The following is a 72,089-nucleotide window of genomic DNA, read 5'->3' on the forward strand; positions in this document are numbered from 1 at the left end:
TCCGTCTGCTGCTCCTGCTCCGTCTGCTGCTCCTGCTCCGTCTGCTGCTCCTGCTCCGTCTGCTGCTCCTAATCCGTCTGCTGCTCCTGGTCCGCCTACTGCTCCTGCTCCGTCTGCTGCTCCTGCTGCTCCTGCTGCTCCGTCTGCTGCTCCTGCTCCGTCTGCTGCTTCTGCTACACCTGCTGCTTCTGCTACAACTGCTGCTCCGTCTGCTGCTCCTGCTCCACCTGCTGCTCCTGCTCCGTCTGCTGCTCCTGCTCCGTCTGCTGCTCCTGCTCCGTCTGCTGCTCCTGCTGCTCCGTCTGCTGCTCCTGCTACACCTGCTGCTCCTGCTACACCTGCTGCTCCGTCTGCTGTTCCTGCTACAGCTGCTGCTCCTGCTCCCTCTGCTGCTCCTGCTCCGTCTGCTGCTCCTGCTCCACCTGCTGCTCCTGCTCCGTCTGCTGCTCCTGCTCCGTCTGCTGCTCCTGCTTTCCATCACCCTGCACACCACAGACCAAAGCACATTGTACAGTCCAAGCGTGCTTCTAGAAGGAAATGCAAAGCGTGCCACAAGAAGACCCCAGTCATCTGCTCTGCATGTAATGTGGCTCTCTATTTCTTGCCACATCGAGATTGTTTCAACAATTGGCATGATAAAAATGAGTAATAAGACTTTTCTGTCTTCCCATCACTCTGCACACCACAGATCAAAGCTGATTACTGAAAAGTTGTAAATAATTATATTTATAATGATATACAGTTGTATGAATAGTCATTTATAGTAGTAATAGTTGTTGTTTCAACAGTCTATTTGTTTATCTTTCATTATTATTTTATTATCTTTCATATATGTTTATTGGAAAAAAAATTAAGGAACTGTTTATACTCTTTTAAAATATTTTACATCTTGAAAACTATGTTTTGAATTTAAAAACAGGATACCAATCTGTGTTGTGGTGTGAGGTCAAGTGGTAAAAAGTGTCCTTTAGGAATCATCACCTGTGCATGAATGTCACCTGGTGGCCTTTGTTGGTATAGCAGCTCATAAAAATCTCATTTTTTAAGATATTAGTCTCAAATTTGGAACACAACTTCTTTAGAACTAAGGCTTTTTTTTAAATATAATTTTTAGGGTGAACCAAATTTTTATTGATATATTATTTTAATAAAATATTGAAGTTTTATTGCAGTAGTTTTTTTATTACAATAAACTTAAACAGCTATAACTTGAATGTAAAATGAATTACATTTATTTGAATTTCGACATCAACTTTGCAGGCCTACACTCAAAAATGGGCGTGACAGTTAACAGGTTAAATTATGTTCTAAATTATGAATGAGTGAAACACTTTGCAGAACGGTCTGAATCCACTCAAATTCGCTTGGACTGCTCTCTCCCTGAATCAGCTGAAGCGATTCATCAGTCAGTAAAACAAACAGACGGCATCGAGAGAACAACCAGCGCTTTTTTTCACTTGTTTTCCTCTGTTTACATGCGCTGATCGGATGTCTAGGGTTGGGAATTGTTTGAATTTTAACAGTTCCAATTCCGATTTTGATTCTACTTATCGATTCCTAATTTAGATTCCAATAAGATAAAAAAAAACTTAAGATAACAGTAACATTTAATCTTATTGGAAAACATTTAGTTGTCGCTGAATATCATGAAAAAAAATCAACAGGCTAAAGAACAGTTACACTAGGAACATTTGACTGTGGTTTAAAAAATACCATAGAAAAAAAATTAACCTAACTAATATAAACTTCAAGCATTATTAAAGACAAGTAAATAATCAGTAATTAAAAAAATAAGCAGTTGCAACAAATAGATACAATTGAACAAAGATACAATTGAAATAAGTGTTTTATGATATTCAGGTACAGAAAGTGTAATCAAATGATTTTTAATGTTTAAATTCTCTCAAGTCTGCATTTGATGATCCCCGATATCAAGAACACATCCGGGCACTTTCATGTGTCCTCTGTATATGCGTTCTTGAATATTGGAACTGAAATTCGACAGTTCATGATGACGTAATAAAAAATAAGCAAGAGTATGTAGCACAACTAATATGTGAGATTCTGTCTAAATAAAAGACAAAACGAAGTATAATAAGCTTTATCATAAATAAACAAGGCTTGTCCATCAAGTTAAACCTTTATTAAGGCAAAAGACCACTTTAATATGCATGAATTCTACTTACTGTTTTTAAAGAAAATATTTTTTCATAGTATTGACACTTCAATACATTTTCATTGACACTTTATTTAAAAGACGAACACAGGAAACCACAACGACCATGTGACATGCAGGATAATCATTTTTTAATAAATACTATTTTAGCATTAACATTAACCTTAACATTTTTTTTTATTTTTTATATATCTTCTACTTATTCTTTTGGAAGATGTATGCACTTCAATCCTGACACATATGAACTGTGCTTTAAGAACTCATTCGGTCTTTTTTAACAATTAGTAATTCTTAATCTTTTTCATCACATAATTGGACAAGATGTATCAACATATATTCACCATGAATTCCCATGACATCTATTATATATATTTCTATGGACTCTGGATATTGGACAGCAGATTGAACAAGACTTTTATTTTGGTCTGAATATATGACATCATAAAGCTGCGCCGTGCTCCTGCAACTGTTATGATTAGACTGAAGAAAGGTTTGTGGTTTAAAGCATTTGAAGAGTTTAAATCGATACGCGTCAATTTGGTAGTTTTTACAAGAGCTATATGTGACCATGTATTATTGAACATATCTGTGTTATATGCTTAATGTAACAATTTTGTGTTTTCTGAGTAAAGTGTATTTGAATGCGAGTTACAGAAAAAGTGCGTCTCAATTCGCGCACTATATCTTGTATCAGTTTCTCGTAAACACGAATTCGTGTTTTGGAAAAGTGGTGATGGAGAAACGGAGCTTTTCGAAACTCTTATTCAATTGAATCTATGTTTTGCCAAGTGACTCACTGATTCGAAGCGCTTGAATCACCGCGCGCGGACGAATCCTGCCGCTCAAAACAGAGTAAAAAATACAACGAAAGCACAAATGTGATGATTAACAATGACAAATTTGATCAAATCTTAAATGTTTTTATGACAACGTAATTCGTTAAATCTGCAAATTATTAAATAAGTGTCTGTAATTTAGTATATATTGTTGTGCTCGTTTTGAGAGATTTTTGTCTGGTCAGTTGATTTAAGTCCATTAACTCTCACTCTGAATGACTCCCTCACAAGTGCGCTGAACTACTGAACTAGAGCTGATTGAGATGCACTCAAATTTACTGTTAATTTATTTTTCTTTCTGTTAATTATTCTCATCTTCAACAATTTTTCAAACACACAGGAAAACTTCTGAAGAAACAAATAAGATCCATGTCACACTATTATAAAGATGGCGTTTATTAAAGAGGAGAGTGAAGACATAAAGATTGAAGAAGTGTTCGGCGTGAAACATGAAGATACTGAGGAACAAACAGGTTAGTTTCATTCGCCCATATTTAAAGGGTCGGTAAAACACGATTTCACTTTCTAACTTTAGTTAGTGTGTAATATTGCTGTTTGAGCATAAATAACATCTGCAAAGTTACAGCGCTCAAAGTTCATAGCAAAGGGAGATATTTGCTTTTTAAAAAATCAATTTCTAAGGACCACAGCAAACGGCCAGTAGGGACTACACGACATTCTTCCTTCCAGGGTTGCTGACATCACTAACCCCAATATTTACATAAACCCCTCCTCCGAGAATACTAAATAAGGGCGAGGCCATTTTATATTGCTTTGGAGAAGAGTTGTTGTGGTAGAGTAGGCTGGAGTGTTGTTGCCGCAATGCCGTCGAAACGCTGTTATTTTTATCCGGATTGCAAGTCGACTTTGTTCAGCCTTCCTACGGTCGGGGGAGTTAGGGATCAATGGTTAATTATTACCCAAATCTCGCTCTCTGTGCTGCACATTTACGGAGGAAAGCTTCCACAATCTTCGCGAGTTCAATGCAGGATTCACACAGCGGCTTGTCCTGAAAGATGGAGCAGTTCCAACTCTAAGAACAGAAGCTGTTGTTTACGGTCCACAATCTGTATGATTTATTTTTCGTCGATGTGTTTTCCTGTGATAGTTCATATTGTTAATTGTACGTTGTAGCAAGGAAGTAAACAAATGACAATGCTGTTTGGCTCTGCAAACCAGTTTGTTTTCATACTTAACGTTATCCGACAAAAAAAATTTTAATCTCAACAGCGAACTTCGAATTAGAGTAAATTATTCTTTGATTAGAGCTTTTATGTAATGTTATATGTTTGTAGATATCTACAGGCATGCTAAACATGGTTCTGTGTTTGATTTGGCTACTGTAGTAAAGCCAATGTTTAGTGTTCGTTTTGGGTTAATGGTTCTGGCGACAGATATTTGGCTACAATCGTTCTAAAAATACAAAAGTAACAGTGGCATACAGTCAGTAACGATCACTATAGATTCGCAGTCTTTACTCAAAAAAATCCCTTTGAGGACTGTAGTATAATTTGTTAGAACGATTATATGAAATTCTTGTTTATAAAGCTTATTTTTTGTGATACTATAATAATTAGTACAATTAAATAACAGTGTATCTAAAAAGTAATGCGACAACAACAAAAAACAAACTTTTCTGAAACGTTGTTTAACAGCCGTTCTTGAACAGGTTCTGCACGATCATCTTCACTAACATTCTCTGGGTCTGATTGGTTTTATGGACGACATTGTTTATAATACACCAAAGCACAAACTACTGGTAAAGTTAAGGGGCATGACGTTTCCGAAAAACGTGCACTAGGCGGTTAGCGAACCACAACACACTGGGCCAGCTAACCAATCTGAGCCCATTGCGTATTTTTGAGGGACTGGCTTCATAGAACCCGGAAACCATCAGACCGTTTTTACAAGGAGGGGCAGAGCAGTGAAGAATAAAGGTAAAATATATGAAAAATATTGCAACTTTTTAAAAACGAAGCATGAACACATGTACATTGCACCCCACAAACACAATTAAGCCTTTGAAAAAATGTGTTTTACCACCCCTTTAAAAGATCTACATAAATAAAATTTCTGAAGATTGTCAAATGAGTGTCCAAATTAAAGCGGTTTTATTTGACATGGAGTGGCGGGTCTTCTCATGTGGACAGACATGTTTGTTGAAATAAATTAATAAACTAAATAAATTTCTGTGTTATTCTGAAGAAAGGAAATCATATACATCTGGGATGGTATGAGTGAATAAATGATGAGAGAACATTAGTTTCTGGATGAAGTGTCCCTTTAACTATCACCACAGCCAGTGTTGGGAAAGTTCACTTTCTACATGAACTAGTTCAAAGTTCAGTTCACAGATTTTAAAATGAACTAGTTCAGTTCATAGTTCATACTTTAAAATTTTGATCTAGTTCATAGTTCTTTTTTTCCATATGTTGCTGCGAGCTATTATTTTTCAAAATTATTGCCACAGCCCTTATAGAACCACAGACAGCAATTATTTTATCAGCAGGCAAAGTTTGCACAGAAATGTAAGATTTTTCCCATCCTCTTTAAATGATCATTCGACGCCTCCTTTCTGCTTTTTGTGTTGATTACGCATGCGGCGTTGCAACGCTGGTGGCTGGTGTTGCCAGATTGGGTGTTTTATCTGCTACATATTAAGGCCTGTTTACGGTGTGTTTTAGCCAGGTTTTCGCCTGGAAGGCTCTATAGCAATCTGGCACCCTATTGAACGAAGTTAAACTGAGAGTGCTGTCGTTCACTGACACCAGAAAGACAGAGTTCACAGTAACGTTCATCAGGCAGTAAAACAGTACTTTCAGTTCACGTTTGCCCAAAATATGAACGATTTCATGAACTATCGATCAAGGTGGCCATTATTACAATAATACACTTAAAAAAATCAAGTTTGTTGGTGAAAAAAGATTTATGTTTGCCAAATCATGAGAGTAGTTACAATTATTATTTTGATGTATTGACATCCACATTATTTTAAACCCTAAACAAAATTTCAAAGCTTGTGGCCTGAAGCCGATGTGTGTGCTGCCCACACACACAAAATAGCTTTGGCCACTACGATCAGCACTGCATCCTCCAGAGCTGACTTAGACGCAGCGGCCATCTTGTCAGAAGACACAGGCATGACGTGAACAGTCTCTGGCTGGGCAAGCGTGATGTGAACAGTCTCTGGCACGGCAGACGTGATGTGAACAGCCTCTGGCGCGGCAGACTTGACGTGAACAGTCTCTGGCGCGGCAGACGTGACGTGAAAAAGCTCAGGCTGAGGGGATACTGTGGGTTTGTGAGGCTCCTCATCACCAAAGCCCACAGTAAAGGAGGAGATGTTCAATAAAAGGGAAACGTCCATATACTGAGCGGAGGCGGACCCAGGGGCGGAAATGAAGGGCCAGGCCCGTCGAGCGGAAGAGGGCCTGGAGACTGAGGCGGAGCAGGCTGAGCAGGGGACCATGGCGGATCTGACACTTCAGGGGTAACGGCAGCCATCTTATCCGAAAACACAGGCGTGGAGTCGACCATCTTGTCCGAAGACACAGACGTAGACACAGCTGTAGAGGCAGCCATATTATCCAAAGACGCAGGTGTAGAGTCAGCCATCTTGTCCGAAGACACAGGTGTAGAGTCAGCCATCATGTCCGAAGACACAGATGTAGAGTCGGCCATCTTGTCCGAAGACACAGGTGCAGACACAGGCTCAGAATCAGGCGGCCTGGCAGCGGCCATCTTGTCTTAGGGCTCAGGGGGCGTGCCGGAGGCCATTTTGGCTGGAGACAAACTCTCTTGCCATACAAAACGCAAATAGAGCGTCACATTTGCGTATATTGCATCTAGTTGGACGCTTGAACATTTTGAATCCATTTGCACGTCCAAAGCGAAATTGACGTGCGTAAAAAGCAAAAAATTGACGTGTCGGAGGTAGACATGTGCCGGTATTCGGTAATGCGATAAATCGCGGTAATGAATATGCACGATATTGTTATCGCGGGGACTTCGAAATACCGTGAAAAATAATAGATCCGAATTTAGATTTTTAGAACGCGCATCAGCTTATTTTCCATCAACCGCTTAAAAAACAATGCGTATATGCTGCGCAAAACACATGTGCACTTTGATGTAAACAATCCCCACATCACATGTATAAGCACTGTGTGCATGCAGTGCGCACTCTAGTCTAATGTAAACAATCCTCACATGGAGAAGAAGCACGGCGGAAGGAGGAACGCTGCCGACTATTTATCCCCCGCATGGCTGCCAACTCTCACGCATTCAGCAGCTTGAGACTCACGCAATTGACACTTTCACACGGTCTCGCGCCACACATCCATTTTCTCACCCAGAGAAAAATCGCGGAGCAAAGAGGACACTGACACCGACAGACTAGACAGAGCAGGTTACTTTTGATATGAAAAAAATATCAGCTCTCAGGTTTTATAACGAAATTCAGACAATAAATACTGTTTTGGTGCTTGTAAATGTGACGTGACAGATCGCGCGCCTCAGATCAAGTAAACCGATCATCTGTTACTTTTTATTAAAGATACAGTACAACCCACCGAAAGGTACGTACTTTCGATCAATCAGTGTTTTTCAACCACGGAAAGAGGTCAATAACACTGCAGGAGAACAATTATGTCACAGAACGTTACATTTACCTCAGGAAAGCCATTTAATGTTAGTTGACTATAAGAAAATAGCTATAGAGAGGAGTATTTTGCTAAATATGTGCACTATATTATTTTAATATATGTTTACTTGTCATTATATAATTGTTATTATAATGAAAATTACGGCATATTACATTTTTATATTTATATTATTATTATATTTATATTGTATGCATTATATTTAATTTCTCTCTGTATGTTTACAGCATTATGTGAGATATATTTTTTCTTGAGAAACATTTAAATGCAGGCTATCTACTGTAGCCTACCTAATATTTATCCAAATGAGTCAATATTGAATCAAGATTGAAATTAAATCCAAGAATTTAATTGAAATCATGAAAATTGTGTTAAGCAATAATACAAACAGTAGCCTCAGTAACCATGTAAACACTATAACATGTCACTAAAAAATAAAATTAATGTTTTGACAATCACAATTACACATTGTGATGCAAGTTTTTTTTTAGATACCCCCAATCCGTCTGTTTCTCTTGTGCAATTAAAATATCGTGATAATACCGTATACCGTGATAAAAGCTCAATCAATTAATCGCAGCATGAAAATTTGATACCGGCACATGCCTAGTCGGAGGCAAAATCCGCTTCTTGTGGGAGGGGCGAGTGCTATGCGGTTGTCTGTTTGCAAGATGGCTGATGTTGATCGAGCATTCATCGAGAGTCACCGCTCTGTATTTGCTCTGGAGAGCAGAACAGTGGTGTAGGGGTCATCGTCGCCGTACTGGGATCCACCAGACCCTCCGGAGGCATTCCCAGTTTGGCGAGTTTCACCATTTCCTCCAGGAGCTGCGGATGTCTGAACCAATCACTGACAGGGGTGGGTGTTGTGAGGTTTTGCGCTCGTGCACGGCTGGACGCGAAATCGGAGCAACACCCGCCCCTGTCAATGATTGGTTGGAACACTTTATTTTGGTTTTGAGTGGTGGTTGTACCCATTTGTTTTTGTGTGCAGATCTCAGAGCCTAGGCTACCTACAGAGACGCGGTTTTTGGACGGCATGCTTATGGGGCGGGCAGCAAGCGGATCGTTAGGAAAGATTAGACCTTTATTTTTGGGCCAGAAATCACTGATACAACCTTTAAGGGGCCGTTCACATATTGCGTCTAAAAACGCATGGAAGGCACAGCGGTGTCGCTGTCTCCTTCTTTACAAAGCGCTTGCGCTCCAGTGGCGTCTGTTATTGCTGTGCAACCTTGAACTACGATTTCCACAACATGTTGACTAAGCTTTCAATATTGTTATGGAAAGGGGGAAGCTGATTGGTTGGTTCTTGTCACATAACCTGCGCTGCGCTTGCGGCATTCTGAATAGTTTAGATTTTTTTCATCTCACTGTGCCTAGAAAAAGCAAGCACAAGATTTTTATTTTATAATCATAGTTAATTGTATTGTTGTCATTTTTTGTTTTGTGTGTTAAGTTTTTCCGCAACCCAAGCATACCTGTAGGACTATAGAACTGTAACGACTGAGACAAATCAGACACAATTATGTGTTATATTTATCCAAATCAATGCATCTTCTTCTTCGTGTACTTGCGTCCTCTTCTTTGTGCTCTATAAATGTTTGCTTAGCAAGACCATTTAGTGTTTGAGCGCCACCAAGTACTATAACTTCAGCAGCTCCAGGCATGTGAACAAAAGTGCCAATCTGGTTGGTCGTTAAAAAATTAAATTTTACACCTGCCGTTTCGCACGTCGTGAGTAGATCCTCACATTGGCCCCCTTTGTTTAGTCACAAGGTTTTAAACGTCGGCGATAAACGCGTGCTATAATCATCCCGATGTGCACCAGGCTTGAGTTTCATCTTGTTTTGCACGATTGAATCAGCTGGAGTTTCGGAAATTTCATTTGTTCTTGTTTTGCCTCCAGTGCCTTGCATGTAGGGATGCTTTGGTTGAAGTGCCTGATGCACAAATGCATTAAAACTATTGGCGCTTTTCCACTACACAGTACCAGCTCGACTCGCCTTTGTTTGGTTTTTCACTGTGTAAAAGTTGTACCTGTACCTGCTTTCGGGTACTTTTTTTCGTATCACCTCCGGCGAGGTTCTAAGCGGGCTGAGGCGATACTAAAATGCGACGTGAAAACACTGCAGACTGCTGATTGGTCAGAGAGATTCACTGCGTCATCATTGCACACGCCAGACCAGACGGAGCTATTTTTTTCAGCAGTGTTTCGTTTTGCTCTCCTGAAACAACGTTTGTCTTCTTGCTGTGAGAAATAGCCACATGCCGAGCTTAAAAAACAGCACACACTCGATTTCCTCCATTGTCCTGTGTCCTTTGTGTGTGTGTGTGGGTAGTGGGTGTGTGTCACGTAGTTCCTGTGGTGTCACTATGACGACTAGGTACTATTTTGGAGGTACTATCTGTAATGGAAAACAGAGCGAAAAGCGAGCCGAGTCGAGGTGAAAAAGCGGCATTACTTTAACCACCAGTCTGCAGTGTATGTACAAAACAGGCTACTGAGTCCCATTGCACCCATCCGGGAGAGTATGCTGCCACAATGTTCGTGCATTATCGTAAACTAGGGCTGGCGATAAAAACGATAATGATAATTATTGTGATATAATTTTTTCTCTATAAAACGATATCAAGAGTTCGATAAATGTTCGATAATGTTTATGTGCCAAAAGTGGAACAAAACCATTTCATTTGAACCGCGCGCCACACAGACCATTTATCCGCTCAGCTCAAAGTCCAAACGGCAGCGCAGCGCGAGCTCACTAGAGCAGATGCGTTACTCTGATCGTCTCTGTCTCGAGATCCAGTGAGAAGCGCTTGAATTCAGTGAAGAACACAAATGTCTCAGTGATTTAAACCAGTTTAAAGGCAGGTGAAATAGCGCTGACAAACAGGAGAAACTGTGTGCAATGATACAGTCAGAAGGATTTTCAGTCTACAAATTCCCATAATTTACCATGGATTTACTGTAACGTTAGCCTAGTAATATTAACTTCACCATGAAATGTGGGATATACATATTGAATTGTATTATATTATTAATATAGACAATGTATTAAAGGACTAATGGAATATAATGACAGTATTTAATCATGTATTTAGGCCACTGTTTTTCATAAAAAATACGATAGAAACCATAAAGTTACATTTTGCCATGATAGTGAGGTGCTATAGGCTATGCCTGGTTTTATTTGTGGTTATTATGATCTAAATGCATGATACTGGATGACCAATGGTTAATTTGAATAAAACTCAAAGTTAGTACGTCTTACCAAATAAAATTAAGATTGTTACATTTTTTTTAACAGATGTTACTGTTTTGTTAATGAACATAAATTTAACATAGTAAATCTGCATCCTTACTCAAGCTAATACTACTGTCAGCTCACTGTCAACTATGCGTTTCGAGACAAAACATGTAATATTAATATTGCAGCCTGCACTGCAAACTGTGCTGAAGATACGTGCCATCAAAGTCAGGCAACACAAACCTGTTTCAGGACTTGAAACAATATCCTCCATTAGCACAATTCAGAAACTAAGAAATTAATTTTTCTATTAAGGGACCGTTCGGTGTTTATGGAATGGATCACCGTAGGAAAATAGGGGAGGGTCATATCTTTTTATTCTTTGTTGAGGGGAGGGTCATCTAACTTTTTTTAGTCTAGGGGGAAGGTCACCCAACTTTTGTATTTATGAAAAAGCAACATTTCAAAGTGGCTTGCTTGGTGCATAATATTTTTCCATGTAGCTCCATTTATCTCTCTCAGTCTCGACCACCCATCGCTAGCAGATGGGTCTGACCCAACAAAAATCAGACACAAAAGACCAGTTTGCCATTGTTTGAAAGTGCGTACGCGCTCAGAAAAAGTGCATCATGTCAGAACAGGACACCAATGAAATGTTACCCGGCAAAGCTTTAAAGTGAGCAAATAATGAACTTTTGTGATTGCGAATAAGTGCAGTGTCATGTGAGTGTAACTCTACCGCTGCGTTAACGCGATGTGAACCTGCGTTTGGCCTATATTTGATCCGCTCGCCGTTGTACTTTTCTTTGAAACGACAGGAGGCGACTGAGTAATTGCCCTCTAGCCCATCCGGGAATCAGCGGTGAGAAGTAAGGTACACAGGTGAATGTTTATTTTAGTACACATCAGATCACATCACAACAGATTCGGCTCAAAGTCGTGCATCTTCGGGTACGGAGCCGCCCACGCATTTACAAAATCTGCCGTGCACACTAGCAAGTCAAATGGTGATATCGCGTATAAAACGACTGTTATCATTTCTGAAAACAAACACAAGTAACGAAGTTAACAAAACTGTATGGCACGTATGCACAGTGGTGCATTTATTCATCGCACAGACCAATCTTTTCATAGATATATGTCGCACTGTACAGGACTCTTTTTAATGAACGTTTGGTGTAGGTATATAGGCATCGAGATATCTGAACATCTTTGCCAAGCACAAACCAGTACAGAAGTAATCAATAAATTATCCGGAAGGGTCATGCCTTTTTCCACAATCATTTTGGAGGGTCATAAAAAAATGTATTGCTGGCGAAGGGAGGGTCTAGTCTATTTTGACTAAAGATCTCAAAACTCCTCTGGTAGCCCCTTAAATAAAAAATAAACAGTCCCTAAGATATTTATTTTCTTAAGGAAAAATGATGATTTATCGTGATAATTATCGATATCGACTGATATAAAACAATTATCGTGATAATTTTTTTTGGCCATATCGCCCAGCCCTATCTTAAACATTTAACTTTCCAGTCCTCGTCGATATAGTACACCCCCTTCAGAAGTCTTTACTAATGAGTTGAATTCAGAGTGATTGATTAGAGAGGCAAACAAAATGTGCACTAGATGTGTAGTTATCTTATTTGCCAATGACATAATGACAGCGGACAACCATGCAGCCCTCATGTAACAATATAGTGACATGAGGGCATGAGGTATATATTATAATAAATAATACAATAAGTTTCTTAGTTTATTTTCTGTCCTTAGTCTGCATTTTTTGTATAGTATAGTAACATTTTATGGTGTCCTTGAAAACTAAAAATTGGTGCTGGAAAAAGTGCTTGAAAGTCCTGAAAGATTGCAGACAAATCCTTTTTCAGTAGACTTATTTCAGTAGGCTTTGATGCCTTGAGTTGGTTTTTATGTCTGCTGTTTTGTGCCATTAAACTGGTGTCAACTTTTATTTGTCTATTTTTGCTTTAGACCTGATGCTGCTGAAAGAGGAGAGTCAAGAACCGAATGGAATGGAAGAGAAAGATCAGTATGAGAAACATGATTTCATGACTGGAGATAAATCCACAAAGATGGAAAAGATTCACTCACGAAAAAGAGCTCAAAAGACCAAACCTAACAGTTATTTCACTTGCCGTCAATGTGGGAAAAATATCAGTGATAAACGAAACCTGGAACTCCACATGAGAGTTCACACTCGAGAGAAGCCTTTCACATGCCAACAGTGTGGAAAGAGTTTCACTCAAAAACCAAACCTTAAAACCCACATGAGAGTTCACACTGGAGAGAAGCCTTTCACATGCCAACAGTGTGGAAAGAGTTTTACTCAAATACAAAACCTTAAAGTCCACATGAGAATTCACTCTGGAGAGGGCTGTTTTACCTGCCAACAGTGTGGGAAGAGTTTCACTCATCATCACAGCTTTAATGTCCACATGAGAGTTCACACTGGAGAGAGGCCTTTCACATGCCAACAGTGTGGAAAGAGTTTCACTAAAAAACAGAACCTTACTGTCCACATGAGAGTTCACACTGGAGAGAAGCCTTTCACATGCCAACAGTGTGGAAATAGTTTTACTCTAATGCAAAGCCTTAAAGTTCACATGAGAGTTCACACTGGAGAGAAGCCTTTCACATGCGAACAGTGTGGAAAGAGTTTTACTCGAATACAAAACCTTAAAGTCCACATGAGAATTCACACTGGAGAGAAGCCTTTCACATGCCAACAGTGTGGAAAGAGTTTCACTCGAATACAACATCTTAAAGTCCACATGGTAGTTCACACTGGAGAGAAGCCTTTCACATGCCAACAGTGTGGAAAGAGTTTCGCTAAAAAACAGAACCTTACAGTCCACATGAGAGTTCACACTGGAGAGAAGCCTTTCACATGCGAACTGTGTGGAAAGAGTTTCACTCAAAATCAGAGCTTTAATGTCCACATGAGAGTTCACACTGGAGAGAAGCCTTTCACATGCAAACAGTGTGGAAAGAGTTACACTCGAATACAACACCTTAAAGTTCACATGAGAATTCACACTGGAGAGAAGCCTTTCACATGTGAACTGTGTGGAAAGAGTTTTACTCAAATACGAAACCTTAAAGTTCACATGAGAATTCACATTGGAGAGAAGCCTTATATTTGCTCTCATTGTGGACAGAGTTTTGCACATAAAAAAATCCTTAATTCCCACATGAGAATTCACACTGGAGAAAAAGCTTTACAACAGTTGTAAATCTTAGAAATCACATTATCATTCACACTGGAGAGAAACTGTTCATGGGGAAAAAATACGTCCATATGTGATCAGTGTGGAAAGAGTTTCACACGTAATGTAACCTTTAATTCACCTATGGCTAAGCCACGCCCCCTCCACTCACTGAACAAACAGTCAAAATTCGGTGACAGGTATGGAAGCAAATAAGAGACATAATTATTTGAAATTTAACAGCCACTGAATACTTTGTTTTGAAATATTTTATTTTGAAAAACGTTTATCTGAATTTATTTGCCCTGAATTCACCCCTTTGAAATTATTTTACTTTGGAAACCATGTATCTGAATTTATTTGTTTTGAATTTACCGAATTTATTTAAATAGGAAAATTCTTGATTTCCATTTTAAAAACCTGAATTTCAATGAATATTTTTCAATGCTCACAAATTCAGATACAAAAAAAAATCAACTTACAGAATTTCAGATAAAATAGATTCAGATCTCAAATTCGACTGCTCAAATTCAGATCGAAAAATTCAAGTTAAATATTCACATGGTAACATCCGGGCTACCCAGGATAGGTTGAGCCTGTAACCAATTGACCCTTCGCCAAGCCACGCCCGAAAACCGCCACTGGCCAATCGTGTCTTAGCAACCGTAACTAGGCGCGGGAGGTCTGGCAAGCTTTCGAGTGAGGGAAACATGCCGAAGCGTTGTGCGTATGGATTTTGCAAATCTAATACCCGGTATCCTAAAAGTTTGGACATTTTTTCCTTCACGAAAATCTAAAAGCGAAGGGGAGAAATGAGGTGCGTGGATCCAGCAGTGTGGGAGAACCCATTCACAACTACATCTCCACAGGATTATCAAAAACACCTAACGTTATGCTTGGAGATAATGACGGTTCTTTGTTCATAATGCATATGTTTTAAAGTAAAATAAAATGATTAAAGACAAGACGGAGGCTCACTGACATACTTTAAAATATATTTCAGCATTTTGTTAATCGACGGCTTACTAACGATACCCCTGACTGAGTAATTTTAACCCAATCCGATCGCGGCTCTCCCAGTGTTAGTGTTATTCCACAAGATTTATGGATAAACCATTTGATTTATAATTATTAGATTATTTTCACATTTCACTTACCCTGCTGTGCACGGACATAGCTGATCCTCAGTTTGTGTTTTTCCCATTTGAATGGTCAGCGTATGAGGCGTTGCTGCTTGTATTAAATGCTTGTATTGTAAAATTGTATTAAATTATTCTCTAATCGGTTGCATATTATGTCGTGGATATATCCCTCGAATGCACACTGTAGTCCCTTTTGTCTTGCTCTCTCAGATATTTTACATGTTCGTCCAAAATTACTAATTATGTCATTGGGAATGCCTGACACTGGTGCATACACACTGTAATAGACGTGCCAGGGCGAAAGCTTGACAGGCGTAGCTAGAGTAACTAGGGAGGGCGGGGCTTAGCGAAGGGTAGCCCGGATGTTACCATGTGAATAATTTAACTTGAATTTTTCGTTCTGAATTTGAGTAGTCAAATTTTTCGATCTGAATTTGAGCAGTCGAATTTTTCGATCTGAATTTGAGCAGTCGAATTTTTCGATCTGAATCTATTTTATCTGAAATTCTGTAAGTTGATTTTTTTTTTGTATCTGAATTGGTGAGCATTGAAAAATATTCATCGAAATTCAGGTTTTTAAAATGGAGTTTAAATTTCAGAGGTAAATTCGAAACAAATAAATCCAGATACATGGTTTCCAAAGTAAAATAATTTCAAATGGGTGAATTCAGAGCAAATAAATTCAGATAAATGTTTTTCAAAATAAAATATTTCAAAACGAAGTATTCAGTGGCTGTTAAATTTAAAATAGTTATGTCTCTTATTTGCTTCCATAGACAGGCGCTATACTTAGTCATGTTGAAGAGGAGTGAAAAGGCTACATGTTTTGCTAAAAAAAACCATAATGTTCCCCAGTTGTTTTGGTAAAAAGTTTTCTAAAAAGTTGTGCTTCAATATGTAGTTAATGGTTCATGATCAAATTAAATATGTACAGGTCTAAGTTGCATACGTTTCCAGGACAAGCCTTTTTACCATCTTTACCAAGAGTACCTCTCCGTTAGTTTAGTGCTACAGTATTTAATATGAATCATTCAGCACAACATTGCTAACATTTGTTATCTTGGTTATTTACAGAAACGTTAATGAAGCTAAGTTACATGATGTACAACGAAACTAGAAGCTAACGTTAACGTTTTCTAACGTTAGCCTAACGTTACGTTAGAGATGTTAAAGATAACGTTCAAATACGTTGTTGACTTACCTCAGAACAGATGTAGACATCCTGGTTTAATTTATCCACGTTTAGTTGGTGCATACACACATACACTACAAAATTGGTTCACAGTTGGAAACATCTCAATTTTTTTTTTCACTTGTATTTTTGCTTGCAAATAGTATTTTATCCAAGGTAAACATTTTTGGTAATTGTGTAGTTATTTCTCATACTGTATTTTCAAAATGTTTTGGATATGTATCCTCTCCCCAAATTTTTCACTAATAAAACACAATAGAAATAATTTAAATAGAAGGCTTATATTGACCTTATAAGATCTACCTTGTAAATATTTTATTTGCTATTTTATTAAAAAGGTTACAATTACAGCAACAATTAAAATAACAATATTTCATGTGTAATCTTTCTTTGTAAAAACTAAAGTATATATTTTATGAAATGTATTTCAAAGTTAAGGATTCATTAGTTTGAATAAAGCTTACATTGGAACAAACACTATAATAACATCTTAGTTGATGACTTTATTTTTGACAAAACATAATACACTCACCTAAAGGATTATTAGGAACACCTGTTCAATTTCTCATTAATGCAATTGTCTGGGGTCTGACATAGGCGCTCATCATCAGCTACCAGCTGAGCTATCAAGTCCCTCAACTCCTGTAACTCATTCCCCTCGTCCACCCCGTTCCATATTTTGGCAATGCAGTTGGTAAAAAATAAATAAAAAAATAATCCCCACCTTACCTGCCCTGTTACTGGTCCACCAAAGAACAGCTGCTGCTTTGCTTGTAAAGAAAAAAGAAAAGAAAAAAAACAGATTTGGAACACGTCTCTGGCTTTACCAATCGATCCTGCCGACTACGCCAAATGTGGCATAAAGGGATACAGATTTCAGAGCTTAAGCCCAGGCAGTTAGCAGACTACGCCACAATGGGACTTACACCCAAAGAATTAAGTATTTAGTTCAACTAGGCACTCAAGTTCGTTGATGGATAGCCATAGACCGTGGTCCAGTACAAAAACAGACTTTATTTTCACTACCACAATGATTGAGATTTCATAACAAACAACATACACAGTACACCAAATCAAATAACAAAACACACACTCAATATTCACTCCACTCACTATACTCTATTCGAAACACGCACACACACACGATAGGAGGGCAATAGGGCGGAATCTTACCAGTGGGAGGCTAGTGGCTCGAGCAATGAGCATCCATGAAAAACACCCCAATCACACGTGTCAAATTTCACACACACACAAGGGAAATGACCACACTTGGTGAACACACAGCCACAGCACACGCCAAGGGACCCGCCACCGCAAGGGGCACTGCTCCCACTGGCAGTTCTCAGCACCTGGACAAAGGACAGACACGTGGCAGTTAAAACAAAATTGCACACACAAAACAAAAAAAAGACTATAAACAAGGTCTAATAAGCCACCCGTTCTAAAGCCCAAGGTAGTACTGGAGTTAGCAATATGAACAGAGACTCAATACATCAAAATAAACAATCAAACATGGATAAAACATCCACAACAATGGGACAAGATTGCCCTATGGATCAACCACTTCAAGATCTTCAGTCAATGTGGACAAATTACATAAAAAGTTAAAACAAAAGAAAAACAATCACAATTTGGCCAATCCTCTTGGATATCAGCAGCAGGAAAAGGCCTCCATACAGGATTTCAAAAGAAAGAAATAAACACAAAACAAGCAATTAAAGTGGTGTCAGTTCATTGAACAGTCTACACTCAAACACTGATTCACAACAATGACAGAAAGGAGAATCAAACAGTGTTAAACAAGCAACGATGTAACACGCCAACCAGCCGCCTGTTAACTACAGGTTTAATAATCATTGGTCCCGTGTGAAAAGGCAGCCGTGTACGACGAAAATACGTTAAAAAAACACGTAACGCAAAAAGCATAAGCAAAGCAGCAGATGTTCTGCGTCGATGTAGGCAACTGGCAGCCACACCCCCGGTTAAACAGCACTCCCTAAAATGCACAGGATGTCCATTTACAAATATATCCCACATTAACCATTCAACTATCACTCAGTATAGCAACATACCTAAGAGTAACAGCGTTACGTCACTGGCTCCGAGCTCGGATCACGGATAGCAGGGCGCACACTCAGCTGGTGAAAGGGCTGCAGCCGCACGGGGGATTCTATAGCACGAAACATTCCCTATAAGCCCAATTTATGAAGTCAACGAGTGGGAAAAAAGAAACTGAGCTAACCATACCTGTGGCGCTACGGTAAACCGATAACCAAGGCAGACATCAGGTCGCTGGGCATGTAGACAGGACAACAAGTCGCGTACCGGTGACATCACTTGTCAAAAGAAAAGTCACGGTTTATAAAGGGGTTTAGCCCTCGCGATCGGCTCAGAGTTAACTGCCCAGAACCACTCACAGCACAGCAAATTAAGTGTCACTTCAGAAGGCATGAGCCAGACAGCTGCATCCTGCTACATCAATATAGTAATATAGTTGGTAAAAGCTGTTCATTCATTCACACACAGACGCGATTCATATTTTAAATAAATAATTTAAACATCTGTGTCAGTCATTCACACACATACACGCGATTCATATTCAAACAGTGTTTTTGCGGTTTACATACACTAGGATATCGTGCATACCTATCATCATACATGCCAACCCCCGACCTCCCCATTGTGGTGGAAGTGGATGTCGCCACCTCATGTATTGGAGCAGTGTTGTCTCAGCAGCAGAGGAATCTGCCCACGCACCATCCATGCGCCTACTTCATAAACCTTAGCAGAACTACGACATAGGTGACTGTGAGCTCCTTGCTATCAAACTGGGACCAGAAGTGTGGCGCCACTGGCTGGAGGTCCTAGTGATCACGGACCAATGAAACCGAGAATACCTTCACAACACCAAATGGCTGAACCCTCTCCAGGCCCAGTTGGGCATTGTTCTTCATATGATTCAACTTCACTGTATCCCATCGTTTGTCTAAAAACCACTATTGTCAGGATTACACTCTCCTGACGCTCCCAGCTATACATCACTCACACTTACCAGAGTTCTCAAGCTCGCCTATTCCCCTTTATCCCTTCATCACGGACACTATATCACCCCAGCACAGACACACAGCCAACTTCTAGTCTCTTGTAGGATTTGAGAATGAATCAAACACACATGAATCTTCCAGATGATTTGTTCAAACATAATTCCACACAAAAACCTCAACTCTACAGTCCAAACCCCAAATCAACAATCAAGGACCATAAATGAAGTGGGCTCCAGCCAGTCTGAGCAAACTAGAGAAAGCCCCTAGCTAAGTACTTTATGGCCATACAAGCTTGTCAAGATGAGCCTAGCTAAAGGAAGAACGTGTCAACATTAGGCAGTTTTTAAAAGACGGATTGGTTGTGAGATGGCATAGCTTGAGTCTGACCAAGATAACGGCAGAGGTTGTTTGATTCCAAGACAAAAGATCCAAAACAGACCTTATTTTTGAAACCTTTGCATGACCTCTCTTACCTCAGGATTGAAATCCACAGAGAAACTCACAGAAATGCTTTTATATGATCAGAATGCACCAGATCACTCCAAATGCTAGTTGGACTTATAATCCAACATCGTTCAACTGAATAATTCTATATCATGCCTATAACCTATATATATACAGGTCCTTCTAAAAAAATTAGCATATTGTGATAAAGTTAATTATTTTCCATAATGTAATGATAAAAATTAAACTTTCATATATTTTAGATTCATTGCACACCAACTGAAATATTTCAGGTATTTTATTGTTTTAATACTGATGATTTTGGCATACAGCTCATGAAAACCCAAAATTCCTGTCTCAAAAAATTTGCATATCATGAAAAGGGTCTCTAAACGAGCTATTAACCTAATCATCTGAATCAACTAATTAATTATAAACACCTGGAAAAGATTCCTGAGGCATTTAATAAACTCCCAGCCTGTTTCATTACTCAAAACCGCAATCATGGGTAAGACTGCCGACCTGACTGCTGTCCAGAAGGCCTTCATTGACACCCTCAAGCAAGAGGGTAAGACAGAAAGAAATTTCTGAACAAATAGGCTGTTCCCAGAGTGCTGTATCAAGGCACCTCAGTGGGAAGTCTGTGGGAAGGAAAAAGTGTGGCAAAAAACGCTGCACAACGAGAAGAGGTGACCGGACCCTGAGGAAGATTGTGGAGAAGGACCGATTCCAGACCTTGGGGGACCTGCGGAAGCAGTGGACTGAGTCTGGAGTAGAAACATCCAGAGCCACCGTGCACAGGCGTGTGCAGGAAATGGGCTACAGGTGACGCATTCCCCAGGTCAAGCCACTTTTGAACCAGAAACAGCGGCAGAAGCGCCTGACCTGGGCTACAGAGAAGCAGCACTGGACTGTTGCTCAGTGGTCCAAAGTACTTTTTTCGGATGAAAGCAAATTTTGCATGTCATTCGGAAATCAAGGTGCCAGAGTCTGGAGGAAGACTGGGGAGAAGGAAATGGCAAAATGCCTGAAGTCCAGTGTCAAGTACCCACAGTCAGTCATGGTCTGGGGTGCCATGTCAGCCGCTGGTGTTAGTGCACTGTGTTTTATCAAGGGCAGGGCCAATGCAGCTAGCTATCAGGAGATTTTGGAGCACTTCATGCTTCCATCTGCTGAAAAGCTTTATGGAGATGAAGATTTCATTTTTCAGCACGACCTGGCACCTGCTCACAGTGCCAAAACCACTGGTAAATGATTTACTGACCATGGTATTACTGTGCTCAATTGGCCTGCCAACTCTCCTGACCTGAACCCCATAGAGAATCTGTGGGATATTGTGAAGAGAAAGTTGAGAGACGCAAGACCCAACACTCTGGATGAGCTTAAGGCCGCTATCGAAGCATCCTGGGCCTCCATAACACCTCGGCAGTGCCACAGGCTGATTGCCTCCATGCCACACCGCATTGAAGCAGTCATTTCTGCAAAAGGATTCCCGACCAAGTATTGAGTGCATAACTGAACATAATTATTTGAAGGTTGACTTTTTTTTTTGTATTAAAAACACTTCTTTTATTGGTCGGATGAAATATGCTAATTCTTTGAGACAGGAATTTTGGGTTTTCATGAGCTGTATGCCAAAATCATCAGTATTAAAACAATAAAACACCTGAAATATTTCAGTTGGTGTGCAATGAATCTAAAATATATGAAAGTTTAATTTTTATCATTACATTATGGAAAATAATGAACTTTATCACAATATGCTAATTTTTTGAGAAGGACCTGTATATATATATATATATATATATATATATATGTGTGTGACTATTTTGCTTAGATCACATTTGCAAGTCATGCAATTGTTATAACTATCTGATGATTGATTGAAAGTCTTGTTCCTATCAGTATGATCATACGTTCATAATTCTGAAGATGGCTTAATTGAAATCTGTGTAAAATATATCGTATCCTTTTTATAAGAAATCATGACTAAACTTTACTCTCTGTACTCTGCTCAGAGCGGGAAGGTAAGAGACCACAGATAACTCATGGTTTGCGATGAGAGGGGAAGAAACAGCAACCTCTCAACTAAACACCATGTCTAATTCGTCTGAACTCATCCAGGAGGCTGGACAAACATTTGAATTTAAAATCTTAGGACACGAAAAAAGCATTAGAAGATTATTAGAAGACGATTGAGTAACCATGTAGACGAGCAGACAAAAGACTGCAGATAAAGATCAGAAGAACATGGGTTAAACAGCTTCTTTCAAGCCATCTTAACTACTCTCGTCTCACTTCTCTTTCTCTTTGTTTCTTTTCTTTTCCGTTGAGAGTCTCAGTTCTAAGTTATGTTTTGCTGTAAAGTTTTGGTCAAGGATTTGACTGCAAAGCCTGCTTCCAACTTCAAAGAATTTTCATCCATCCGCCAACACACCACGTGATTGGCTGCCCAAGACAACTATCCAGACACGATGAGACCGCCAACCAATCAACGAACCCAGCAAACCCCCTTTCACATCAACAAACGGAATCCCTAAAGGAATGCAAAGACAACTACAAGTAGCCTCCAGACTCTTAGCTGAACTCGTGCTTTGATATAAAATCGAATAACCTGCATAAGAAACAATAGAATCTTAACAATCTTAAAACTCATTATTTCCTCACTTCCTTTCTGCAACTCATATGAATGTGTGTGTGTGCATGTGTTTGTGTTAGATATTATTTATATTTGTTCTCAAACCTTTTACACCAAGTACCACCTCAGAAAATATTTGGCTCTCCAAGTACCACCATAATGACCAATATTAAAATACAGTAGTAGTAGGCCTAACTATTCAGCTACAGCTATGCACAGCTCAAAAACCAGTTAGTTTTAGTTATAATAAGAATATGTGTTATTGTCAGCCACTTTAAATGAATGACTGATGATCTGCTTTTATTTACTTTTTTATTCAAAATATTCAAATTTGTTAGCTATAGCATTACATCACGTGTACAATGACGTTAGTTAAAGGTGCAAAACGCAAGTCTCTGAGTTTTTGCAGAACTACGCCCCCTCTGGCAACAAGCAAAACTGCAACCAGAGTTGTGCACGCTCATGGACCACACGCACACGCAGGCATGCATGCACGAGCTGTTCATAACTAAAGGAGCATCTGCCGCACAAATCTTTGGTGTACAGCCAAAATGTCTTCAGAGGTAATAAAGTTATAAATCTGCAAGTCATTTCAAATATATGGAAGGAAAGACATATGTGTGAGGGGAAAACGGGGGTAGTAGAAAACTTTGTTTATGTGTTTACTGTTTATGTGTTTACTGTATCCACCTATGATTGTATTGTTATGAAAACAAGTTCATGAACAATATAATTGATTACTTCGCAAAAGCTCAAAATAATAATCATACCATACACGGTTGGTCAACAACGTTGACTCAAATGTCTAAAGGTAATAAACAATCAAATGTCACCATGACGTTTTCATAAAAGCCAAACAGGTTGCGGGGTTCAGCCTGTTATTGATCTGCTAAGTAGAATATTCCAATAACAATACATCCTTTTTCTGTTATAATTTACTCAATTTATTACAGGTCTAAAATATCGAAAATACGATTAAATCAGAGCTAGGGATGAGTCGAGATCTTCGAATAGTCGAACTGCGTTCGAAATTCGATCATAAAATTACTTTTTTGTCACAGATCGCGCAGCAGGGTATTTTCCTGTCGGGGACACAAGGTGTCACTAACATGAATGAAACCCCCTACTGCGCGATAGGATGCCAGTGTTTTATACATAGTGCAACCAAACAACAGAAGAAGAGCACCGTGACCGTTAACTCTGCGCCCAACAGAGGTGGGTAGTAACCTTTACTGTCAATGGTAGTAACCATCTACAAAGTAGGCTACATTTACTTCCTTGTACGTTCCTCTCGTTACGACGTTCCTCTCGTTACTTTATTTAAGCAATACATGCTGTTAAATGCATAGTTTATTCCAATCGCGCTGCATCTTTTTTATGGGCATGAGCAATGCTCAATTCACAAATGAATCACCCTTTTTAGTCGATTCTGTTCAAAGACTTCATCAAACAAGTTGGCAGATCTGTCTTAATCGGTTCACAAATCAGTTTCAATGATCTGTTCAGTTTCCTGCACGCACTGAATCCTCTGAAGCGCTTTCAATTCACACTCGGAGTCGTAACAGGAAGATTTAAGAACATCAAGAGCGTTGGATGAAGTGGCCGTGGGCCTAACAGTTACAGTTTAGTCTAGTGAAAGCAAATCTGCAAATGCATCATATTTTTGCCAGCGATTAAGATATGTATTAGTTGAACATCTTCGTAAGCTGTCTGTGAATGAACGATTCCACAGGACGATACATTCGAGTTCATTTCATTCAGGTAATACATTTTACAATCAAACAGATTATTACGCGACGATAGCACTACTACAAGTATGATGACATTATCCGTTTTTTGAACATGTTAATTTATAGGCTACATTAAATAAGCTACCATTGTCCACAGTTTATGAAATTAACACCCGCCATCCCGCGGTAATGTGTGTGTATTGCTCAGTGGCATCACACGAATAGTTTTCATTGAAACTAATTTGTTTAAAAAGTAGGCTATTGCAGTAACAAGGCAGGTTCGCATAAAATGATTATGACATATGACATTATTTTTTTATCTAACGAGCATCTGGTTTGGCGATGCAAAAACGGACTGTCGTGCTTATTGTTTTTTTCTTCTATGTTAACTATGTTTAAAAAAACGACGAAAACATGTTACTTGTTCAATTAATAAACAGTTTGTTTGATGCCAAATCGCTAAAGATGAAATTGGCCTCCCTTTCTGTCATTGTGAGTGTGCGTTTTTTTTTCCGATTTTTTTTTCCGATTTTCGAACGATAATCGACTTTTGCTCCTCGATTTTCGAATGGCATTTTTGGCAGTAATTCACATCCCTAATCGGAGCTAAACCAGGTCCAGACCCAGTAAAGTTAGCCTCTGACGAAAGGTATTGTTTTACATAGAGTATAATACATTGTTGCCCCCACATACCTCATATATACTACATACAAAATGTACCACATTCACGGGAACAATTTACTATTTTTACCGAAAAATACAATATAGCCAATGCAACGGCGTTCTTCCTTGTTGGTCAATAACATGAACACCTTAGCATGCTAGCAATGGACACAAGGCTAACGTTACCAGTAGGCCATACACAAAAACATAGTTAGCATCTTTTATTGGATATGTTTTATGTTTCATGATGTACTATTCTTCCGAACACAATTCCTAGTTTATGAAACTGTTCACTAATAATGGTAGTAAAACCAAGTCTGATTGTACATGTATCCAGCTTACGCTAAAGCATTACACATTATACGCATCGTCATTTGTTGTCATAACGTACATAGATTGGCCGTATCAAACATTAGAGACTTGGCTATATCTTACCGTTTTATCAAGAAAAAAGCCAACTGAGGATCCCGTTTGAGACCAAGAGCAGACCGGAGATCTCTCCATTTGTTGAATGCCTTCCCGAGGTTGACTCTCGTCTTACTCCGACGCCTGTCTGACTCCAATTTGGACCTTTTGGTGGCACTAGACAAAATTTTTCTTTTCTTTACTGTACGTGGAGTTTGCGTTGGGGTTTGGAATGGACTACAAGCCGGTCTCTTTGAATCCATCTTCTACCTTTGACGCACGAGTTGTCTTCGCTGATGCGGAGAATGGCGGCGCCGGCGAATACACAAACCTGCGAGACATAGCCTGGTGAGCGTGAACGCGCATGACGTCACGCCCAGTCTCAAATTCGAACCCGAATCCCTCTTATATATTTTACAGTACAGGATTATAGAGGCAATCTCAGTGCGCAGAGAAGGGCTCATTCAGCCCATCAGGCAGTTCTTTAAGCATGTATGGGTTAGAAAAACGGGTATTTTTAACATGAATTGTTGCGCAATGCACCTTTAAGCTATATATGGGCGCTGGGCGCTGTCTGATTATTCTGGATAGGATTATTATTGACGCTTCCATAGACATCAGTGTGTATTTTACAAACACTAAATGTATTGTTTTTTTTTGGTACTTATGTGAATTTAAATGTCTGAAACCTAAAATAAACATTATGTGGTTGAAAACCCTGAATAGTTGTGAATGATATATGACAAGCCAAGTGCTGACTCCGCTGAGTGCGTCTGTCTATGGCTCAGCTCCAGCCAACGCGCAAAAGCACAGTTTGAATTTAGCAGTTGATCACGTGATGCACTGACCGTTCTACTCACACCGGTGAGATCGAAGTTCATTGATTCCTCTGCGTACCACACTTTGAGAATCAATGTGTTAGAGTAACCAATAAAGTCTTGTTTGTATTTTAGAGAGAAGTGTTCTTCTGTTATGTGCTTACGAATTTAACATCTTGAACTGCTGTCTTAAACTCTAAGTTACCTTGCTAATAAAAACTCTTTTCACTATAGTTTGGATATTTATATCACTACAGAGCTGATAGTTGTGGCCCGCACAAATGAACGCTGGACGAGTCATTTGCTCGGCCGTAAATAAGTGATTCTTTCAAATTCCTTTTAAATTGATTAATAATTACCGTTGAGCTAAATTGACCTGTTTCTCTTACACTCTTCATTGTATTTCCCTGTAAAGCTGTATGAGTAAGACAAAAGAAAGACTCTTCATGACCAATTTTAGACTTCCAGTGTATTGTTTATCTGGATGTTCATGTGTCTTTCATGTTGCCTTGTCTTTGCTCTTACTCTCTGCAAGATCACAACTGTGTTACTTCCATTTAAATATCCTCTTCAGTTTCTGTTGTATTCCACCAGTACCTGATGAGTTGTGTGCACTACAGCTTTGGCTAATTTTTGCTGCTTTAGTATTTGTAAATTTCATTTTTTACATGTTTCTATGGTATACTGGAAAACAATGGTGATCATTTCATAACTTTTAAAGCCTTTTATTGGCAAAAACATTGAATATATGAAAAGAGTAAATATTTACAGTGTTTACCCTTCTTCATAACTCTGCAATTCAGTCTGGCATACTGGATATTAGCTTCTTGGCCAAATCCTGAATAATGGCGCTCCATTCTTGCCTTATTAGTGCTTGGAGTTGATCACAATTTGTGGGCTTCTGCTCGTCCACTTGCCTTTTGAGAATTTACCTCAGGTTCTCTATGGGATTAATATCCGGGGAGTTGCCTGGCCATGAATCCAAAATGTAAATGTAATGAACGCCGAGCCACTTCATTATGATGTGATGTGATTCCCATACTTGGAATTTGTCCTCCGCCTTTAAACCATGCAAGTTAGTCCACACACATTAGGAGTAGTGAGTAGTGAACACACACACCCGGAGCACTCAGCCATTTGATGCCCACGATTGCCCCAATTATCACTCTTGCCTTGTGACAAGGTGCTCCTGGGCAGAATTGTGAGAAAACCTACTCCCTTGAATGAAAAGCAACCCTACACATAGATGGTCTCAGGATACTTCACTATTGGCACGACACAGGACTCATGGTAGTGTTCACCTTTTCTTGTCCTGACAATTGATTTTCCAAATGTCCCATACAGTTGGAAGGGGGCTTTATCAAAGAAAATACCTTTGCACCAGTCTTTTGCTGTCTAACCCTTGTACTTTCAGCAGAATTTTGTTAAAATTTGTAAATAATGCAAAAACATACATAGTAAAATACCTGGTCAAGGCATTCAACTTTGGTCTTGTAATCCAAGATTATATTTGGCTTCTTGTCTTCTCCTTTGCTTACTGCGGCATCCTGGTGAATTGTGCTCATCACAAGCACATTTTTGTTTTGTTTTTTTGGGCAGTAAGACACAAAGAGTATGTGTGCTTGTAAACATTGATGAAAATTTCGATCTCCCCCTTGTTGTCACCAATGCAGATGGGAGCTCAGGCTTGTTTTGTTTTTTTCTCACCATTCCAAGCGTGATCAGTTTCCTCTTGAAAAGTGCTTGGCCAAGGGCATATGATGTGAAAAAAACTGTCACATGTTATGGTGTGCACTTGGGAGACCTGCTGACATATCGAGGACAATATGCATTGCCAGGTTCTTCTCTCTCGCCGGGTGAGGTCATTCTGCGCAGCTCGTTGAAGGCCAATGGGTCAGGACCAGTTTAATCCATGGTGTGGGATCTTGGTCTGGTAGACTTGAAGGACTGCCATTGTATGAAGGGCGGATCCAGCTTGACCTCTGCGACATATGCTCTAGCCATGAGGGCAGATGTAGTTCTGTACAGCTTACTTCTAATTTACACTGCACACGCCTGCGACGCAGATTGTGGCCATTCTAGTCAATGCTTGTGTGTCACGGTTCATGAATTCTCTGTGTCCTTCTTGTCTCGTGCCACTGTTGTTGTGTGTGTGTGAGTGGGCGTTGTCTCTGATCATTACCGCTGATCACCTGCACCTGATCTGTGGTGCCTATTTAGACTCACTGTTTTCGTCTTGTCTTTGTCAGATCGTTGTGATGTTTTCCCGGTGTTTGTTGCTGATCCTGTCTGGCTGTTGTTCGTGATCCCTGTTCCTGTTTTGGATTCGTTGTGTCATCTTCTCTGTTCTACATTGTCACTCTCTGGATTCGGATTCTTCACTTCAAACATTCATCACCATTCTACCCGTAACAAAACCTTGTCGGAGCTGCAGTGTTGGACAAGCTACTTGGAAAATGTAGTGAGCTAAGCTAGTAATTACTCTACATTAAATTAAGCTTCACTACATTGAAGCTACCCCTTTTGGGGAGGTTGTTTGCTATAGTGACAAACAATTTGAAGTGTGTGTTGTGGATATTTAAGAAAAACGTTTCTTTTGCTTTGTATATTCAATTTAACCCTCTGGGGTCTAAGGTGTTTTGGGGGTCCTTGAGATGTTTTGACATGCCCTGACATTTATGCTTTTTTCAGTTGCTTATAAACATATTAGGCAAGGCAAGGCAAGGCAAGTTTATTTATATAGCACATTTCATACACAATGGTAATTCAAAGTGCTTTACATAGAAGAAATTAAAATAATCAAAAGAAATCAGAATAATTAAAACAGTTTAGAATAAAAGATAAAATACAGAAATCAGAATAATTAAAACATAAAATAAAATACAGTGCAAACAGTCGGACGAACAGTGGCACAGTGCTCATTCAGTAAATGCACAGTTAAACAGATGTGTTTTGAGTCTGGATTTGAATGGCAAAGGTGTAATTACACTCTATTTAGCACAAACAGGGCTACCATAATATGTGAGCAACATGTATGTACATGTTTCTATTTTTGATAGAATATTGTTTATGCATGGTTATTGATAAAACGAAAAATTAAAGTTTCTGAAATAAGGCCACAAAACACATACTAAATATGTGTCCGCAAGACTTTTGACTAATGGGTGTTGTGGCCTAGAGTTTTTGCTTCAAAATGATCTGAAAATCATCCTGCCTAATCATTCACATAAAACAAAACGCTGATTTAAATTTTGTAAAACACCTTTTGTTTAGAAAGGCAATATGCGTGTGGGTGTGAACGGCCCAACCCCTATCATGAATAATTCACACCTGAGAAGACAATGGGCATAATCAGCCTTTCATTCAGGTGTGTCTCACACGAAAGAATGTGAGGAGGAAAAAAAAAGAAAAAGAAAAATTATATATATATATATATATATATATATATATATATATATATATATATATACACACTCACCTAAAGATTATTAGGAACACCATGCTAATATTGTGTTTGACCCCCTTTCGCCTTCAGAACTGCCTTAATTCTACGTGGCATTGATTCAACAAGGTGCTCAAAGCATTCTTTAGAAATGTTGGCCCATATTGATAGGATCTTGCAGTTGATAGGATCTTGCAGCAGATTTGTGGGATGCACATCCAGGGCACCAAGCTCCCGTTCCACCACATCCCAAAGATGCTCTATTGGGTTGAGATCTGGTGACTGTGGGGGCCATTTTAGTACAGTGAACTCATTGTCATGTTCAAGAAACCAATTTGAAATGATTCGAGCTTTGTAACATGGTGCATTATCCTGCCTGAAGTAGCCATCAGAGGATGGGTACTTGGTGGCCATAAAGGGATGGACATGGTCAGAAACAATGCTCAGGTAGGCCGTGGCATTTAAACGATGCCCAATTGGCACTAAGGGGCCTAAAGTGTGCCAAGAAAACATCCCCCACACCATTAAACCACCACCACCAGCCTGCACAGTGGTAACAAGGCATGATGGATCCATGTTCTCATTCTGTTTACACCAAATTCTGACTCTACCGTCTGAATGTCTCAACAGAAATCGAGACTCATCAGACCAGGCAACATTTTTCCTGTCTTCAACTGTCCAATTTTGGTGAGCTCTTGCAAATTGTAGCCTCTTTTTCCTATTTGTAGTGGAGATGAGTGGTACCCGGTGGGGTCTTCTGCTGTTGTAGCCCATCCGCCTCAAGGTTGTGCGTGTTGTGGCTTCACAAATGCTTTGCCGCATACTCGGTTGTAACGAGTGGTTATTTCAGTCAAAGTTGCTCTTCTATCAGCTTGAATCAGTCGGCCCATTCTCCTCTGACCTCTAGCATCAACAAGGCATTTTCGCCCACAGGACTTCCGCATACTGGATGTTTTTCCCTTTTCACACCATTTTTTGTAAACCCTAGAAATGGTTGTGCGTGAAAATCCCAGTAACTGAGCAGATTGTGAAATACTCAGACCGGCCCGTCTGGCACCAACAACCATGCCACGCTCAAAATTACTTAAATCACCTTTCTTTCCCATTCTGACATTCAGTTTGGAGTTCAGGAGATTGTCTTGACCAGGACCACACCCCTAAATGCATTGAAGCAACTGCCATATGATTGGTTGATTAGATAATTGCATTAATGAGAAATTGAACAGGTGTTCCTAATAATCCTTTAGGTGAGTGTATATATATATATACATACACACACACTGCCGTTCAAAAGTTTGGGGTCGGTACGATTTTTAATGTTTTTAAAAGAAGTCACTTATGCTCACCAATGCTGTATTTATTTAATTAAAAATACAACAAAAAATCAGTAATAATGTGAAATATTATTACAATTTAAAGTAACTGTTTTCGATTTTAATATATTTTAGAATATAATTTATTCCTGTGATTTTAAAGTTGAATTTTCAGCATCATTACTCCAGTCTTCAGTGTCACATGATCCTTCAGAAATCATTATACTATGCTGATTTGATGCTCAAGAAACATTTCTCATTATTATCAATGTTGAAAACAGTTATTTACATTTTTATTTCAGGATTTTTTGATAAATAGAAAGTTCAAAAGAACAGCATTTATGTGAAATAGAATCTTTTGTAACACTACCGTTCAAAACTTTGGGGTCAGTAAGTATTTTATTTTATTTTGGGGGGGAAATAAATAAAATAAATCAATACTTTTATTCATCAAGGAGGAATTAAATTGATCAGAAGTGACAGTAAAGACATTTATAATGTTTCAAAAGATTATATTTCAAATAAATGCTGTTGTTTTTAAGTTTCTGTTCATCAAAGAATCCTAAAAAAATGGTACACAACTGTTTTCAACATTGATCATAATCATAAATGTTTCTTGAGCATCAAATCCTCATATTAGAATGATTTCTGAAGGATCATGTGACACTGAAGACTGGCGTAATGATGCTGAAGATTCAGCTTTGATCACAGGAATAAATAATATTTTAAAATATATTAAAATATTAAAATCGAAAACAGTTATTTTAAATTGCAATAATATTTCACTATATTACTGTTTTTTTTGTTGTATTTTTAATTAAATAAATACAGCATTGGTGAGCATAAGTGACTTATTTTAAAAACATTAAAAATCGTACCGAACCCAAACTTTTGAACGGCAGTGTATATATATAATCCAAATATAAGTGAAAGTCAAAAGCACATTTTTAGTAGCCTACATAGTCATTCCTGGAGACAAATCCTGTTCAAATAGGCTATATGGGCCATTCTACGGAATTTGTTCAAAGTTAGAGTTGGAAATATCTTGAAAAGAAAATTGTCTTTTCCCATAAATTTCTTATAAAGTATTCTTTTTAAAAGTAGGCCAATACATTTTATCATAAATATTTTAAAGTTAAGGATTCATTAGTTTGATATACCTTACATTGGAACAAACACTATAATAACATCTTAGTTGATGAGTTTATTTTTGACAGAACACAGCCTACTATATATTTAACATATTAGCAGAAACTGAATAACAAAAGCTTATTTGATATTTTAGAATTCAAACTTTATAATCTATCCAAAACTACGAAATGTTGTCTTTCATATTTCATCTGTAACATAGTAGGCTAAACATAAACAACAGCGCTCATCTGTGCCGTTAATTCATTCACACACAGAAACGTGATTCAAATTTAAAGAGTCTTTTTGTGTTTACAGACACTATTCCATATCGCGATTAGAACAAAGCACAAGAATAAAAAACTTAGGCTACTCACAATTCTCGGCTAGATCCGTCGCTCCTCAAAATGAAAATAAACCAGCACATATTCTGGATATATGTCCCAGGATTATTCCTCACAGTCACAGCTTCGCAAGAGAAATAGTACATTAATCTGATGATTAAATTTGTTGTGTTATCGCGTTTACAAGGGGCTTTGACACGTTTGCATGTGTCGCTTCAGATCATTTGCGTCTGAATACCGCGCGCTCTCCGTGGGCATGTCACATTAGCAGAATAATGAGCTGAGAGAACGATAATAAGATCGGCTGACATCCCTCGCTTTTTTTATAGATTACATAAACAGAGAATATTTATTTTAGTTTTGAATTAGATATTTTAAAAGTACAAACGTAAATGATTATAAAGATATATTGCTCATGCTTGGGTGAATAGTATTCACTGAGTTTTGTTTAAGTTTAGAGACGTGCTCCAGAAAAAAAGTTAACGGAGATGGAGAGACAGAAAGCACACCCTGTTTATTTTCTTTATTTTACAAAAGCACAATGTTTTATTTCGATTGTAAGTGGACACATAAAAAAATAGACATTCAACAGTTTATTTTTTTATATTTCTTAAGTCTGTATGACCAAAAATGACAGAGTATTTTAAGTCTATTTTCCTGCTATGTGAAAAAAATCGAGCAAAACGCGTTTGTCGGCGCCAGAGGGTTAACAGCATTAGGTTGAATAAGTTTAACTGTGTAACTGAAAAGCGCACATATTTTTGATGCGTCACTGGCCCACCGGTGGGCCCATTTGCCATTGCATGTTTAAAACAATTATGTCCTATATGTAACCTGATCTAATATTGACAAATAATATATCGTTGGAAAGCTCTAATGGCGCTTTTCCACTCATGGTACGGTGCGGTTCGGTTCGGTACGGCACGCTTTGGCGCTTTTCCACTGCATGGTACGGTACGGTACGGTTTGGCTCGGTACGGCTCACTTGTGGCGCTTTTCCACTGCATGGTACAGTACGGTACGGCTCGCTTCGGCTCGCTTTAAATGGTACCACCTCTGTTGAGGTTCCAAGTGTACCGTACCGATACTAAAATGTGACGTGGAAGCACTGTAGATCACTGATTGGTCAGACAGACAGAATCGTCACTACTAGCGTTATTGTATTTGTGAGACATCAAACCCGCTAGATTTAAATAGCCAGTAACAGCCACCGCTGTAGCACCTGTTTTAAAACTACTTGCTTGACGAAAAAAAACTTCCAAAAATGAAATGGCTGAATCGTGGTCAGTGGACGAGAAGCGCAGACGTTCCTCTTGTTGGTTGCAGAGGAGCGGATAAACTATAACGATCAGTCATAATCCCACCCACTTTGAAGCGGTACTAACTGCAGTAGAAAAGCAACCGAGCTAAAGCGAACCGAGCCGTGCCGTGCCGCGCCAAGCCAAGTCGTACCACGCAGTGGAAAAGCGAAGCGAGCCGAACCGTGGCTCGCCAAAAAATACCAAAAGTAGCTGACGTTGATGCCATGGTATGTGTGGTTTAACTATTAACCCCTGCCTATCAGTCAATACATAACATTTCCTCCATGACCAAACTGAACATCATGCATAGATTAGCTTGGAACATCTTACTGAAGAGTGCCATCTTTCTTTTTTCTTGGTGCCCTGTTGATGTGGTGATAGTCGAGAGCCGCAAGAAAGACTCGTGAACTGTAAACTGCATGTATGAAGCAGAAATGTTTGCTGGTGTACATGAGCATGTGATTGTGGAAAGACTCAAAGTTCTGCAGTTGATCTGAAGGAAACAAAAATGATAAGTTCAACTATTTCCAAACACTGCACACATGCAATGTGTTGGCAACAACAGTCTTACTCACCTGAAATGCAGATACTTGGGAACATCCTTGAGCCATTGTGCGTCAAGAATTAGTTCACAGAGTTTCTGATGGGCTTCTGAGTTAGGATCTATCCACTCCTTTTCCCTTGGCTCCACAAGGGGACCGTGATGGCAGCTACCCAGAGCCCAAGAGTGCTCCCCGGTTACATGGTGGAGTGGGCCGACCCACATGTCCTAAAATTGAAATGAATGCATAAATTTCAATTTCTGTGACAAGCAAACAGATCTAGCAGCCCATAACCTTACTTGTGCAGTAATCAGGTGATCAATTCAAAGAAGTCTGGGAGAACTCGCAAACAGAGAAACAGATCCGTCAGACAGATCTGTTTCAAAGCATTTCAATGTTCTCAATTGTTATACTGAGGAGTTATACTGCAGACATGGAAAATAGTGTAGAAGTGCTTTGCAAACATTGGGTAAGTCATGGACTGCTTCTTTTGGCAGATTTTCTTTCCATTTCTTTTGGCAGACTTCTTTCCATTTTCTGAGCTTTACACAGTTCCCCTTCAGGGACTACCGCTGCGTGAAATCGCAGTGGGAACGCCCGCAGCGTGACGCGTCTGAAGCATGAATGAAATCAGTCAATGGAGAGAATGAGCGTACGGCGAGTGACGTCATCGACCAGGAAGCTATAAATATCCCCTGAGTACACAATACGCCAGCTTTAGTTACTTCAGCAGCTCTGTGTGTGTCTGAATCTGTCGATTGTGCTTGTCTGTTTTGTCAGGAGTTTTCACTATATATTATATATTTTATATAAAAAAACCAATATGAGCGAGCAGTATAAGAAGTGTGTTCCCCCCTGTATTCGGTACATCACGGGTGGGGATTCACACGAGCTAAGTGTGGCTTGTTTGGGAGTGCAGCAATGCCCAGTCGGCTCTCGAGGGAGTCGATTGTCAGCATTGCGAGCGTTTTCCCTTGAGAACTCTGCGCTCGCGGCGATCGGTCTTCGAGGAGAGTGATTTGCTGCGAGCTCCCCGAGGCTCGGGTCCCGCTTCTGTTGAGGCAGAGCGGCGGCGCTTGTCTTCGGGCTCGCAGATGGATCTCGCTGGCGGCGTTGAGACGGGCTCCGCCCAATCTCAGCTATCTCCGACGAGATCTAGTGCCTCTCACCCGGCTCTGGAAGCACGCGCTGCGGCGGTTACTTCTGCCCGGGTGGAGGCACGTGATGATGTTGAATTGAGATTTTCCAGTTCTGAGGAGCTGGATGTCGAAAGCTTTGCATCAGAGAAAACTAGTTTATCACATTATACTGCAAATGAAGAAGGTTTGATGGATGTATTATCTCGGGCTGTTGAAAAGCTAAAAAAAAAAAAAAACAGTATCGAGTGGCCAGCTGATAGACAGGTTTCTAGAATTAAAAGCAATCTAGATGATAGATTTCTGTTTGCACGACCTCAACCTTCTAGCCGGTGCTTACCGTTCTTCCCAGATCTTCATGCTGAGGTTTCAAAGACCTGGGTTAGACCGGTTTCAAGCAGAATTTATACAAATCAGTCCAATGCTTATGGTAACATTGTTGGTGCTAAATCTGCTGGTTATGTGACGATACTGTAGGCGGAGGAGACGCTCGCGAGCTATCTCTCTCCTGCTTCATCGTCTTCACTTAAAGCACCGGCTCTTCCACCAAAAAATAAATAAATAAATAAATATATATACCTCTGTGCTGGTGTGGAAGGCTTACTCGGTGGCTGGGCAGGCGGCTGCATGTTTGCATACGATGACTTTTATGCAGGCTTTTCAGGCCGACCTGCTCAAAGGAAATCTGAGGGGGGTCCCCACCGAGAGAGACTTGCGTTCACCTCCCTTAAGGGTGCCCTGTCTCTCCTGGCGCCCTCAGGGGCCCGTCCTACTAACCCTGCCGAAACAGGGTGTAGAAGGGTCTGGCGAGTGCTTTCCCGAGGGACGCTCGCCGCCTCTAAGGAGGGTTCTACTGTGTTCAGACCAGTCGTTCCCTGCCGGTGCGCCGTTACAGGGCACTGTGTCTGTCACGCAGAATGTTCAACCAGAGCAAAGTCTTTCGTCGAGTTCGTCTTCCAAAAGAGCACAGCAGAAGCGGAGTGTCACGTCTCGTGCCCCCCTGCAGAGAAACTGAAGGGACGAGGCGGGGCGCTCTCCAGCGCGGCCTTCTCGGGGCAGGACTGATCTGAGGACAGTCATTGTCGCCAGAAAGGCCGCGTCGAAAAAGTCCTGACGGGCTGAACGTCAGGACTCTGAGGGTGGTCCCCATCGGGAAAAACTTGAGTTCACCGCTCAAAAACACGGTGCCCTGTCTTTCTCGATGCCCTCAGGGGTCTGTTCTACTAACCCTGCCTATACAGGGCATAGAGAGACTCGGCGAGCGATTTCCCGAGGGACGCTCGCCCCCTCCAAGGAGGGTTCTGGAGTGCTCAGACCAGCTGTTTCCTGCCAGTATGTTACAGGGCGCTGTGTCTGTCACTCGGGATGTTCATCCGGAGGCCAGCCTCGAGAGGCTGGTTCCCTTAGTAGAGTTCCTGGCGGAATGGGTCCCCCACCCAGCAGGGAGTTAGGATACTACTTCATAGAAAAAAAAAAATCCTGACGTGCTGAACGTCAGGACTCTGAGGGTGGTCCCTATCGTGAAAGACCTGAGTTCACTGCACAAGAACACGGTGCCCTGTCTTTTCCGATGCCCTCAGGGGTCTGCTCTACTAACCCTGCCTTCACAGGGCGTAGAGAGACTCGGCGAGCGATTTCCCGAGGGACGCTCGCCCCCTCCGAGGAGGGTTGTGGAGTGCCCAGACCAGTTGTTCCCTGCCAGTACGTTACAGGGCGCTGTGTCTGTCACTGGGGATGTTCAAATCAGATCCGAGGACTGGTTTGTCATGATAGATCTAAAGGACGTTTACTTCCATGTATCTATCCTCCCTCAACACAGGAAGTCCCTGAGGTTCGCTTTCAGGGGCGAAGCGTACCAATATCGGGTTCTTCCGTTCGGCCTAGCACTGTCACCCCGAACATTCACAAAGGGTACGGATGCTGCTATAGCCCCGCTGAGGTTACAGGGCATCCGCTTTCTGTACCATATAGACGATTGCTTGATTCTAGCTCAATCGGAACAACAGGCGGTTCGGCACCGAGATGTCGTTCTTGCTCATATCAAGTGACTGGGGCTGAGGCTCAACGCCAAAAAGAGTGTTCTTTCTCCATTACAGAGAACCACTTTTCTAGGTGTAGTGTGGGATTCAACGACGATGCAGGCACGATTGTCACCTGCTCGTATTGCTTTGATTCTCGCTGCAGTAGATCAGGTCAAGCTAGGCCAGTCATCCACTGTAAAACAGTTCCAGAGACTGTTAGGTCTCATGGCAGCTGCGTCCAACGTGATACCTATTGGCCTCTTGCACATGAGACTGTTACATTGGTGGCTCAGGACCAAGGGATTCTCCCCGAGGGGAAATCCGCTTCGCATGATCGTGAGTTTGCGACGGTGTCATCAAGCCCTGATCATGTGGAAAGATCCTTGGTTTCTGTCCCAAGGCCCTGTGTTAGGAGCTCCTTGTCGTCGCGTTATGCTAATGACAGATGCCTCTCTCACGGGTTGGGGGGCGATCATGGATGGTCGCCCGGCTCAGGGTCTGTGGGAGGACCATCATAGTCTGTGGCACTTAAACTGCCTAGAGATGTTGGCGGTGTTTCAGGCTCTGAAACACTTCCTCCCAGACCTAAGGGGCCACCATGTTCTTGTCCAGACAGACAACACATCGGTGGTTTCTTATATCAACCATCAGGGGGGTTTGCGTTCTCGCCCGCTTTACAAACTGGCACGTCAGATCCTTCTATGGTCCCAGGGGAAAATTCTTTCTCTGAGAGCTTTTATCTCCCGGGGTATTTAAATCAGGGGGCAGACATCCTGTCAAGACAGGGGCCGAGGCCCGGGGAATGGAGTCTTCACCCCGAGGAGGTGGAACTCCTATGGAAACATTTCGGTCTTGCCGAGGTAGACCTATTTGCTTCTCGAGAAACATCACACTGCCCGCTGTGGTTCTCTCTCAGCCATCCAGACCCGCTGGGGTTGGATGCGATGGTACATCCGTGGCCGAGGTCACGCTTGTACGCTTTTCCCCCGATCGCTCTGCTCCCAGGAGTTCTGGAGAGGGTTCGCCAGGACAGGCTCAGTCTCCTGACTAATAGCCCCGTTCTGGTCGGCCCAGGTATGGTTTGCGGACCTAGTGTCTCTCCTCAACGGCTCTCCCCTAGAGATACCGATCAGGAGAGATCTGCTCTCTCAGGCGAGTGAGTCGATCCTTCACCCCCGTCTAGAGCTATGGAGGCTGTGGGCTTGGCCTCTGAGGGGGCCCAGCTCATAGATTCTGGTCTCTCGGCTGAGGTCGTTGAGACCATCCTCCGATCCAGAGCTCCCTCCACGAGGAAGTTATATGCCGCGATATGGGAACTTTTCACCTCTTGGTGTGGAGAGCGCCAGCAGGACCCAGTTAACTGCCCGGTTGGTACAGTCCTGGATTTCCTGCAGGACCGTCTCTCCACAGGGTTATCCCACTCCACACTGAAGGTGTATGTGGCGGCCTTAGCTGCTTACCACACCCCTTCAAGTGGAGGCTCCCTCGGGAAACACCCACTTATGTCTCGCTTCCTTCGTGTCACTTGAGGCTGAGGCCTGCAGTTCGCACGAGGGTACCAGCTTGGGATCTGGCCATAATCTTAGAAGGTCTCTCCCTTGCTCCTTTCGAGCCCATCGAGGAAGTTTCGGAAAAGTTTCTTACTCTAAAGACTATCCTTCTTCTCGCTATCTCATCTCTAAAAAGAATTGGAGATATTCAAGCACTTTCGGTGGCTCCCTCGTGCCTGGAATTTGCTCCTGGTTGGTTAAGGCCTTTCTCTTTCCGAGACCAGGTTATGTTCCTAAGGTTCCAACTGTTTCAGTTAGACCTATAGTTCTGCAGGTTTTCTGTCCTCCGCCTTTTCTGACGTCAGACCAGGAGAAAATTAATTTGCTGTGCCCAGTTTGGGTTTTGATGCTTACGTCCACAGAGCTGCCCTGTGGAGGACATCGGAACAACCGTTCGTCTGTTTGGGTCACCTAAGAAAGGGTGTCCTGCATCTAGAAAAAGGATGAGCAAGTGGGTGGTCGAGGCCATCCCACTTGCTTATGGTTCGGCCCATCAGCCTTCACCTTTGGCTGTAAGGGCTCATTCCACCCGGAGTATGGCTGCTTCTACAGCTCTTCTTTCAGGAGCTTCTCTTCAGGACGTTTGTGATGCGGCAGGCTGGTCCTCACCGCACACTTTCGTTAGATTTTATTCCCTCGATCTTAGCTCCACTCCCGGGGCTCAGGTTCTCTCGTCGGTTTGTGTCTCCTAATGACACACGACGGGGATTTGGTCGTATGGGGATGTGGGTATTGCGTTCCCACTGCGATTTCACGCAGCGGTAGTCCCTGAAGGGGAACGTCCCGGGTTACGTATGTAACCCTAGTTCCCCGAAGGGACGGACGCTGCGTGTCCTGCCATACTCTCGGCATCCCCTTGGGTCGCTGCTTCAGTAACTTTAAGCTGGCGTATTGTGTACTCAGGGGATATTTATAGCTTCCTGGTCGATGACGTCACTCGCCGTACGCTCATTCTCTCCATTGACTGATTTCATTCATGCTTCAGACGCGTCACGCTGAGGGCGTTCCCACTGCGATTTCACGCAGCGTCCGTCCCTTCGGGGAACTAGGGTTACATACGTAACCCGGGACGTTATCTGTCGAACACTTGAGATCATACAAACATCATAAAGCAGATCTGACTTGATTCCAATGTTTTCCTGAGTGCAAGTAAACAAATTTATATCCACATGTCAATTACTTTTTCTAGACAGTATTATACATTTTAGATGTCAGATTTGTTTAAAAAATACAAACAAAAAATTCATCATAGTTCTCTGCGGTTTTGCAACAATGCCAAAAATGATTGCAGATGTCTGTACACCATTGCAGAATAATTGAGCACCCCTTCTGTTGGCCTAACTATAAAACAACATAACGTGCATGAGAACAAAAAACAAGTGATTTATGGCATAACACAAAAATACTATTACATGTGTTAAAATACAAAGTATGTCAGAACCGCAGTCAGTCTTCTGGAAAGATTTTTGGAACCATGCCAGACATCGAGAGAATGGTGAACCCACTTATCTTTGAACTTCCCTGTCTTGGGATCTGTAAAGTAAGAACAAATAAAAGAGATGCATGTTTCAAATACATACTAAAAGTAGAGTCCTTTAGGCAGAGGTGTTGCAATACAAAAGATAAAGCCAATTAAATACTGAATTATAACCACTGAAGCATTACCACTACTTACTGAAAAGAGACGAAATCTGTAGGTTGGCATCCGTGCAAAATTCAGCCAGTTTGAGATCTCGACAGAGGTCATCAAATTTTCGGAGAAACCCCTCCTTCTCCATGCCCACTGAATTTCTTGCCGTCTCCCTCTTGTCAATATTGACAATGGAAATTATTGTTTTTGTGTCATTTTCCATGACAGAGTAAGAACAGTATTGCGCACAAAAACCAGGACTGTCCATCCGGCCATCTCCTGTTTGCATGTTGGAAAGCAAATGTGAGAATAGAAGTGCGGTTATATTGGCCCATGACATATATTAAATGAGCAGTCAAGTCCAGAGTTATTTCAAAACGAGACTTACCCAGGGCCACCACACTTTGCTTCGACTAAAGCTGCCTGATGATTTCTGTCCTTTTTGTGTTCCAAAATTATTTTATTGGGTCGATGCAGAAGTGATCCTGGATCCTGAAGAAGGTTGTCTGGTTGACTATTCTCATATTCATGAACTTGAATAGCAAAGCAATCTTGGTTTAATTGTTGCCAGACAACAATATGTTGGTGCTAAGTAGGAAGTCGCCAGCATGCATTCCTTGTGCAAACATTGGTTTAGAAGACCACTTCCACACAACGTGACCATGTAGACATATCTGTTATACATTTAAACATAAGCAATGTGTATAGTTATTGTCACAAATGTGATACCTAATACAGTCTATTACTCTACACAAAATTACAACAAATCCCTGATATGAAAAATAATTAAAATGTACCCATTCAACAACTGCAGCAGTGCCCCTTTCCCGGACAACCACCTCAAATGGTTTTGGTGCACCACAACGTTGCCTGGTGGTCCGGTCCATCGCTGTACATGCTCTGGTTGGAATGTTCAAATACTGCACAAGCTGCTTCAGGCTGCTGTGGTACACTATTGAAGCAGGCACACCAATGATGTCATCGTCACATATAACTTTCATTAAAAAAGGAGATGGTGAATCATCAGTTGTGGTCTCTTCCTCTTTCTCCTCCTCTATATCTTCAAAATCATACAGTGTGTCTTCCATATTAATTTCACGAACATCATCGAAGTTTAATGGTGTTTCAAAGGCTCCACCAGTCCTGTTGAAAAGCATGATGCTGAGAAATCATAATCTGAGTTTGAATGCAGAGCAAAAAAATATTCAAGCAACAATGATGGGTATGACATACCTGACACAAATCCTTGGTATGTACTCACTATCACTATCAGAACTCCGGGCTTCCTCTTGGTAGTCTGAACAGCTTATGGTGTCCTCGTCTGGACAGCTTATGGTGTCCTCATAGTCTATACTACACAAATTGTTAAGAAAAAAATATTAGTTTGGTATGCTTTTAAAAATGTGAGATCTCTACACAAGAAAAATACACAACCACAATTACTTGCATGGTATTCCTAAGGTCATTAAACACATTCTCATCGATTGTGAGTGCAGTGACTGTGGCCTCATTCAGATCAACTGATGACATACTAGAAAAGACATCAAAACAGTATCAGACTTTTGTAAATACAGCATGGGTCTAAAACGAACATAGCTATGTGTGTGATGCTGCAGTGGCCAATGACAATGTGTGTGATAGCAATATTCATTACCAATGATATTTTAGAAAGGTTCTATTTATGACAGCAGATAGTGGAATAGTGTTGTGTTTTTCATAGAGCCCTATCCAGTGTATTGAACAACACTACAAAGAAAAGTACACATCCATATGAAAGAAGGTAGATATTTTTGTTCCTGCAACCAGGATAAACGTGAGTTCATTAAAAATTTACTCAAAGCAAACTCAATCAACATTTAACAAGATGAGAAAAAGGGGCCTGTAGTTATTTTACACACCTGGCTTCCAACTTTTCAATCACTGATAAAGTGCTACGATCCATAGCTTCAACTCCCTCTATGGCAAAATCAACTCTGTACATCAGCACCACCAACACAAATAGAAAAAAAAGAGAGATTTACATTATGCATACCAAAAATGTGGACTGTAATCATTGTCAAATTGTCTCACCGTTGTAAGGATAATGACAGGTTATACGGCCAGATGTTCTCAATTCGAATCATGACTTTCAAACACAGCCCTTTTGTCAGAGGAGAAGACAAGAGCTTCTGTTTGACCGCCTTAGGGTTAACTCCCTAGTGCCACATTGGCTGAAGTCTCCCGAAGCGCCGCGTGACTTTAAAACAAGACGAACATTGTGAACCAGATGCCAACCACAATCAGGACTTGTCCTCTCATCAATTTAAAGAATACTCAGGCACACATGATTCCCTGAGGGATGAGCAAAAGTTCACCACCCCCCAACCACGGGATGAACTTATACACACACGCGCATGCATTAACACGCAACCAGCAGCCATGGCACTTTTCAGAGAAAAAGTGCCTCTATATATTTTTAAATGTATTCCTTTTGTGCGTCGATGTCTTCACATGCCACACGGGAACTACTGACAATTTTATTGTGTGTTAATCAAACTTTAAAATGCTTGTAATTCTGCATATGAATGTCACTTTGGCTTCTACTTTCATATTTCATGTTTGATAGCCTCATGATCGTTGTGCTTTGACTGAACTAGTCATACATGGAAAATTACAGTAAAATGTATTAGTCTATGTGTACAGCCAGTCTAGTTAGAAATGACGAAAGTTTATACCATCATAAACTATGCAAATAAGTTCTCCTGACGAAACAAAGAAGAACTTCTCCCGTTCAAAGTGCTCCAAGATGATTTGCCCTCCCCGCAAAAAGGGGTGGGGATGGGATTCCCTCAAAAGAGGAACTCGCCCGTTTCTCACTCTCTTTTCTTCGGTCAAAATTCGGGAAACACCAGCTTCGGACAGGCTACGGCCACCGTCTCGGACGCGCACCTCTACGTCACTCCCGATATTTCTTTTCCTTTCTTTACTAAGTTTTATTTTCATATTCGCCTCTCCTTCCACGAGGGAGATGAACTCTGAATCATTTCTTTGGTAACTTCACGCCGTTGAACCTTTAAAGTTTAAACTTCCCGCGAGTCTGCTTGCCCGGAAAAGACACGAAAGAGCACGTCCGCTCGACCCACACACACAACTGCGTTCCTCAGCAACACAACGAGAACCATATGCAAGTATTGGTTATGACCTGACGTGATTTCTTGTTGTCTCTCTTAAGGTTACATTGTCTGTGATTTTTGCCATGCTGAGATAATCTAGGTGATCTCTCTCTCTCTAATCCTGACCTTTAGTTTCAATTTCTCATCCTCTTACTCTCTCTCCCTCTCACTCTCTCTCTCTCAATTCAATCTCTCTCTCTCTCTCTCACTCCCGTTGTTATTCGTTTGTCTCGTTAGTTTTACTGTTTACTGTACATACATGTATCCCGGGTTTAAATGTAGAATTCTGTATCCGTAGTTTCATTTTATTAAAACCATATTCTTGATTGCTTTCTGTCTAAAATGCTCATTTTTACAAAGTCAATGAAGGCAAGGCAAGGCAAGGCAAGTTTATTTATATAGCACATTTCATACACAATGGTAATTCAAAGTGCTTTACATAGAAGAAATTATAATAATCAAAAGAAATCAGAATAATTAAAACAGTTTAGAATAAAAGATAAAATACAGAAATAATCAAATGAAATCAGAATAATTAAAACATAAAATAAAATACAGTGCAAACAGTCGGACGAACAGTGGCACAGTGCTCATTCAGTAAATGCACAGTTAAAACAGATGTGTTTTGAGTCTGGATTTGAATGTGACTACTGAAGGAGCACATCTGATCTCTTCTGGAAGCTGGTTCCAGCTGCGGCTGGCATAGTAGCTAAAAGCAGACTCGCCATGCTTAGAGTGAACCCTTGGTATTTCTAGCCGATGTGATCCTAATGATCTGAGTGATCTGTTGGGTTTATATTCACTGAGAATATCTGCAATGTATTGAGGTCCTAGGCCATTGAATGATTTATATACCAGTAATAATACTTTAAAATCAATCCTAAATGTAACTGGCAGCCAGTGTAAAGACCTGAGGACTGGTGTGATGTGTTCATATTTTCTGGTTCTGCTCAGAATCCTAGCAGCAGCGTTCTGTATGAGCTGCAACTGTCTTATGGTCTTTTTGGGAAGGCCAGTGAGAAGTCCATTACAATAATCCACCCTACTGGTGATGAAAGCATGCACAAGTTTTTCTAAGTCTTGACTGGAAACAAAGCATCTAATTCTTGCAATATTTTTCAGGTGATAATATGCTGATTTAGTTATTGCTTTGACATGACTACTGAAACTAAGGTCTGACTCCAGAGACACACCCAGATTCCTGACTTGATTTTTAGTTGTTTGACCCCTAGACTGAAGGTATGCGTTCACCTTGAGAACTTCATCTTTGTTTCCAAACGCAATAACTTCAGTTTTGTCTTTGTTTAACTGAAGAAAGTTTTGGCACATCCAATTGTTTACTTCATCAATGCATTGGCAAAGGGAGTCAATGGGGCTGTAATCGTTAGGCGATAGGGATAAGTAGAGCTGTGTGTCGTCTGCATAGCTATGGTAAGCGATTTGGTTCTTTCTCATTATTTGGCTCATTGGGAGCATGTACAGGTTGAATAGGAGTGGCGCAAGAATTGAGCCTTGAGGGACTCCGCATGTCATGGATGTCCACTCAGACTTATGGTCTCCTATACTCACATAATAACCTCTGCCTCCTAAGTATGACCTGAACCATTTTAGGACTATCCCAGAAAGCCCGACCCAGTTTTCCAGCCTGTCAAGAAGTATGTTGTGATCGACAGTGTCAAATGCAGCACTGAGGTCGAGTAGTACCAGCACTGATAACTTGCCTGTATCAGTATTTAAGCGAATATCATTTATTATCTTTATGAGCGCGGTCTCTGTACTGTGGTGCGGTCAGAAACCGGATTGAAAATGGTCAAAGTATCCATTCGAGCTTAAGAATTTGTTCAGCTGATTGAAGACAACTTTTTCAATGATCTTGCCTATGAAAGGAAGATTTGAGATTGGTCTATAGTTGTTTAATATGGTCTTATCCAGATTGCTCTTTTTCAGGAGGGGCTTGACAACAGCAGTTTTCAGGGAGGTCGGAAAACTACCAGAGAGAAGTGAGGCATTTACCACTTCCAAGGAGATCTGCTTCTAAGCTGTGTAACACATTTTTGAAAAAAGATGTGGGAAGTGCGTCAAGGGCGCAGGTTGATGTTTTTAGTTGCTGTACGGTTTCTTCCAAAATTTTGCCATCAATTTCTTCGAAATCAGACATAGTGGCTACTTTCTCGTGGTGTTGTCTGATCTGCCTGACCCCAGCGCAACTCAAGGATGAGCTGATCACCTTTCTGATATTATTGATTTTCTCAGAGAAGAAAGAAGCAAACTCACTGCACTTTCTCACTGAGAGCATTTCACTGGGAATCTGGCTTGGGGGGTTTGTCAGTCTCTCTACAGTAGCAAAAAGAGTGCGCGTGTTGTTTATATTGCTGTTTATAATATTCGAGAAGAAAGTCTGTCTAGCTTTGCTTAGTTCCTTATTGAAAGCATGGATGCTGTCTTTGTAGATGTTATAATGGACTACAAGTTTTGTATTCCGCCACATGCGCTCTGCTTTTCTGCATTGTCTTTTCATATTTTGCACTGCTGTTGAGTTTCTCCAAGGTGCTTTTTGTCTGCCACTCTTCTTCCTGACTTTCACAGGAGCAATATCATCAATTACACTCTTAACTTTTGAGTTAAAAGAATCAAGGAGAAAATCAGAAAATACAAAAATGATCAGACAGTGCTACATCCTTAATAACAATTGATGAAATGTTTAGACCCTTACTGATAAGTAAATCTAGAGTGTGTCCACGATTATGTGTGGGTCCATGTATATGCTGAGTCAGATCAAAAGTTTTTAAAACCGTTTTGATTTCTTTTGCCATATTGTTTTCTGCATTATCTATGTGAATGTTAAAATCTCCAGCAATGGCAAAGCAGTCAAACTCTGAGGAAATTGTTGATAACAGTTCTGTTAAGTTCTCAGCAAAAGCTGGAGAGTATTTTGGAGGCCTGTAAACAATGATAAGTAAAATGCGTGGAGCACCTTTTAACACAATACCCAGATACTCGAAAGACGGGTAATTCCCAAATGATATTTGCTTACATTGATAGACATCTTTATAAAGAGCAGCTAAATCTCCGCCTCTTCTGACAGCTCTGCAGACACTCATAAAAGTAAAGTTAGGAGGGGCTGTTTCATTGAGGACTGTTGCACTGCAACTTTCTTCTAGCCAAGTTTCACTTAGCAACATAAAATCCAGGTTGTATGTGGTTATTAAGTCGTTGACTAAAAGTGATTTATTTTTAAGTGAGCGGATGTTTAAAAGTGCTAACTTAACAGTCTTACTTTTTGTCCCCACAGCAATCTTGGTATGTCGTGTAATAGGCACCAGATTAGATGGGTTTGCTGTACGGCTTTTGAAGGCCTTAGACTTTCTATCATGTAATCGAACAGCAATAGAAAAAGATACAGGCACACTGGGTTCCCGCTTGTTCTGTAAACATTTGAGAAAGTTATTGTTATCATAGCGGGGACCCGACACATATCACTGAGAGCTGGTATCAGTTGTTTTTGGTTCACCTCGAGCCGCTGGAGGGGGGTGTGGGCCCTGGCGCTGTGGCAGAGGCCGAAGAGCTCTCACAGGGGGAGGGAGAGGGCAAGCTGGGCCCGCAGGCTTTGGTGGTTGTGGGGCCTGGCGTTTTTTGTTTGGTATCTGGGGGCTCGCAGCAAAAGAGTGGGATAGTCTAGTTCCAGCATGCACCAGTTGTTCCATTTTCTCAGAGAAGCACAGAAGTGGAGATGCTGGAGAGAGTGATAATGTTTCCGGAGAGAGGGATTGGTGCTCTGGTGTTATTGGAGGCTGTTATATGCTGTCCTGGTTTCCCTGGCTGTTTTCCAGGAAATCGTCCTTGGGTGCTGTATCTTGGAGCAGTGCTGGTATGTCAAAGTCTGTCTGTGGTGAGCTCTGTGGGCATGGCTCAGCTGAGATTGTGTCCGTGAGCAGAGGTTGTTGTGGCTGAGTGGTGTTATCACTGTCCTTGTGTGATGTGTCAACCGCATGTCCATTCAGGTGCTGAAGTGAAATCCTGTGGTCATTCATACTGTATCCAGGTGTGTGTGTGCCATTCAGGTTGAGTGGATTGGCACACATTGCAGAAGGATGACGGAGGGAGAAGTAGATATTGTCCTTTAGCACTCTTGAACCAAGTTTGTTTGGGTGGTGGCCATCCTGTTGAAACAGTTGCCTCTGACTCCAGAAAAGATTGAAGTTGTCAATAAAGTTCACTCCTTTTATATTGCAGTTTTTTTTGCAGCCATGTATTAAGCCCAAGCAACCGTGAAAACCTGTTTGTTCCTCTTGCTGGGAGTGGTCCACTGATGAATGTTTGAACTTTCAGTCTTTTAAGTGTTTCAAAAAGTTAATTGAAATCCTTTTTAAGAAGTTCCGACTGCTCTTTATGAATATCATTCTTCCCCACATGAATGATGAGTCGATTTGCAGTCTTATGTTTGATCAGAATGTTCTCAAGTTCCCTGTTTACATCAGATGTTGTTGCTTGTGGAAGGCAGCACGTTGTTGTATCCCTGATATTAATGTTTCTGATTACGGAGTCGCCCACTATCAGAGTCCTGGGCTCGGCTGCACTGTGAGCTGAGTGCCGCTGTCTGCTCGACCTTGAGCCCCAGTTAGCATCAGTGTTAGCTACTGGCTGATTCAGTCTGTGTGCGATCACATTCATCAAATTTGGGGATTCCTCATTCATTAATACTTCAAATCTGTTCTCAAGATGTATAGGCGGTGGTAGGAGACCAGTGTTTGCAGTCCTTGTCAGAGCCGTATCTGGGGTAGAGGATGCTACTGCAGTAATATGTGATGCTCGTGACAATCTGATGTCTCGAGTGCCTTTGGGTCTCGCACCCTGTTTGTGCCATCGATTAGTAGAACGATCGGCTTGTCTCTCTACACTCAGTATGGCCTGTCGAGAAGCACTAGATTCATGGGACTGACCGGCTGTATGCTGAGGACGTCCATGACGAAGCTCTGTTGTGTGTTCCGTCTGGTTTGGTGGTCCCGCAATTAACTTTGTTTCAAGAATTGCAATCCTTTGTAAAAGTCTGTGGCAGTTGGAGCAGCAAGTAGATTCCAGAGGAGGCATTTTCTTATCCTTATGAATGTAGGCAGCTGGTTTTCTATAACCCGGAATGTAAGCTCTCAGTGGGAGGCTGGTCGAACAAAATAATTCTGCTTTTTTTTTTTTTTAGTAGTCCAAGCGTTTGAGCACTGTGCTGATTTGCTGAAGTTAAAATTAGGTGATAAAAGGAGATAAAATATAGAAATATAAAAGCGATAGAGCAAAGCGCGGAGCAGTAAGCGAGAGCGTCCGAACAGTAGCTGAGCAGGAAGTAAATTTTGGATCCTTTAGCTACAAAAAGCTTTATTATTTACTACGTTGCGTAGTTTAATTTTATAAACACAGGAAAATGAATGTTCACGGCCAGAAAATTAATATTTCTTGGAGTTTATAAGAAGTGATAACTTTTGTTGGGAAGTTGATGAGTTAATCTTACGGCCGTTTGCTGGACAAACAGATTGTTCGATAACTAAATTAATTCCATTCAAGGTTATCTCATATAATCGATCTGTAATAAGACTATTGATATATTAAGGACGAACCATAACCCATTATGGTGATCATTCATATATACAATCTATCTATTTTCAGCTTCGATAATTTAACTGTAATGTGCAATATATTAATCATTCATGAATAATTATTAAATTCCCTATATATAATTTGAGCTAATTTAATGTAAGACTCATTGTCGCTACAGTTTGGTGGAGAATGCGGGCATTTCAAACTTTGTTTTATGTGCAAATTCAGTTTCAATCTATGAGTATATTGTGTATAATTTTTTTTTGTTTTATACGCCCCCCAGTGAAAGTCGTGCAACGCGAACCCACTGAAGAACTGATCGGCACGAAACCGATCTCAGTTAAGGTAATTGACTCTGTGAAATATGTTTAACATGTGAACACTGTTAATTGCTTAATTAAACTGCAGTTCATAATATTATACCTGTCCCTGTAAAGAAGAAAGCAAACTCTTTGCAGCTGGTACATGTTAATATTATTTAAACGCCTGATTAAGACGAGAATCTCTTTATCAGAGCAAGACGTAAATCTGATCGAGAGCGAGTTTCCTCTCTTCAGTGGTAAAAGGCCTTACATAATGTCGTTATTGAATTCGTGGTTAACCCAGTGATATTCAACAAAAACGGCAAATCCTGGTCAAAATTGGTTTAGCTGCCCAATTAAAGATCTGATACATTTAAATGTAAATCTAATAATATAAAAATGTTTATGTGAGTAACAACAGACGGAAATTCAGGTTGTTTCACATCTGCGTGTTTTCACAGCGAAAAAAATCCTGTTTCATGCTCTTGTGCAGTATAGCACCGAAAGATCCACAGAGATCTGCTTGTTTATTTGTGATTTATTGCAGGAAATCAGTGCACGACGCGAGCTGAAAGCTCTTAGTTTGAATCACATTTGAGTCGGTTGTAATTCCGCTTGCTAAACACCAGAGGGCGTCCTTTAATTGTTTAGAAGTCTTGAATTATGCCCCGCCTTCTGACTTCAGCCTGCATGAGCACAATTACGCCATCTCATGGCCGTTTCAGATAATGCTCTCTTTACTGCTGAATTCATTTCCCTGTGAATTAGCCTGTCTAAATTCTCAATAATTATTTGCATGTACAGCTTTGCTCGTGCGAATATTATTTTGTGTTAGACACATTTTTCTGCTTTTGACTGGTACATTTACTTTGAGTTTGGTTCAAAACAAGATTTGAATTAAAACTTAAACTAAATCCCAGCACAGCCAGAGAGAGCCCACTTAGAAGTCCCATACCTAGTGGCCACCACTTTCTAAGTCGGCTCACTCAACACTCCTTGTCTCTCTGTCCAATTCTGTTTGAATTGCCTATTTCTACTTTTCTCTTTTGACTATTTTATAGTTATTGACGATACTTTACTGTTGTCGTTAATTATTATAAAAGTTAATCCTGATTTCTCAATCTCCTTTCACACTTATTTTAAATTTACGTCGTGTTTGCCTGTCAGCCACTAATATCCATGTGGAGGAAACAGCGCCACCCTGTGGCCTTCCTCACTAAGTCGGTATCACGTTTTTCCTCCTTTCACTCTGTTTTGAATTGTGCATCTATCTCATCTTCCCCTTTTTGATTATTTTATAGTTATTAATGATACTTTACGGTGTTATTAGCTATTATAGGATATCATTCTGATTTCCCTTTTAATTCTTTCCTGCTTGTTTTAAATTTTAAATTTAAACAAGTTTTGAATTTTGAATTTGAATCAAGTGTTCTGTTTACCCAGGCAAAGCACAGAGAAGGAATACGCCCCCTTGTGGTGAAAACCCACTACTGCGGCCTGCTTCTTCTACTGTGTTTCAATCCTGTCCCTTCATATTTTGATTTGTATTATTTTTCCTCTCTTTTGGGTTAAGGTTATTTTGATAATTACCAACATTATCATAATTCCCTCTTATTATTATTATTTAGTAAAACCTTCGACTCTTATTGCTACGTAAATAATTCCTCAATTTGGTTTAAACAAACAAGCCTTAATTCACTTTAAGCTTCCCTTGTTCATCCTTTTGTGTATCTGTTGTAGTACTCCCTTGGTGATTTGAAGTCATCTCTGGTGGTGTTCCGTCCAGCAGGGTTGTCTGACCAGCGTTACCAACACTGGCTGTGAATCTCGGTTTCTTTTATCTCTGTCCGTCGTTGCGGCCCGCAGTGCTGACATCAGCAATTTAGCACTCCAAAGGTAGTCCACCAGTCCAGCCGACACAAAAAGGCAATTTCTGGGACCAGTACCTAAACCGGGGCCTAAAAAGAGGCCACTCCTCCGGGAGGGTTCTGGGGAACAGCCCAATTTTGTAGTGTTGTCTGGCGGTTGACATCTTGGCGTTGCCGAGTTGTGTTTAAAGTCATAAAGGCTGTTTGGGAGGGCGCAGACAACCCCTGTCGCTAACCACTGCATGGCCCCCAAAGAACTCGACAAGCTGGCCAGAAACATCCCTACGTTCAATCCAGACCCTGCAGGAGGTGATGACATTCACTCTTATCTACAGGACATTGACTTTTCGCCAACTTGACAGCTTGGGACAATTTGTATCTGTTAAGAATCACGTCCAGCGGTGATGTGCGCAGCTTCCTAGACCGTCAAACAAAGACTGTCAAAACTGGCTACCAGCAGCTGCGACAAGCTTTGATCCGAGCATTCTCTGATCCAGAATCAGATCAAGGGCTCATCATCGCCATGGACCTCAAGCAGACAAGACTTGAAACCCCACAGACCTACTACGGCCGATTCCGACAAGCCTACTTCGGAGCACGGAACGAGCCAGGTATGGAAGAGGATTTCAACTTCAGAACTCTGTTTCTCCGAAATCTGCATCCCACAGTGAGTCATCACTTGGCCTGTTCACGGACCATGTCTGCCCAACAGCCACGAGACTTTGCCCACAAAGCTTATGTCAAGCAAAAGACTGTGTCCAAAAAGACTGTAAAAAACCACACCATCTTCCCTGTCTCCGAACACTATTCAGAGCTGACTCTAGAGAGCGCCCCACCACACCACAGACCTTTGTACAGAGAGTCAAGACAGTTCCAAGCCAGCAGAGGGCAGCACAACCGCAATGGTGCTCCTCCGAAGCACCAGAGCGGGCGCTCTGAAAGTTTCTGGGACCGGCAACACCCATCCAACAACCCAAGGGGTGGAGCCACCTGGGAAGCCAGCCGGTGACCCAGAAATAGCCGATCCCCATTGTCCGGAGCATCAAGCCCAGAAAGCCGGCATCGGAACCCCTCTCAACGTGCCACTGGTAAGCCCAGGTCTGAGCCCACATCAGATCAAATCAGTGCAGCCACGTCAGAGAGGGCAGAGATCCTGAAGGTGCTGAAAGAGCTTCTTTACAGAAAACTCACAAGAAAGACAAACCACACATCTTATGTCTAAGCATAAGATCTGAAACCAACACCCTGTCTGACTACCAACTGACTGAGCCAAGCACCCCGTACACTGCTCGTCAGCCAAAGACCACAGAGCTAACTGTCACATCACAAGGTGACAGCATCACCCAAGCTCCACAGCTGCACACTCTGAACGAGACGGCACACTCCCTCACACCAGGTACCAGAAAATGCTGTTTTGGCTATCTGCACCCGCAGAGAGCCACACAAAACCGGTCCTAACCACCCATTGATCGTCACACCTGCCCCAATGACAACATTCCTGGGCAACCTGGTCGAAAAGGGGGTGGGCCGGTAACTCCTCCTGAAAATCAGGTTGGAAAAGGAAGTGAGCAGGGAACACACAGCATCACATCTTACGGTGATCTCATCTCAACTTTTCAAAAAGACTCCAATTTCAACCTAAGAGACAAGATCGAACTCTTACACCTCAAACTTGTGAACTGAACATGCATTCATACAGCCAAAATGACTTCAGGCTTGAACAGTTAGCTCACATTCACCTGACAATTGGTCCTTTGAGTCTAGTCCATCCTGTGTTCATCTCAAAAATGGACACTTACCCGTTCCTCAGCGACAGAGACCTTCTAGAGCGCTTTGAACCGTTACTGGACTTGAAACAGCTCAAAGTCTGGGCTCAAGTACGAGAACTTGACCCCCTCCAGTCACAGCCAGACGGTCAGGTCACAAAGGTCACGGGAACTCCAGCAAAACCAGACTTTCAAGTCACAGAGTTCACGGAAACTCCCACAGCCAGCCATGAAGACACAGACTCAACACCAACTGTAGGTTCGAATCCGCTACCATGCACCTTACAGCTCACTAAAGACTTTGACACCTGCTGCCCAAAGGTCATGACTGACCTGCAGCTACATGACCAAACCCATACCCTCACCAAGCCTGGCGCACTAAACGACTAGCTGTGGTCACTTCAAACCCGCCCACCCACCCTGAAGTTTGAAGTGATTAGACACAGCATAAGAACTTTACAAACTAAACTGTCTACCTCAGAGCAGTTTACGCTAGCTCCGCTGTTTACAAAGACAAACATAACGAACATGCGGGCTTCTGACACAATAAAGACTTTGCTTCACCACCTCTCAGACCCCTCCAACCAACCCTTGAATGCCGTCTACACTCACTGACAAACAGTTACTCAGAACACTGCATGACACCAAGCACATGCTGCGTGCACAGAGCTACATTCTATGTGTGCACCGTCTGACACCACAACGCAAAGACGCATAATGCAATGGCGCAAAGGGGGGATAAGGCCAATGTACGTCCATGATGCATCATGCGCTGCAAACCACAGCACCAGAGCCACTGACAATACACTGAAGCAAGCGACATGCCAGCAGCAAGATGTGGCAAAACATAGGCCAAGGCAAGCTAAACCTAGTTGCCACCCATGAAATAAAAAGACTGCCCTGTCCAACTAAAGACAACCCTCGCTGGCTTTTTCCTCCCCTTTCTTTCTCTCTCTCTCTCTCTGTTGTCTGTACCAGGTTGCTGCTGTGGTTCGCCATGCTGTGCTGTCAGCCATCCAGAGGACAGCTGCCACCAAGAGAACAACTGAGACTCCTGATCACCGACTGCAGGACCTACACCCATCAAGCACATGTTCGACTCATCCAGCCCCACAAGGGCTACAGAGCACACTACCCCAGCACCGTTGCCCAATACGGCTGGGCAAGCGCCCGATGGACAGAGGACTCCCTCTCTCACGCCAAGGCCAAGGTCGAACACATGTCCAACCAACTTGGGAAAGTGACTGTTACACAATCAGGACTCCTAAGCACCAACTAACACTCCAAACGCATAACCATCATGATTTACCTGTCATCTGCCCATCGTGATGATTGTCGTCCGATGATGTCCACACAGGGACTTCATCCGACGAAAAGGGGGACTGTAAGGATAATGACAGGTTATCCGGCCAGATGTTCTGAATTAGCGAATCATGACTTTCAAACACAGCTCTTTTGTCAGAGGAGAAGACAAGAGCTTCTGTTTGACCGCCTTAGTGTTAACTCCCTAGTGCCACGTTGGCTGAAGTCTCCCGAAGCGCCGCGTGACTTTAAAACAAGACGAACATTGTGAACCAGATGCCAACCACAATCAGGACTTGTCCACTCATCAATTTAAAGAATACTCAGACACACATGATTCCCCGAGTGATGAGCAAAAGTTCACCACCCGCCAACCACGGGATGAACTTATAAACACACGTGCATGCATTAACACGCAACCAGCAGCCATGGCACTTTTCAGAGAAAAAGTGCCTGTAAATATTTTCAAATGTATTCCTTTTGTGCGTTGATGTCTTCACATGCCACACGGGAACTACTGACAATTTTATTGTGTGTTAATCAAACTCTAAAATGCTTGTAATTCTGCATATGAATGTCACTTTGGTTTTCTTCTACTTTCATATTTCATGTTTGGTAGCCTCATGATCGTCGTGCTTTGCCTGAACTAGTCATACATGGAAAATTACAGTAAAATGTATTAGTCTATGTGTACAGCCAGTCTAGTTAGAAATGACGAAAGTTTATACCATCATAAACTATGCAAATAAGTTCTCCTGACGAAACAAAGAAGAACTTCTCCCGTTCAAAGTGCTCCAAGATGATTTGCCCTCCCCGCAAAAAGGGGCGGGGATGGGATTCCCTCAAAAGAGGAACTCGCCCGTTTCTCACTCTCTTTTCTTCGGTCAAAATTCGGGAAACACCAGCTTCGGACAGGCTTCGGCCACCGTCTCGGACGCGCACCTCTACGTCACTCCCGATATTTCTTTTCCTTTCTTTACTAAGTTTTATTTTCATATTCGCCTCTCCTTCCACGAGGGAGATGAACTCTGAATCATTTCTTTGGTAACTTCACGCCGTAGAACCTTTAAAGTTTAAACTTCCCGCGAGTCAGCTTGCCCGGCAAAGACACGAAAGCGCACGTCCGCTCCGAAAAAGGACCCACGCACACGACTGCGTTCCTCAGCAACACAACGAGAACCATATGCAAGTATTGGTTATGACCTGACGTGATTTCTTGTTGTCTCTCTTAAGGTTACATTGTTTGTGATTTTTGCCATGCTGAGATAATCTAGGTGATCTCTCTCTCTCTAATCCTGACCTTTAGTTTCACTTTCTCATCCTCTTACTCTCTCTCTCTCTCCCTCTCACTCTCTCTCTCTTACTCAATCTCTCTCTCTCTCTCACTCCCGTTGTTATTCGTTTGTCTCGTTAGTTTTACTGTTTACTGTACATACATGTATCCCGGGTTTAAATGTAGAAATCTGTATCCGTAGTTTCATTTTATTCAAACCATATTCTTGATTGCTTTCTGTCTAAAATGCTCATTTTTACAAAGTCAATGAAATGTTCGATCCTTTAGCTACAAAAAGCTTTATTATTTACTACGTTGAGTAGTTTAATTTTATAAACACAGGAAAATTAATGTTCACGGCCAGAAAATTAATATTTCTTGGAGTTTATAAGAATTGATAACTTTTGTTGGGAAGTTGATGAGTTAATCTTACGGCCGTTTGCTGGACAAACAGATTGTTCGATAACTAAATTAATTCCATTTAAGGTTATCTCATATAATCGATCTGTAATAAGACTATTGATATATTAATGACGAACCATAACCCATTATGGTGATCATTCATATATACAATCGATCTATTTTCAGCTTCGATAATTTAACTGTAATGTGCAATATATGAATCATTCATGATTAATTATTAAATTCCCTATATATAATTTGAGCTAATTTAATGTAAGACTCATTGTCGCTACACCGTCCAGACAAAGACTGTGAGCCTATGCTAGATAATTGTGGTGGTGAAGGTCTCCCAGTCCCGGTCCCAGCCCTGAATGGCGTGGAGGTAAATTTGTTCCTATCGTACCTGCGGTGTCAACAAATTGAAATGATCGTTAGAAAATAAAATCCCTGAGCACTTACAGCTTTTGGTTAGCGCAGTGGTTCCCAAACCTGTCCTGGAGTACCCCCAATACTGCATGTTTTCTTTGTCTCCCTAATCAGACACTCCTGATTCAATTCATCAGCTCAGTTGAATCAGGTGTGTTTGATTAGTGAGACAAAGAAACCATGCAGTATTGGGGTTACTACAGGACAGATATGGGAACCACTGGGTTAGCAAGTGATTTGTGTGGGCATAAAGGAAAGTCAAAATAGTCACTACAAACAAAGTAGAGTTTTATTGATACTTCAGTCACTGTGTAATGTCACCAAGTTAGCTAAGTGCTTTTATAAATTGCAGAACAGAATAGAGAAAAAGAGAAACATTATTTGAAAATCGTTTCGCCACCGGAGGTTATAATTATAGCTTCCATACAAGGACGCAATAATAGCAAGATAACGTTTCCCAGTGAGCATAAACAACGGCGAGGGCGTAAACAAATTTAGTAAAAGATGTCAATAATCTATAAATGAACATTCAAATTCATAACAAACAGTGCATGAAAACAATCATTCACATAAATTGTCGCCCTACTATTAATTTAATTGACCATTTACAATACAGATTGATCGCTAGCTGCTACAAACATAATATGTTGTATTCACCAAAGTTAATGCTGACTGCATAGTTCTAGCTAATTATATCCTTGTGTGGGTTTGGCGAACATAAGCGTCAATTTAGAACCAAAAAAAAGAATTTAACGTTACCCACCTGTCCAGCAAAAACAGAGCAACCTGAATGTCGGACTGCAAGCCCTCCTGCCGGCGGAGTTCTCGCCATCTTTCGAATGCTTTACCGATGTAATTCGGTACTTTGCGCGTTCTTTATCCTTTTCCCTCTTCTTTGTTAGTTGATCATCGGAACGTCGTCTCTTTGGTCGTGTGTCGGCCATTATTCAAACTTCCCTCTTGATGCTTCTCTCTCTTTCACACACACCCTTCATGTGCACGCGCACTAACCCCCCAGACCCACCCTCAAATACTTCTTGCCAGTGATTGGCTGGAACACTGTTTGTTATGTTTCGTGGTGCGGGTAAGCCAAGTTTGTTTTTGTTGCCGTTTGTGGAGCCTGTTGTGTCTACAGAGACCACGTTTTTTTACAGTGTATTCAGGGCACAGGCAGCTAGCGGATAGTGAGGAGATGTTTGCTATATGTGACAAAAAATATTTTGGCCTGACATCACTTAGAGCACCTTTAATTAGGGCCCAAGCCTTGAAAAGGCGAAGGCCCTATTGTTTTCCTTAGGATTATTTATTAGGGCCCAAGCCTTGAAAAGGCGAAGGCCCTATTGTTTTCCTTAGGATTATTTATTAGGGCCCAAGCCTTAAAAAGGCGAAGGCCCTATTGTTTTCCTTAGGATTATTTATTATTATTATTATTATTATTATTATTATTATTATTATTATTATTATTTTACTACTGAAGGGTTGGGGTCAGAATCCCTTGCCTCTTCAATTCAACTATATGTATATCCTTTTTTATGATTACATTATTACTATAATAAGCACTAATCAAGTTATATAATCATTCCCATACGCAATAAGTGATTCACATATAGTTTCTTATTCATACTTTTGTTGAATGCACATCTTTCCTGAATGTTGGTTGAATGCCTATCTTTCATGAATGTCTCCTGATGTCTGTGACTAATCTTCTGTGGCCCTGAGCGAGAACATTAAATACAGGCTTTTTGTCCGTATGTATACTAATGAGTGTGTTAAACTTAAAGAAAACCCTCATCATATGATCATGTTTCTCTGCTGACCCTATTAACGGACAGGGGTCAAGTTCTGTACGATTCTATGATTTGTTTTACTTCTTTCATACATATATCTCTCAAGAAGTAAAGCAATTGTTATTTCTTCTCTCTCTGAGGATGGAAGGTTTTATCAGTATGTTGCAGGTCTCATGACACGGGGTGGCTGGTCTCATGCGACGGGCCCTCCGAGGTCATTACTGGATCTTCGTGACTTGGATGACAGCTATCTTGATTGATGTCAACGTACCCTTCTATCTATGTGTAATTGTTTAGACTTTATGTCCTCTGAGCCCATCAGAAGTGAATGTTTATGTAATGTATGCCCTTGGAAACAGTATAACTGGTGTACGATTTTCATGTATGGTAGAGTTAGCTTGCAACCTCCTCGTGAGACTTTGACGCTGGCTCTACCAATTTAACTGCAAACTATTCTTCAGTAAATTTTACTCTTTGATTGAACATCACGACTCCTGGTCTTCTTTCATCATCTCTGGTCCTGGGTCAAGAAACTGTAATGTATGATTGGGAGTCGTGAGTGAAAAATACTTTGTGGTTTCTTTGTGTAGAAGTCCAGACTTATCATTTAAAACGTATTTTTCAAATTTGCTGCTAAAACAAATTCGCTGCTTAAAAACATTCTCTGTGGTGAGTTTCACCTGTGACCAACAATGACAGATAAAAATGTTATCTCAATTTGTTCTGACCAAAGGGATGAGGCTGAAGAGAGTGCATGCTGTAAACAGCTCTTCTCTGATGCGCTCAAATCAAAAAAGTAAGCAGAACTGATTAAGAAAATGGTCAGCCAGGGTTTTGATGCTAATTGGGGAGTCACAGAACAGATTGACTGGCTGCAAAAAAAGAAAGAGGCTGACAGAGTAAAGTGTTTGTCCGTGTTTGCCTATTCATGGATTTGTAAAATGGGTGGAATTCCCTTAACCCCTGAAAAGGCAATCCCGAACATGATTAATGGTTGGAAGAGTTTAATTTCCCAACGTGATAGGATGGCGAAAAAGCATTGGGAATGAAATAGGCAGTGATCTGTGTAGTTTGAGCAAAGGGCTTGAGGCATTGTGTGAAATGGCAGAAAAGGCTGTAAAAGAGGAGGAGGTTTCTACTCCCTCCGCCCCCGCTTTCTTTTCTCACTCTGTCCAGGCGGCTGCCGCTTCAGGCTCTGCCAGACAGACTGATAACCAAAATAGCGGGCCCTACGCTGAGGTACGCGAGCTGTTGAATGTGGCTGTTGCAACTCCCCCTCCGTACAGTTCAGAGATTCCTTCTGTGCAAGCAAAACAAACTAAATATAACTCTGGGGTCAAAAATCTTAATCTGACTCCCATGGAGGCATTTAAACCTAATGTTACTGCATCCGCCACCCCCGATTCGACACACGAACTGGGCCGGGTTGAATATTGAAATGGGTGCAGGATGTGAGGATGGTCAATGGGTCAGACTCACACCCACTGAGAAAAACAGTTTGCTTGCAGGGTTGGAACCTTTTAAGTTGTATAACCCAAACAAAAGTCTATGGGACAAGCTAGAGGCTGTTACTAGGCAACAAAATCTAGGCATTGCTGATATCCAGTCGCTGGTGGAGGGGTTAGTTCCTTCCTCCAAATTAAGGGCTGTCCAGGGTGTGAACTTTTTCCCTCGGGTCCCTGCAAATTGGGGTGAGTTTTGTGTGGCTTATTCTGATTATAAAACAGCTGTGAAGGAATTGCTGGGTCGGGGTTCTTTTCCATGGAGTAGTGTGACCCAGATCAAACAGAGAACCGGTGAAAGCCCGATAGAATATGTGGACCGGTTTCGTATTGCCTATGAGACTTACTGTGCTGCTAATAACAATGATGAAGATTTTGATTCTGCTATAGTAATCGAATCAGCCACAGGCGGTCTGAATAAGCAATACAAAGATATGTTGATGAACAGTGCTGTTGATATCCAAATGTGGGCAGATTTGCTCCGTTGGTGCTCTATGAGCTGGAGCTGTATGCAAGCATGCGATGCTGATAATGTGAGCACTGTGAAAGCGGCTGCTGTTTCAGTTGAAGGGGAAGCCCCTCCCCGCAATGAGGTGACATGCTATAACTGTGATGAGTTAGGCCACACTTCCCGAACCTGTCCCAAGTCAGTTGCTAAATGTAGAAATTGTGGTAGGGAAGGTCACATTGCGAAACATTGTCGTAGACCCAAGAATAAAGGAAACGGGAAAAAAGGAGGTAACAAAAAAAATAAGGCTTCTAATGATAATTACAAACCAGAAGCTTCCCCATCTGTCACTCTGTCTCAAGCTGATCTTGCAAAGCTGAAACAGCTGATAGGTGGGGACTAGGGGTCAGCGGCCTCCGGTAATAGTAATTATGCTGACACCCGTCCATTCATAAACGCGTTGTTAGGAGGCCGGCAATGCATTGCTTTAATTGACACGGGTGCTACAGTATCGATTACTGATCTCGATCTTGAGATCACTTCTGAAACTTTGTATATAGAAGGCCTAAATGGCAAAAAGGTATTTCACAAATCTGTTTCTGTTCCTCTAACCCTTTCTGATTCTGACAAAGTGTACTGGACTGAGTTTTGGGTGGGGAAGAATACTGTGGGGACTATTATCGGTGTTGACATTCTAAAAGAACTCGAAGCTGATGTTTTGCTTTCAAGGGATAAGCTCGTGCTTGGCTGCAATGAAACAATTCGCTTATCTCACTCTGGCCCCCACCATGAGAGATGTGCAGTGGCTGAACCTGTTGGTTTAACTGAAACTCGTCCTGAGTGGAAGTTCATAATTTTAAAATTCCCAGAGGTATGGGCCAAAGACAAATATGATTGTGGTCTTGCACAGATCCAGCCACTAAGCATCCCAGGTCCTATGCATGTAGCCAAACGACAATAAAATGAAGCTAGGGAAGGAGCTGACATTGTTGTGGATGAGTTAAGTGAGCGGGGAATAATTATTCCATGTTCCTCTCCCACTAATTCTCCAATGTGGCCTGTCAGAAAAGCGGACGGATCTTGGCGTTTGACGATTGACTATACTTCTTTGAATTCTATTTCTGAGAAAGTACACCCTCTGGTGGTCAACCCCGCAACTATCCTTCATGAAATAGGAGCTGAACATTGTTATTTTACTGCTATTGATATTTCTAATGGTTTTTGGACTTGTCCCTTAGCCAAGGAGGACCAAGGGAAATTTGCTTTTACCAGCAGGGGTCGCCAATGGACCTGGAGTCGGCTTCCACAAGGCTTCTGCAACAGCCCCACCTTGTTTCATCAGGTACTAGCATCCTTCATCGATCCGGTAAGAAAACAAATTGAAAATGACGGATCGGTTGTCCTGCAATATGTGGATGACATTTTAATTGCTAGTCCAACTAAGTTCAAACATTTGACTGCTGTCCAAACTGTGTTGAATGCCCTCCAAAACGGGGGATTCAAAGTGAATTTGAAGAAAGCACAACTAGCTTTGCCTGAAGTGACTTATCTTGGACAGATTGTTGGGGTGCATGGCAGGCGCATCACCCCTGAACGAGTTAAAGCTATCATTGAACTTCCAAAGCCACACACTGTCACTGGTCTAAGGCAAGTAATGTCTTTTGCATTACTGCCGCCAGTATGTCTGTGAATACACTGAACTTTCTAAACCACTCACAGAGGCACTGAAAGGAGGAAAACCTGGAGCAGATCTGATCGAGTGGACCGAGGAGATGGAGGAGGCTTTTGTGAGTATCAAAGAAACTCTTGCTTCCTCCCCAGCACTGCGACATGCTGATGCAACCAGACCGTTCCATCTGTGGACCTGGGTGGGAAACAGATCCTACTCTGCTGCCCTAGGTCAAAAGGTTCCAGGAATAAGTTCGTATGGAATGGTAGGCTACTATTCTACTCCTATTCCTGTTTCCATGGCAGGACAGCATCCATGTCTGCTGATATGTGATTGTGCCGAGTGGGCAGTGAAAACCACAGAGAACATTGTGACACATCAAAAGGTGATTCTGCACACCAGACACCAGATTTTGAAACTGCTAACAAACACTCGTTTAGGATCTATTCCTAACCAAAGAAGAGCTAAATGGGAAGCCACTCTTTTGAGTAAAAATGTGGAGATACAAATTGACATTGAGACTGCTATAAACCCTGCCTCCTTGCTTCCAGACGAAGGAACTGTCCATAACTGCGCACGGCTGATTGACACAGACAGCCAAAGCCTACTCCAGTCTGAGCCACTTTCCGATGCCATGAGTTTGTTTGTGGATGGGTCCAGCTTTCATGAACAGGGAAAACGATTCACAGGCTGGGCTGTCGTAAATGAACATGGTGAAACTGTTGACTGTGGTTCTCTTTCAGGGGGAGGGGCTCAAGTGGCAGAGCTGGTTGCTTTAACCCGAGCATTACAGCACAGCAAAGGGAGACGCGTCAATATCTACACTGACAGTCGTTATGCTTTCGGCACGGTTCATGACTTCGGCCCGGTGTGGAAACGCAGGGGATTTCTAACCACGGCTGGTCTCCCCATCTCTCATCAGCACCAGGTAAAAGAATTGATGGCTGCATGTGATCTCCCCGCAGCAGGAGCTGTTATCAAAATCACGGGACACTCCACTGACAGTTCTCCAGAGGCCAAAGGGAATCAAGCGGCTGATACTGCTGCCAAAGAGGCTGCAAAATTGACTGAGACATGCGTGAGTGTGCTGGCTTTTGCTCCCCAGGAGAGTGAACCCTCTAGAGACATTTTTGAACTTTATTCAGAGGATGACCCTGAAGAGATAGAGCAATGGACAAAATTAGGTGCAAAGAAAAATACAGAAGGGTTATGGAAATTCAATGACCGTTTTGTTTGTCCTGTTTCTGCTCGAACTGAACTAATGTCTCTGTATCATGGTTTGGCACATGCTGGTCCTGAGAATTTACATGCAATGATTTCAAAAACCTGGTGGTAGCCAAAGCTGAGAGCTTCTTGCAATGACTTTTGTAAAAGATGCTTAGTATGTCTTAAAGTGAATTCCCCAGCAAAGCTAAAGATTCCTTTAGGACATGCCCCTCGACCTCAGGGGCCATGGACCCACCTTCAAATTGATTTCATAGGTCCCCTGCCCCCTAGTGGAGGCTTTTCATACATTCTGATGATTGTTGATTTGTTTTCCAGATGGGTGGAGGCGTTCCCTCTGAAAAACTGCACAGCAGACGCAACTGCAAAAATTCTGTTGAATGAAGTTTTCCCCAGATGGGGGTTACCATTGCACATTGACTCAGATCAGGGTACACACTTCACAGGGAAGGTAATGAAGAATGTGATGAAATTGATGGGAGTAAAACAACACTTCCACATACCGTTTCATCCTCAGTCTAGTGGCTCTGTCGAACGTTCTAATCGAACGATTAAAACTTCTTTGAGAAAGAGATTGTTGGAGTGGGGGAAGGGATGGCACTCTGCTATCCCAACCATTCTTTTAAGTATGAGAGCCAGCCCGAACAAAACTACTCAGATCAGTCCCTTTGAGATAATGACAGGTCGCTACATGCGACTGCCTTGGGACGCTCCTCTGCAACATGAGGGACCGTCAGGGCCTTTTAAAGATGCTCTGCAAAATTATCTGAAGGCTTTGGATAACTGTTTAAAAGACACCAGGGTTAGTGTCAGTATCCGACAAGCAGAGAAAGATAACACTGAGCAAAAAGACATGCCTGCGTTGCCTGAGATAGGTGACAGTGTAATGTTGCAAAGGGAGATAATCTCTCCTCTGGGTCCGAAATTTGATGGACCTTACCAAGTTCTGTTGACTACTAATACATCTGTGTTACTCGACAGAGGTGTGTTGGGTACAGTATGGAGACATTGGTCATAGGTGAAACCATGTGAAAGGTGTTGCAACCAGAATACCACCACATAATAACATGATAAATCGTACCTCTTCAATATCTGTCGTATGTGATTTTTCTAAATTCTGGCATTACTGTCTTATAATTTACAGATGGCTGAGACAGACGACTTATTGAAGCTGCTAATTCTGCAAGAAGAAGTGCGTAATGAGAAGCGACGGAAAATGAGACGGGCTTTTGTTAGATTAGTACTCCCGCTCTCTTTTGTATGTTTAATCCTAATAGCTTTGTCATTTCTACTGTGGATACAGATTTCCATTTGGACCGGTCGATTCCATGTTTTTGCGACTAATTAGGATTGTGAAGAAACTGACAACCGTCCATCCTGGGTACAGCACCCATGCCTAAATTCAACTGAGGGTCTAAATTTGATTTCGACTATGTATCAGAAGGTAAACGATAGATGCTATCGGTTGGACGGAAATGAGTCAGTGACCTATTGGCTTGGTCACTCCCCAAATTATCCCGGTAATACCCTCATTATGCAAAAAGGTCGTTGGGTGAGAGATGGAGGTGTTTATGTTTATGAACCGCATTTTAGCTCCATGAGTTGGATTCCAGACAGCATAGCCCATGAAAACCACACTGCCTGCTCCAAACGGATGAATATGGCTAATAGTTATCTGTTGAAACCCATGAAGAATGAGAATAGAGCAGGGCGGAAGAAGCGTCAGACCGTAGCATTAGGGGATTCCCACATGATTCTAGGAGGGAAACCAGTGAAACTTCCCCTTTATCCTAGTGCACCTGACCCTCGACACATAATGTCATATTACCTTCCCAAAGCTAAAGCTGAATTAGGTTCCAATCAGGTTGTCAAAGATGTGGTCCAAAGTTACATACATAGTAACGTGGTTGTGAGAGAAGAACCAGGTTCAGACTTGTATCAACAGATCCTGAAGGATAAGGATTCGATGAGATGGAAAGTGTTAGTCCCCACGAGGGTTCACATGGTCCGATGGGACGTAGACAGGTCTTATGGTGCTGTTTGTGACCGATTCGGACGAATCGATAAGACTGATAAAAAGAATCTCGACCTTAATGGCAGTAAAAATGGTTTGCCTTTTGTCAATGCTTTTTCTCTCTCTTTGCCCAAGAATACTAGGTCTGATGATCCGTGGAAGGGGACAGTACAGGTGGAACGTTGTTTAGGTGAAAACATTCAACAATGGTTTGTTAAAACCTTTCCTCCAGGTGATGTTAAGAAATGTAAAACGATGTCGGAGAAACTCACAGGTGTAAAGGTGATGGAAGTGCCTATGGAAGTATGTAATTCCTCTTTTGTTAAGACAGGATACACTTGGACTAGTTTGTATGACGTGTTGCATCAGTACGAGCTCGTTAGGAGTATTGCTAATAAAACGGCTCTTAAAATGGACCAATTGCATGATTATTTAGAAGGAAAATGTTACAGCCCTACCTCCATGGCTTATAATGTGACTGCCTGGATGCACCTTCATGTGCTTAAATTGACTATTGAATTGATGTATACTAGAATAAAGACTCGTCTGGTACCGGTGAAATATGAGGAGTTATTATGTGATAATTATCAATCATTCCAGGTGAGGATGTGGCCTCAGTTAAAGGATGTAGCCATAGGGGATGAGTGGTTTGATAGGGAAAAACAATTTCGGCAGTTTTTGGGTCCGATCCAGTTGCATGACGAGTATAACATTTCTCCCAAGAACTGTGCTAGACATAGGTGGACGCATCCCTTGGGTCCCACGTGGCGTCCAGTGGATCAGAGTCAAGGTGGTAATGGAGCGGAGGGTTCCCTTTGTGTTACTGAATTGAAGCAAGAAACTGAATATTTTCCCCAGGTAAAGGCCCAGGAAGCTCAGCAGAAATACATTACAGCTTTCCTTGAGCAAGTAAAGACGACTGATCCATTTGCAGGTTATGAGTATTTGAACTCTGCCTGGTTTAAGTCCAAGGGAACTTCTCTTTTGTCGGACTCTGAAGCACCATCTGCTATTGCAGTGGCTTTTGTTTTGGCTTTTTCGGTTGGTGCTATATTCACAGATATGGCAGAAACTGTAGAAGAATATGTGGAAGAAGCTTGGGAGGATTTTGTGACAGCATCGGAGGATATAGTCATGGGATTTGTGCACTACGCCCTGAATGCTGTTGGAGCCCTTGTGGGGGTGTTGTTCCTCTGTTTGTGTATTTGGTTGTGTGTTCGTTTTTGTTTGCTATCTGTGCAAGACTGCATGCAGAAATCTGAATCCTGCTGAGGAGGAAAAATGCTGATGCTCACGACCCACCTGAGGGACAAATTGGATCAAGACAACATTGAAGCCCTGATGTGAATGGAAGGTGGGAGAGCCTCTTAACGGGGACTGGACTTTTTAGTATCCAGCATGTCCGTGACGAGGTGAAGAGACAAGTGTGACCCGTCAGGGAAGCATGCGTCATCACTCCCCCTCTCCGTAGTGGCCTCACTTGATAGACCAGACGTGGCGGTATTGGACCACACATCGGTCTAAAACGGGGGACTGAAGCGTTGGGGTCAGAATCCCTTGCCTCTTCAATTCAACTATATGTATATCCTTTTTTATGATTACATTATTACTATAATAAGCACTAATCAAGTTATATAATCATTCCCATACACAATAAGTGATTCACATATAGTTTCTTATTCATACTTTTGTTGAATGCACATCTTTCCTGAATGTTGGTTGAATGCCTATCTTTCATGAATGTCTCCTGATGTCTGTGACTAATCTTCTGTGGCCCTGAGCGAGAACATTAAATACAGGCTTTTTGTCCGTATGTATACTAATGAGTGTGTTAAACTTAAAGAAAACCCTCATCATATGATCATGTTTCTCTGCTGACCCTATTAACGGACAGGGGTCAAGTTCTGTACGATTCTATGATTTGTTTTACTTCTTTCATACATATATCTCTCAAGAAGTAAAGCAATTGTTATTTCTTCTCTCTCTGAGGATGGAAGGTTTTATCAGTATGTTGCAGGTCTCATGACACGGGGTGGCTGGTCTCATGCGATGGGCCCTCCGAGGTCATTACTGGATCTTCGTGACTTGGATGACAGCTATCATGCGATGGGCCCTCCGAGGTCATTACTGGATCTTCGTGACTTGGATGACAGCTATCTTGATCAAGATAGCTGTCATCCAAGTCACGAAGATCCAGTAATGACCTCGGAGGGCCCATCGCATGATAGCTGTCATCCAAGTGTATGATAGAGATATATGTATGATGTCAACGTACCCTTCTATCTATGTGTAATTGTTTAGACTTTATGTCCTCTGAGCCAATCAGAAGTGAATGTTTATGTAATGTATGCCCTTGGAAACAGTATAACTGGTGTACGATTTTCATGTAAGGTAGAGTTAGCTTGCGACCTCCTCGTGAGACTTTGACGCTGGCTTTACCAATTTAACTGCAAACTATTCTTCAGTAAATTTTACTCTTTGATTGAACATCACGACTCCTGGTCTTCTTTCATCATCTCTGGTCCTGGGTCAAGAAACTGTAAACCCCCCCCCCCCCCCCCCCCCCCCGTTTACAATCCTTTCACTACCTTTTGGGCACTTTTGGGGCCCTTAACGTGCTCAAAAACTCTTGAAACTTTGCACACGGGTCAGAACCTGCGGCCATCAGGGCCGGGCTGAAGCTGGTACCCGGGCGTGGCAGGGGGGCTCGACAGCGCCCCCTGGAAGTGGTAAAAAATCTTGGTCCATAAATCAAACACGCTTGCATGTAATAATATGAAACTCGGTACACATATAGATCTCATTGGTTCATATATCCTTCGTACTTTTACTTTTTACGCCAGCCCAACAGGAAGTCGGCTATTATGGGTTGTTTGGAAACTCATGCTCAGGAATTTGAAACACTTCTCCTAGGGAATTCACCCGATCGTCACCAAACTCGGTGTGCATGAAGTCAAGACATTGAGGATGAAAATTTGCCAGGGGATTTCTGATATCTCGAACGGTTTGGCCGTGGCGAGGAAACAAATTTATGGCGAATAATGGAAACAGGAGGTGTGTTATAACTTCTGCATACATTGACTGATCTTGATGAAACTTCAGCAGTGTGTTCGCTGTAAGAGGCCGATCACATGGATGTGACTATTGTGAGTCAAAGTTATAGCGCCACCAACTGGCAGCAGGAAGTGTGTCACTTTCGAAATGCTTTTAAATCACCCTCTTATTTTTATCCGATTTGCTTAAAACTTTATGTGTATAATGTAAACACACGGCAGATGTAGACCTGTGAAAGGATTATTGATATCTTAGATACTGTTGCCGTGGTAACGCATCAAACTTTAAGATTATTTTTTGATGCTTTTGAGACTCTTAGCATACTTGAAATTGCATGAAACTCGACAGACACATCACATTTATTAGCCAGTAGACATGTGCAAAGTTTCAGAAACGGGCGTGGTGCAGGGGCTCAGTAGCGCCACCTTTTGACAAAAGAGGGGGAGTTAGGTCTATACTTTTTTATATACTTCTCCTAGAGAATTAATCCAAACACCACGAAACTCGGTCAGCATGAAGTCAAGACATTGAGGATAATAAATTGCCAGCGGATTTTTGATATCTCGAACGGTTTGGCCGTGGCGAGGAAATGAATTTATGACTAAAAAAGGACACATAAAGTGTGTTATAACTCAGTTAGTTTTACCTACAGTTACAAAACTTGGCGTGTATATTGTTTTCTTCAAGCCGAACAACTTTCTAATTTACAGTTATTAGTTCCGACCAACAGAAAGTCAGATATTGTGGTTTGAATGTGGATTCTGAGAATTTTCTCTCCCTCTCTCTGACAGAGAGAGTGTTCCCTGCCATTCTGTGTGTGTGTGTGTGTGTGTGTGTGTGTGTGTGTGTGTGTGTGTGTGTGTGTGTGTGTGTGTGTGTGTGTGTGTGTGTGTGTGTGTGTGTGTCTGTGTAGGGAGGGTGAGAAGGAAAGGGGGGGGGGGGTCTCTTCCAGTGACAGTTTAAACACAAAATTATAAATAGGGCTATACTGCAATCTTGTGTCCAAAATTATATTTATATATAAATATATTATGTATGTGACTGAGGATGTTGTGTTTTATAGCGAGTGTACACAAATAAGTAAACAGTTTGCAGTCTGAATGTCCTGTATGAAAAAAATGACGGAGTATGTTTCCACTGTTCACAAACACACACAGTTCGATCGCGCCCGCGCCTCTCTCTCTCACACGCGCACACACACACAGTTCATCGCGCCCACGCTTCTCTCTCTCTCTCTCTCTCTCTCTCTCTCTCACACACACACACACACACAGTTCGATCGCGCCCGCGCCTCTCTCTCTCACACACGCACACACACACAGTTCGATCGCGCACGCCTCTCTCTCTGTGACTGAGGATGTTGTGTTTTATAGCGAGTGTACACAAATATAAGTAAACAGTTTGCAGTCTGAATGATGTCCTGTATGAAAATAAATGACTGAGTATGTTTCCACTGTTCACAAACACACACAGTTCGATCGTGCCCGCGCCTCTCTCTCTCACACGCGCACACACACACAGTTCGATCGCGCCCGCGTTTCTCTCTCTCTCTCTCTCTCTCTCTCTCTCTCTATCTCTCACACACGTACACACACACACACACACACACACACACACACACACACACACACAGTTCGATCGCGCCCACGCCTCTCTCTCTCACACACGCACACACAAAGTTTGATCGCGCCCGCGCCTCTCTCTCTCACACACGCACACACACACAGTTCGATTGCGCACGCCTCTCTCTCTGTGACTGAGGATGTTGTGTTTTATAGCGAGTGTACACAAATATAAGTAAACAGTTTGCAGTCTGAATGATGTCCTGTATGAAAAAAATGACGGAGTATGTTTCCACTGTTCACACACACACACACAGTTCGATCGCGCCCGCGCCTCTCTCTCTCTCACACGCGCGCACACACACACACACACAGTTCGATCGCGCCCGCGCTTCTCTCTCTCTCTCTCTCTCTCTCTCTCTCTCTCTCTCTCTCTCACACACACACACACACACACACACACACACACACACACACACACACACACACACACAGTTTGATGGCGCGCGCCTCTCTCTTAAGCTGGAGTGTGTGTGTGCGCGAGAGAGGCACGCTGGCGCGATAGAACTTTGTGTGTGTGTGAGAGAGAGAGAGATGGAGAGAGAGAGAGAGAGAGAGAGAGGCGCTGAAATCATTTTATACGGAAATCAATTATTTATAATTCAGATGAGAATAAAGTTAGTGTTAATTAAAATTATAAGGAACATTTAGTTTTTCTGCACTGTAAACCCGAATAAGTTCCCAGAACTCAAAAAATTTGAGGCAATCGATTGCCTCAAATTTTTTAAGTTGATTAACTTAAAAGTCACAATTTTCTAGAACTTAAAAGGTTGGATTACCTGCTACTTGTACCTTTTGATAACAGTTAAATTAAAGTGCTCATTTAGCTCAACTCAAATATTTGCAGTTAATATGACTTACAGTTTTCTGTTAAGGCTACTCAATTATTTTCAGTTATTATAACAAAGTTTTGAATTTTCACAGAACTTTAAAAAATAAGTACACAACCACACAATTTTGTGTTAACAAAACTCAATTTTTATTGGTTTGTGTTGTCATTGTTTTAAGTACACATTATTTAAATATGTTGAGTTTGTTTACTTAAAAACATGTGACTCAAAACTTACAATTTTAAGGCAATAGATTGCCTCAATTACATTGAGTTTATCTAACTTATTATCTCTAAAAGTAAACGTCTGCTATTGAACAGTATTTTCTTGCCCACTCACTTTTAGCACACTGCAATGTTTAAATGAAATTTAAAAATAAATAAAAACATTTATAAATTAAAATAAATAAAACAAAAAAAAAATACAAAAAGAAGATTACCTGATTATTTGCAAAGTAATTGTATTAAAAAATTATGAATTTAGAGATTTTTAAGAAAAAGTCAAAATTCTCAGATTCTAACCCATTCTAGCCTTCCAAATGTGTTCCTGGTCACTTAAGGCACTACAAAATAGATATTTATCACGAATGTCTGATATTGACTAGACAACTAATCGGATAGTCAGGAAAATAAATTTAGAGTAATCGAAAAATAATAATAAATATTACCAAAATGAAATTCTTTCATTACAGCTATATATACGTATATATATATAAAAAGTATGCTTTTGGCTTCCTGGCTAAAGCCTGGGTAAGGCAACAGGGCAGCAATTTGCATGAAATTACAAACATTCTACAGACTGTTTAAAGGAACACTCCGACTTTTTGGGACTTTAGCCTATTCACCTTATCCCCCAGAGTTAGATAAGTCCATACATGCCTTTTTCATCTCCGTGCGTGCTATAAGTCTGTTTGACGCACCCACCGCTAGCCTAGCTTAGCACAAAGACTGGATGTAAATGGTTGCAGCTAGCATAATAATCCAAATAAGTGACAAAATAACGCAAACATTTTCCTATTTACATGTTGTGATTTGTATAGTCACAGATTGTACAAAAAACAAAGTCACATGAGACACAGACATATTTTAACCGTATAAATACTGGGAACTATATTCTCTGAAGGCGAAGCACTGCTACTTGGGCGGAGTGATAACCGCAGCACCTGAGACGTGCCGTGGTGAGGAGCAGAGAGCGCGTCTCAGGTGCTGCGGTTATCACTCCGCTCAAGTAGCAGTGC

The 72,089-nt window shown here is 41.5% G+C and overlaps 1 protein-coding gene and 1 long non-coding RNA gene across 2 annotated transcripts; one reads left to right on the forward strand and one right to left on the reverse strand.

Moving 5' to 3' along the window:
* Nucleotides 1-2,615: 2,615 nt before the first annotated feature.
* On the forward strand, nt 2,616-16,959 carry LOC143746798 (uncharacterized). The gene is made up of 3 exons (XM_077238930.1): nt 2,616-2,666; nt 3,353-3,485; nt 12,908-16,959. Exons 2-3 carry the CDS (start codon nt 3,401-3,403, stop codon nt 14,167-14,169), a joined length of 1,347 nt encoding a protein of 448 aa, XP_077095045.1. The 5' UTR covers nt 2,616-2,666; nt 3,353-3,400; the 3' UTR covers nt 14,170-16,959.
* Nucleotides 16,960-17,470: 511 nt separating this feature from the next.
* LOC143747066 (uncharacterized) lies at nt 17,471-18,907 on the reverse strand. Its single transcript, XR_013206657.1, has 3 exons — nt 18,724-18,907; nt 18,549-18,646; nt 17,471-18,472 (listed from the first exon to the last, which is right to left on the reverse strand). It is a non-coding gene; the product is annotated as an uncharacterized LOC143747066 (long non-coding RNA).
* Nucleotides 18,908-72,089: the final 53,182 nt, after the last annotated feature.

This window comes from Siphateles boraxobius, unplaced genomic scaffold, assembly GCF_051911475.1.
Source record: "Siphateles boraxobius isolate OS27281-9 unplaced genomic scaffold, OSU_SipBor_1 100, whole genome shotgun sequence".
NCBI classification, from domain to species: domain Eukaryota; kingdom Metazoa; phylum Chordata; class Actinopteri; order Cypriniformes; family Leuciscidae; genus Siphateles; species Siphateles boraxobius.

Excerpts from the sequence above, each read along its gene's own strand:
- LOC143746798 (XM_077238930.1), top strand. The coding sequence starts at position 3,401 with ATGGCGTTTATTAAAGAGGAGAGTGAAGACATAAAGATTGAAGAAGTG. Across the intron at positions 3,486-12,907 it reads AGATACTGAGGAACAAACAG|ACCTGATGCTGCTGAAAGAG; the intron begins GTTAGTTTCATT and ends TTTTTGCTTTAG.